Source organism: Toxorhynchites rutilus, chromosome 1, assembly GCF_029784135.1.
Source record: "Toxorhynchites rutilus septentrionalis strain SRP chromosome 1, ASM2978413v1, whole genome shotgun sequence".
In the NCBI taxonomy this organism is placed as follows: Eukaryota; Metazoa; Arthropoda; class Insecta; order Diptera; family Culicidae; genus Toxorhynchites; species Toxorhynchites rutilus.
Genome location: NC_073744.1, coordinates 63,637,421 through 63,696,764, shown reverse-complemented (window position 1 = coordinate 63,696,764; position 59,344 = coordinate 63,637,421). Strand labels below are relative to the sequence as shown.

The 59,344-nt window shown below is 39.9% G+C and overlaps 5 protein-coding genes and 1 pseudogene across 7 annotated transcripts; 3 read left to right on the top strand and 3 right to left on the bottom strand.

Moving 5' to 3' along the window:
* Positions 1–1,657: 1,657 nt before the first annotated feature.
* LOC129768390 (ataxin-10-like) lies at positions 1,658–3,350 on the top strand. Of its 2 annotated transcripts, none has more exons than XM_055770027.1 (4): positions 1,658–1,782; positions 1,842–2,662; positions 2,736–3,002; positions 3,065–3,350. In XM_055770027.1, exons 1-4 carry the CDS (start codon positions 1,739–1,741, stop codon positions 3,229–3,231), a joined length of 1,299 nt encoding a protein of 432 aa, XP_055626002.1. In that variant the 5' UTR covers positions 1,658–1,738; the 3' UTR covers positions 3,232–3,350. The 2 variants fall into 2 exon arrangements, with proteins under 2 accessions (XP_055626002.1, XP_055625991.1); XM_055770016.1 differs by having other exon boundaries at positions 3,062–3,350.
* Positions 3,351–15,628: 12,278 nt separating this feature from the next.
* LOC129781829 (uncharacterized) lies at positions 15,629–16,153 on the bottom strand. The gene has a single exon (XM_055789377.1). It carries the CDS (start codon positions 16,151–16,153, stop codon positions 15,629–15,631), a length of 525 nt encoding a protein of 174 aa, XP_055645352.1.
* A 1,921-nt stretch (positions 16,154–18,074) lies between these two features.
* On the bottom strand, positions 18,075–18,711 carry LOC129768460 (protein FAM32A-like). The gene is made up of 2 exons (XM_055770139.1): positions 18,322–18,711; positions 18,075–18,249 (listed from the first exon to the last, which is right to left on the bottom strand). Exons 1-2 carry the CDS (start codon positions 18,556–18,558, stop codon positions 18,163–18,165), a joined length of 324 nt encoding a protein of 107 aa, XP_055626114.1. The 5' UTR covers positions 18,559–18,711; the 3' UTR covers positions 18,075–18,162.
* Positions 18,712–27,045: 8,334 nt separating this feature from the next.
* On the top strand, positions 27,046–28,160 carry LOC129781817 (putative nuclease HARBI1; annotated as a pseudogene).
* Positions 28,161–33,635: 5,475 nt separating this feature from the next.
* LOC129768348 (protein transport protein Sec23A) lies at positions 33,636–55,056 on the top strand. 2 transcript variants are annotated; one of them, XM_055769943.1, is made up of 4 exons: positions 33,636–33,793; positions 33,856–36,083; positions 36,288–36,302; positions 54,636–55,056. In XM_055769943.1, the coding sequence occupies exons 2-4, from the start codon at positions 33,858–33,860 to the stop codon at positions 54,723–54,725; spliced, it is 2,331 nt and encodes a 776-aa protein (XP_055625918.1). In that variant the 5' UTR covers positions 33,636–33,793; positions 33,856–33,857; the 3' UTR covers positions 54,726–55,056. The 2 variants fall into 2 exon arrangements, with proteins under 2 accessions (XP_055625918.1, XP_055625926.1); XM_055769951.1 differs by lacking the exon at positions 36,288–36,302.
* Positions 55,057–55,096: 40 nt separating this feature from the next.
* LOC129768437 (calcineurin B homologous protein 1) lies at positions 55,097–56,505 on the bottom strand. The gene is made up of 2 exons (XM_055770102.1): positions 56,255–56,505; positions 55,097–55,872 (listed from the first exon to the last, which is right to left on the bottom strand). Exons 1-2 carry the CDS (start codon positions 56,319–56,321, stop codon positions 55,370–55,372), a joined length of 570 nt encoding a protein of 189 aa, XP_055626077.1. The 5' UTR covers positions 56,322–56,505; the 3' UTR covers positions 55,097–55,369.
* Between the last annotated feature and the right edge of the window lie 2,839 nt (positions 56,506–59,344).

The window sequence follows — 59,344 nt, the reverse complement described above, 5'->3', positions numbered from 1 at the left end:
CCTCACAGCTTCCAGCTTCTATGCTCGAGGATAATTAAATTGGCGGTTTCTCGGAGGAATACTTGCCAGTCGATTTCCGGCAACTGTTGGTTCATCGTGAACGGATGCTGTTGATGCCAAAGAAAGGCAGCTACTGCAGGAGGGAATATGAGAAATGTACAGTTCGAGATAGGTGTCGAATGAATTATCAATAATGGATAACAGTTTGAAGAATAACTTTAATTACATTCAGTTCCGACAGCCATGAAATAGATAGCGGTAACATAACATCATAAACAGAAAAATAAATTATCCCGGAGGCCAACTCAACTAACGGACGCCAATAATATGCAAATGTAGATGGTGAATCGTCTGACACTCATGGTCTCCATTGTTGATTACCAATCGGAAATCATTTGGGACATTCTATTTTCCCAGTTGACCGGCAATTTCCATCAAATGCCCAAACGTTTCCACAAGTGTATGTGTGAAATTGTATATGGTAGCAGTTGTGTTAAAAATGACTTGATATATGAAACGATTTATTTCAATTTTCATAAATAAAAACCAAGGTGTGTTCCCGCTCGAGAACGGGTTGTTTGGTTTAAGCTGTCTGTTTTGTTGTGTTCATTTTCACCCAAGAAAAATTGAAAAAAAGAAGAAATATTAGAGAAAGGATTTTCACATATGCTCTACATAAAGTACTAGTTGTTGTTAGTCCAATTAAAATTCGCATTGGGTTGAATATACACTCAGAAAGTAAAAATTCTAAAAGAAAATTACCTTTTCTATTTCAAATATGTTTTCTCTATATTTAAGTAACATGTTTTTACTGATGAGAAAAATTGATTATTTTATATTACATTGGTGAGTTTTTTTCTTTAGTTCATCCATACATAACACAGGAGGCATCTAGTCTAGGATCACAGAGGGCGGTTTTCACTTCAGAGGGCGGTTTCACTTCGGTATCTTTTATCTGATACGCACCATCCAACGATTGTTTACCATCATTCTGTCATCATCACTCGGTAAACAATGGTGGAGTGAACAAACAATACCCAACAACCAAACAAAAGGGCCATTTTCAGAGCCACCAAATCATTTTCAAAGAGTTTAACAATGTAATTCTACAAACATATCCAAAATCAACAGATAGCTTAACGGAATCCTACGTCAACTATGCTATACGTGTATAACTCCTGTTATACACAGATGAGACAGAGCGCAGAGAATATGAACATTGTCCTTTAGGAATTTACAAGAGTAAATGTCATCACCTCCAGAGATGCCAAATGATTTTTTTGAAAGTCTTCAACGAAAATCTGAAATGTTGATGTGTTTTATACACTGCCAGTTATCTTTGCAACCGCGAGAATCGCAAAGTGATGTCTGAGTTTGCGACAAAAATTAAATATAAGTAAAATTACGAACATGTCTGCAAATTTGGCAACCTTGCAACGATGGGAAACAAATTTCGAAATAATTCGAAGTCGAACGGATTGATAAATGTGCTTGATCGAAGTCGAACGGGTAACATAATGCATCATTTTGCTTATTTCAAACCCGATCGTGAACCTGAATGGAGGTGATTATCTGTGTGATTCATTTCCGTGTACGATACAAAAAATCTAGCTCACCTGTAGTATATGTCAAACCACGTTGGGCGATTTCCGGGAAAAAAACATGGAAGGTTGGCAATTCTGCAGATGACAGCTAGGGAAAAAAAAGTTTCGATCAACCGTTTTTTCAAATATTATAAATGGAGCCGTGTCGAATACATGCGCACGATGCGCTGTGCGTAGAGTAAGTAAAATATATATGATGAAGGTATGACAATATTGAGTAATGTATGTGCATTGTAGCTACGATGTCCTCCCTAAATATAAAGGAATATTTGAATGTTTTCTGGCTTGCTATGAATCCGAAGATGATGGACAGAAAGCGATAGCATTGAACTGTTTGAAATTTCTGAGACTAGCATGTGCCATAGGTAAAATCTACCAGAATGAAATAATGTCTATGGAATATTTTTTATCCAAAATCAAAAGTATTCTGGATAATGAAGAAGTTCATAAAAGTATCAGAAAAAGCAGCCTTCTGTTGTTGGCAGTTTTATGCAAAGATAATAGACCAAACCAGGATCTCATGTTCAAAGAATTTAAAGATTTCCTGCTGGAGAGTATTAAAAGCAACACAATCCACACAAGCGCTGCCACGTTAATTATGTACAACTCGTACACATATATGTTTCCTATTGGACCCAACGCACAAGAACTACTAGAAGTAATTCTTTCCAATATAGAAATGAATAGGTTATGCCAACAGGAAACCAACCTACGCGTCAGTATATTTCTGGAATACCTGATGTGTAAACGCAATGAAATTGTCGACGGGTATAAGCGAATTAGCTGTGAGAAAAAAGTTATTTTTCTTCGATTTATGAAAGAATATGAGCATGAAAAAGTCTGCCTTGATCCTCCATTACATCCTGGTCTTTTCGAACATCTGCTTGCTGATTTCAAAAATAAATCCGACTGTGTACTGAAGACTGTCGACAGCTATTTGGATCAAGAGAATACAGAGGAAATGTTTACCCTGTTGATGTTTATATCAGACGTAACTTTCCTCGAATCATACGATTCCTTTTTACGAACGGATAGCGCGTTGTTCTTGAACATGGGATGTAAGTATTTTAGTATCAGTACAGTTAACATTTCAACTTGTAATTATTCAATAAATTCTATATTCAACGACAGGTCTGCTCTATCAACTGGAATACATTGAAAAAAACAAAAACGCTAATATTTTCACTTCTGTGCAAAAAATTGAGGAAATTGTGAACATAAAAGAAGGCACCAGCGATCTCAACATTGAACAAGGCAAATCGTTTTCGCTCAAAGCATCGCTTGTGAAAGGATTAGCAAACTTAGCCTATAAGAACGAAAAAAATCAAAACCTAGCCCGCGAAACGGGGATCATAACCACCATCCTAGAGTGTATAAATTCAGATGCAAGTAATCCGCGTAAGTTTCTGTTTATCATCTTTGTGAAAAAGTACTTTTTTTTTCTTTTTACATTGTAGTAGTTAAGGAATGGAGTATCCTGGCTATTCGTAACTTATGCGATACCAATTCAGAGAATCAAAAATTCGTCACATCTTTAACGAAGGTCGGTGATGCGGAAAGTACGTCAGTAACCGATTCTACCAGTGGACGAAAGATATATTGGATCGACTTTGATTCTTCAACATAGAAAACAAAATGGAATTAGTGAATTATTTATTCATTGGTTTTGTCCAATGTAATATGTATTGTTGAAATTGTAGAAATTGGAGCGATTTATTTTAGCCAGTCACGTCTACGATAGTTTTGTTATTAGGGTAGCTTTACTTGTAAGTTTATTCTAGTTTTAGTTTTACGTAGTTCATATAAGTTGTATAAAATTTTACTTGCAAAATTCGGTTTACGTTGAGTTTTGAACAAATCACTATTTCAACTTTTGATTCAGTTAAAAACGCTATATGGAATTAAGCAATGTTAGCGAAGCTTTCGATAAACATTTTGATTTTGATTTTGATTTTGATTAACAAATGTTCTATAGACATTATTTCATTCTGGTAGATTTAGGTTCTGAATATGTCAGGTTATTTCTGACTACACACTACATATTTGGCATAGATTTTCATTTTATAATTTTCATTCGGCAACTAATATATTCAAATAAACAAATATGTAATATTTAAACAAGTATGTACTCAAATAAAAAAAAATTCAAATAAATTCAAATCAAATTTTAGTAAGTTTTTTTTTAACAATTGACTATTCTAGATTTTATGTTTTAACTTACTTGATTATTTTACCCATTCAAATGCTTGAGAAATAGAAATTCCTTCGAAGCTTCGTGTAGTATTTATATGTATGTAGCTCATAAAATGGCGGAATAAAAATAATGTCAATTTTCATAACATCTCAAGTTACATTCGAATGCCCCTCCCAGTAAATCTTCAAATTGAATATGGCGTCAATTGTTTACGAAATTCTGATTGTTAATTGGGCCAAAGCCCAGTTAAATAGCAGTTCAGTTAAACGAGGTTCAGTTATCGAACGATTACTGTAATTAATCATATCATTCGAGCAGATCAAAATGACGTTCCACACCACTCGAACATTACTGTGAAACAATATTGAGGAACCTTTTTTTTCTAGAACCTATACAAAATAGGTTATGTTTGAGTAACATTTAAACAATTTCGTATCTATTGTTTCATGTCCAGTCTTCGGAATGCAACGTGGCACCGATGTGCAACAAATTTTCGGCACTCAATTGAACTCGCACTCCTTGGGCCTTATCCCGTGTATCCGCGATGACAACGGTACGGTGTCGACTTTATATAAGATTCTCGTGTCAGAGGGTTTGTGGTGAAACTCCTCCGAAATGGTTCGACTGATTTTGATGAAATTTTGCACAAAACATAAGATAGGCATGAGAACAGGTCGTAAACTGTATATGATACCGCTAGGATACCGATTACCATTAATTCAATACCGAATAGGGGGTCCTATGCAAAAAATAATCTTTGAATTTTGACGTAGGACTACGTCTTTCATTTCTTTACCGGGGTGTAAGTTCAAAGTTTAGAAAACGAGAGAGTGACGCTGGACTGCAAGGTTTTGAACGTTAATACCTCTTTTCCGGCTGAACGGAGTGGTATGATAATCATTTCATTCGAAACACAAAATGTCCACGAGTTATACGATTGTTAATTATTGACCCGAAAACTTGTTTCAATAGCTTTAAAATTGCTTTGAAAACAGGTTATTGAAACCGAATATAAACTCGCATACGCTGTGGAAATCCATTCAGTTTATGCAGCGATACATGATGAGGACGGTCGCACTCAGACGCCTATGCATTATGGTCTCTTTTCTAATTTCATTTCTCTTCTGCAATCGAACCGAACGGATGGCTATAAAACATGACGCTTCCTTTGCTTTTGATCATTTCTATCTCTACTCTCGCACCGTGAGGACTCGTTCGATTAGGACCGAGTAGACAGCTCGTAAATCTATCGGTGGCAAGGCAGCTCGGAAAAGCGCACCAGCCGCCGCAGGAAGTGTGAAGAAGCCTCATCGCCATCGACCAGGAACCGTCGCTTTGCGTGAAATTCGTCGCTATCAGAAGTCGACCGAATTGCTGATCCGCAAGCTACCATTTTGCAGCGTTTGGTTCGTGGAATTGACCAGGACTTAAAAACCGACTTGCGTTCCCAAAGTTCCGCGGTTATAGTCCGGGTGCCATTGACTATAGATTTGATAATGAAGAATACGCAATATATGACATGATGTAGTGGATGTTTCCCCATATCGAAGAAATCACTTTGATGAAAGTTACATTATAAAATTATTTCTGTACGAATGCCAGAACCGTTTGTCGTTTCTAGTTGTCGTGGAAGGGCATTGTTTTTGCTGAGTTATTCCAAGGAGGAATCCATTCCTTCTTTAAGCGTTAATCATTCTGCTTCAGATCAATGGAACGGTATGATAATCATTCCATACAAAAGATAAAATGTCCAAGAATTATATGATTGTTATTTATTGACTCGAAAAATTGTTTCTATAGCTTTGAAAACAGGTTGTTGAAATCATCCGTAACCGTATGTAGCGCGCCCACTTGGAAACCCATTAATCTTATTGGAATGTGAGATGGGGAAGCTCACACTCACGTCTATGCATTATGATGTTCTTTCCCATTTTATTTCGTTTCTGCAGGCCGAACTGAAACATTTTCAGTCGAGTCAACTCTCTTCTACAGTAATGCATTTGAATCCGGACACTTTGCATTACATCCAATATCATACTGCAGCCATAACATTTTGTACATGTTGAATTAATGCGATTGATTAATAACTACCATGCGATTGATACGATTCACTAGTAACCATCAATCGCATTAATTCAACATGCACAAAATGTTATGGTTGCGGTAAGATATTGAATGTAATGCAATGTGTCCGGATTACAAAGCGTCCGGATTCAAATACATTACTGTATACTTACTTCGATGTTATTCGTTCCTCTCTCAGGTTAAGCTACGAATATAATCGAGGGGGTCGGGTTAACATTCCATACTCTTATGGTATAAATATGACGCTTTCTTTGCTTTCGTTCATTTCATTCGGCATCGGACTGTTGAGCAGTCCAGTTCACTTTGCTTTCGCTGCGCTTCGATCTAAGATTGGACCCCACCAGTGGTAATCCAACTTGGATATCGTCGTTGTGGCTTTTGACGTAGGACTACGTCTTTCATTTCTATACCGGGGTGTAAAATCAAAGTTTCGAAACCGAAAGCGTTACGCCGGAGACCGAGATTTTGAGCGTTAATAGCTCCTAAACAACTGAACGAAATGGTATGATAAACACTTCATTCGAAAGATAGAATGTCTACGCGTTATATACTTGTTACTTTTTGATCCAAAAACTTGTTTCAATAGCCTTAAAATTGTTCTCGAAACAGGCTATTGAAATCACCAATCGGTATATAAGCGAGCGCCGCTCGGAAATCCACTCAGTTCTAATCGAACAGCGATTGGAGCATGTTGTCACTGTTGTGGTGAAGCTCTTTGTATCATGAAAGCGCGGATGAACGGTGTCACCAAGAGCCTGTTTGTGCACCTTAGGCCAGAAGGGAATCCATCAGGAGGAGAGTGATGCCACAAACGGTTCCCCGGGAAGACATCGCTACACACACACATACACGCGCGGAATTCTTTCCGTTTGGATGCCATTCAGCATCGAGAAAGTTCCAGAAAGATCTAATCATTTCTGGAAAATAATCTGCCAGTTCCTCTGGGAATTTAAAAATACATTCATGTGAAAGAGTTTATTTTAATGTTTTCTAACCATGTAAGACAGCGATCAAATACATTTGATTTTGTAATTTTTCAACCAAGTGTAATTAGCAGGAAAGCTTCTGAAGATTATTCTTCCCCATCAGTAGGATATTTCCGTATCTAATATTGTATGCGCACGCAATCGATTATTGCTCAGTCGCCGAAAGTTTCGAGCTCAGAAAGTTCATTCCCCTCTAGTTTGCCTTCCAAATTGCCATCGTAAACCACACCTTCTCTCGATTCAATCACACACAAAAAGCATACTTAAGCGATATTCTGGTGGTGAGACGCATTCATTTTTCGTGAGGACATCGACAAGACAACATCGCTGCCTAACGTGCTGGAGGAGGTGGACGGCGGAGGATCGACACATACACGCGCAGAATTCTTTCCGTTTGGATGCCATTCAGCATCGAGAAAGTTCCGGAAAGATCTAATCATTGCTGGAAAATAATCTGCCAGTTCCTCTGGGAATTTAAAAATACATTCACGTGAAAGAGTTTATTTGAATGTTTTCTATCCATGTAACACTGTGACCAAATATTTTTCAATCAAGTGCTATTAACAGGTGGTTATCGAGTAAGTATTAACCACTGGTGGGCTTCCAGTATCGAGGAAAATGTGGAAATATCTAATCGTTGCGGGAAAATAATCTGCCAGTTCCCCTTGGAATTAAAAATTACATTCAAGCGAAAGAGTTTATTTTAATGTTTTCTATCCATAAAATATCCATATAATACATTTGGTTTTGTGATTTGTCAATCAAGTGCAGTTAGCAGGAAAGCTTCTGAAGATTATTCTTCAGAACAAGGTTTTTCGTATCCTATATTGGATGCATAAAACCTTGTGCCTCCAACGTAACGCTCTCGTTTTCGAAGTCCCCCAAATATTCATTTATTCATTCATTCAGAATGGATTTTGATTCAACTTCAAACAAATGATCTCTAATTCAACGATCCTACTAGTCCTACGTCACCCTTTCGGTTATACCATAGATATAACCCACTTCCTGTTTTTTCCTTTCGTTTTTCGCGTTATTCGTATCGTGTGTTTTTCTTCTTTCCGCATCATAAATTGGACGCTTCGCGTAGTGATGAGCAAGAAGAAGAGGAAGGCAGGCTCGAGCCCTGCATAAAATGAACGCATTGCCAGGGGCAATAAATTTTCAAGGCAAGCGTCATCTAATGATGCACGCGATGGTGGCGCGGTTAAAAGTGCTCGCACAGAGCCGAGCCTTCGAGACTGTGACACCGCATCGAACGGCACCGAAGCAGGCGACTTCGACGCGACGGTTGGAAATGCAAACTCTGCTACTCAGGCAGCAACCAAAATCAAGCTCCCTCCGCTGGTGGTGTAGGCGGTCGCTCTCGACAAACTCATCAGTGAATTCGCATCGATGGGCGTTAAAGCAGAATACAAGCTATGTGGCATCGGTACTTAAGTTTTCCTCCGCTCGCGGAATGAATTTGATCTGGCCGTGGCGTTTCTGAAGAATGCCAAAATTGAGTTTTTCACCCACGACATCCCGGGGGACAAACCCTTCAAGGCTGTTATCCGCGGCCTGTCCAATTACGACCCGAAGATGATCACCGCTGAACTCAAGGATCGATTTAAGCTAGTCGCAACCGCCGTTTATCGGATGAAACGTAGAGATGAAAACGAGAAGATGTACCCGGACTGTCTGTTCCTGGTGCACTTCCAGAAAGGGACGGTGACGCTGAATGCCCTCAAAGCAATCCGCTCTCTTTTTTCCCTCAGAATCCGATGGGAACCATACCGTGGCGGCCGTCGCGACGTCACTCAGTGCCAGCGGTGCCTGAATTTTGGGCATGGCACCCGCAACTGTAACATCAAACCTCGCTGCAGCACGTGTGCTAAGGACCACGCCACTGGTGACTTGCCCAGTGGACAAGGCTGGTAAAGTGGAGTACAAATGTATCAACTGTGGTGGCGCTCATCAGGGTTCGGACCGGCAATGCCCGAAACGCGAAAATTTCAAACATATCCGCAGACAGGCGTCTATCAACAATCAACCGGGGCGGAAGAAGGAGAAGACGTTCAGGGCGGAAGATTTTCCTTCGCTACGCCCAACCCAGCAAACAACTCATCCAAGCGCTCGAGAGCGAGCTGCCCCTCCTCAACGTACCTCCGGTGAGCCCGCCGGACAGCGCTCGCCTCCCCCCCCTGGATTTTGGCGACCACCACAAACTGAAACCAACTCCGAAAAGTTCACCCCGACGGAGCTGCTGGAAATTTTCGACAAGATGACGACCGCCCTCCGCGCGTGCCGCAACAAGCCCGAGCAGATGAATGTGCTTGGTAAGTTTATCATTGAATATGGTTCTTAGGTCTCTGAAAATTGCCACTTGGAACGCTTGCTCGATAAGAGCAAAAGCCATCGAGTTTGCCGACCTCATCGGCAGACACAGCATCGACGTGGGTCTGCTCTCAGAGACCCACCTAAAATCCGGCGACAGTTTCTGGCTGCCGGATCACAACATCATCCGACTTGATCGCACCAGCTCTAGGGGGGGCGGTGTTGCGGTCATTGTACGGAAAGGCATCAAATACATCATTCTTCCGCACATTCGCACGTCGATCATTGAGGCGCTCAGTGTGGAGGTCGAATCGACAAACAGTAACATCCACTTCATTGCCGTGTACTGTCCTCATCAGTGCGTGAACAGCAACGGAATGGCGCGACAGTTCCAAAACGACTTGACCGCCATTACACGCACCTCTTCACGCTTTGTCGTCGGGGGTGATCTCAACGCCCGCCATGAGGACTGGCGGAACTACCGACAAAATCAAAATGGGAGACTTCTCTTCGACCACGCGCAGCATGGGCAGTACGCAGTACAGTTCTCTGATGAACCGACCTTCACTTCATCAGCGGAAAACCCATCGACATTGGACATCTTCCTTTCGAACATCATCCTGACCAAGCCAGTGGCGCTCAACGAGCTCAGCTCCGATCACCTGCCGGTAGTTGCTGAAGTTGCAGTCAACATTGTTCCAGCAATCTACCTCCGAAAGGATTACCATCACGTCAACTGGCTGGCGTTTGGAAGGATGGTGGACCAGAACATCGAGGAGAACCCGCCGCTATACTCTGTGGAAGATATCAACCAAGCGCTGGAAAGACTCCAATACGCCATAACCGTGGCCGATGTGGCGTGTGTGCGTAGTGTTCCTGTGAGGGGTAAGTTTGTTGCTATTGACTCTCACACTCAATTTTTGATCCGCTTGCGAAACGTGCGTAGACGCCAGTTCCAGAGGACCGGGGATCACGACAGAAAGGAAGAGGTGGCCAATCTGAACAGGCAGATTGCTTCCAGGATGGTCTCTCTTCGAAATAACAGCTTCGGGCGCACGGTCCAAAATTTGGATGATCGCTCCAGACCATTCTGGAAGGTAGCCAAAGTGCTGAAAAATCATCCAAAACCAGTTTTCAAAAAATCATTTTGATCCGTTTGCTAAAGTTTGTTGAGGTCAACAACATCCTCCTGCCTGAACAGTTTGGGTTTAGACGGGGGCATTCCACCATCCACCAACTGGTAAGAGTTGTGAACACCATCCAAAGGAACAGGGCTGTATCCAAGTCCACAGCCATGGCATTGTTGGATGTCGAAAAGGCTTTCGACAATGTCTGGCATGACGGACTTATATATAAGCTCTGTTCCTTTAACTTTCCAACTTACCTCGTTAAAATCATCCGGTGCTACCTTCAACAAAGGTTGTTCAGGGTATCGTTGAATGGCTGTTTGTCAAAAACATTCTCTATCCAAGCAGGTGTTCCGCAGGGAAGTCTGCTAGGCCCTTTGCTGTACAGCCTTTACACCTCCGACATTCCTCCCCTGAGAGATGGCTGCGCGTCCTTTCTGTTCGCAGATGACAGTGCAATTGCCGTCAAGGGGAGGATGCCTCGTGAAATTATAAACAAGCTTCAACGATGCCTTGACGCCTTTGTTGATTATGCTAACATGTGGAAAATAAAAATCAATGCCTCCAAAACCCAAACAATCATGTTCCTGCACAGGCAGTCCCCAAAATTGAAACCTCCTCCATCTTGCGTTGTGGCGATGAATGGCATAAGGGTTGAGTGGTCCGCCGATGTTACATACTTGGGGCTAGTGTTAGATGAAAAACTCCTCTTCCGTCATCATGTGGAGAAGATTTTGAACAGGTGTTCCGCTTTGATGCAGCTTAACATTAACATTAACAGCTTAAATGAATAAAAATGCATTTAAGCTGTAAAAAAAAAAGCTTTCGTTCATTTCTATCTCTACTCTCGCACCGTGAGGACTCGTTTCATCGGGACCAAGCAGACAGCTCGTAAATCTACCGGTGGTAAGGCACCACGAAAGCAACTCGGAAAAGCGCATTAGCCACAGGAAGTGTGAAGAAGCTACATCGCTACCGACAGGGAACCGTCGCTTTGCGTGAAATTCGTCGCTATCAGAAGTCGACCGAATTGCTGATCCGCAAGCTACCTTCGCAGCGTTTGGTTCGTGAAATTATCCAGCACTTCAAAACCGACTTGCGCTTTCGAAGTTTTCCGCCGTTATGGCACTGTACAAGACAAGCGAGGCATATTTAGTCGGCCTGTTCGGAGATTCCAATTTGTGTGCTAAGCCACGCAAAACGCGTCACATCATGCCCAAGGACATCCAGCTGGCCCATCGTATCCGAGGAGAGCGTGCTTAAACAGCTGCGCTTCCGCTTTCGTCATTATTATCTTAGTACTTTAGCATATAATCAACGGCTCTTTTCAGGGACACCAAAATTATGGATTAGAGTTCAGAAAAGTTTTTGCAGGCCAAACTGAAAGAAGCATTTAGCGAAAATGGTGGTGTCGATAATAATTCGATACCGATGGGTGCCATTGACTATGGATTTGATAATGACGAATACAAATGTATGATAGTGGATATTTCCCCATTTAGAAGAAATCACTTTGATGAAAGCTGCTTTATAAAATTATTCGTGTAGGAATGCCGCAATCGGTAGTCGATTCTAATTTGCGTTGGGTATTCGGACCTAATGGAGTATTTAGTGAAATACGAGGTTTCGATGATAATTCGATACCGATGGGTGCCATCGACTATGGATTTGAAAGTGAAGAACACGATAAGATATGGTGTAGTGGATATTAGTATATTACATATCAATATTTATTTACGAATGCTGCAATCGTTCGTCGTAATCGGGAGTTATTGGGTATTTCCGAGGAGGAATAAGTTCCCCCTTTTAGCGTTAATAATTCTTTTCTGGCTAAACGAAGTAGTATGAAATGTCTAACATTTATATGCTTGTTACTTATTTATTGCTAAGTCAAAGTTAGTCCTACGTTCCCTTTGCGGTTATATCAAAGATATAACCCACTTCTAGTTTTTTTTATTCCAACAGTTTATTTTATTAGGCTTATTTTTGCAATTCAGCTGTATAACAGAGCCGAGTTTATTCGTGTACATTTTTGTATCTTAAGATAAGTTTTGTTGTATATTACACTGTTACCATATTGAGGCGTAAGAGTATCGCTATCTATCGATAAACATTTGTTTTATCTATAACACAGTAGCCGTTTAGGCTCAAGAGAATTCCTATTCTAACGATGCACAACACATGTCACCTTTTTTCGGCGTAAGAATATTGCTATTGTTCGAATGTTCACAGTTGGGCTGTTCACAGCGGGACTGTTGACATGATGCTTCATTTGTTGCGTTATTAATAGTGCCAATTACCGATGCAGCAGACCGAAAATTAGGCGGTAAGGGACTGGGATTACCGACACATGATGATTGTTGCGTGGACATAGTAGCTAGAATAACACACTAAGATGGTCAGTTGAGGGTTATGAGCTCGTGATCGTTCGCTTAGTAGCGGACACGCAACCAATTAGGCTACGAAGACCCCTATGGCTATATATGAACATCGCTTGATCTTTCTTGTTTTACGTCATCACATGTCTTCGTTTCAGATTGAGCTGTGGACGCGACCAAATTACTCACTCGCTGATGTCTCTGGCATTACAATTATTGCACCAAACTGACGCCATTGCATTAAGGTTTTGAGCTACACAATTGTGTGGAGAATCATCAAGCTAGGCTATCGTCAGCTCACCAAGAAAATAAATGTTCTGGAATTTTGTCAGTGATTTGGTTTCGCATGACGGTAGGAAAACTCTCTCCATAAAGGATGACAGCTAAGCTAATCTAGACTGACAATATTAACAGAAAGGGCTTCTGTTGAGAAGAGCGCAAAAAGGAGATAAGTGGGTGTTTATTAAGTTGATTCAAGCCATCGATATATGAATATCTCTGTGCGTACGTGCGTGCTTCTTAACCCACAGATAAAAATAGTGCATCTTCGCTACGCTGTATCCCATTTGTATCTGCTTCCCTGTGCATTGGCCCTGTAACGATGCAACAACCGCCTAATTTTTTTATGCTATGATTGGCGATTGTTTGGCAAATTATGCAGTCGTAATGATAAAGTTCTGTGGCACACAATTGGACGAGCTGACAACGAGCAATGCCTAAACTGCAACGCTGCACGAGAAACGCTCAAACATAAACTGAGTGAATGTCAACGAGTAACAGCGGCATGGATACTTTTTCAAAGAATAGTTACAACGACACTTGACGGCCGCAGGAGACTTTTATTCGATGATTTGATACAACCCATTCTGAGAAGTATGAGTGGACAATTGAAAATTAAAATTATGAAACTTTTCATCAATTATGTAATGTTTATCATGAACTGCGATAATGTGATAGATGTACGAGAACTGGAATTCCATTTACGAGTTGAATTTTAAAATTTATTATGTAAATAGCTTTGACAACACAACGAAATATACTTAATTGCAAAAAAAAATAGACAAAATGTTGATAACTATTTGCTGCGATAACTACTACCATAAAGCATGAATTGACCTAAATCGGGATTTGTTTGCAATTGAATTCGTAATTATTTTTCATTCATTGACTAGTTTAATCAATAATTTAATCAATAAACACAAAAGATAACTCTGCGCAGCGGCGATATCGTACCTATTGCAGAGCAAATGAATAAAACGACTAGTTCAGTTGAATGCTTGCAATGGAATGAAAAATTTATTCTATCTCCTAGTAACTAATAACAATCCTTAGCGACGCGTATTACTATGCTACTACGATTACATTACTCCTCCCTAATACGCGACTCCTGTTAACATTCGGAATTTCTGTTACTTTTGAACAGTCATCGGTTTTGTGAACCCGTCAGCTGGCTGTTCAGTTGTAGGCATATAGCTTAGTTTAACGACACCATTTTGCAGGCTATCATGCACGAAATGGTATCATATACTGACGTGTTTAGTACGGGGGTTATAAGATCCGCTGTTTGCGATGCTGATTGCCGACTGGTTATCGCAACGAACAGAAATCGGCCTGGCCTCGAAATACTGCGACTGCAAATTGCTCCACCACATAGCTTCCTGAATTGTGCGAGATATAGCCATGTACTCCGCTTCGCAGGACGAGAGGGCTACGGTAGGCTGCTTCTTGACGTTCTATGAGATCGCTCCTCCCTGCATCAAGAAAACGTAACCGGTCGTGGATTTCTGATCATCCGCATCTCCTCCCCAATCGGCATCGCTGTAACCAACTATTTCCGCTGGACCGCTTGCCAAGTACTCTAATCTCTTCGTGGTTGTACCCTTTAGGTACCGGATTATCCTTTTTACCGCTTCCCAGTGTGGACGGCCAGAGTTGGCTCACAACGTTAACGGCGAAAGCAATATCCGGTCGAATGACTTGAACTGCGAAAGATAAACACCCGACTGCTTCTTTGTATGGAACTGACTTCATTTCATGCGTTTTGGATTCCTTCTTCGGTGCCATCGACTTGTCCAACTTGAAGCTAGGAACTGTAGGTGTTGCAACTGGGTGAGCCTCGGCCATACCGAAACGATCGATGATGTCTTCGATATAGGCTTGTTGATCCAACCACAGCTTTCCTTCTTACGCTTCCTCGTGATTCTGATCCCGAGACAGTGATACGCCTCCCCGATGTCTTTCATTTGGAACCGACTGTGCAAATGAGTCTTGAGTTTCTTCTTTAGCTTCCGCTCGTTTGTAAAAAACAACAGGTCGTCCACATAAATGGCCACAGACATCATTTTATCCTCATGAACACACCAGTACAAGCAAGGATCTACTCTCGACCGCTTCAGTCCGAACTCATGCAGCGCCTCATTCAATTGCGCGTTCCATACGCGGCTAGACTGCTTCAGGCCATAGAGCGCCTTCTTGAGTCTGCACACTTTTCCGTTTTCCCTTCTGGTTGCAGCGTATAAATCATCTCATCCTTCAGCTCGCCCTGAAGAAAAGCTGTGACTGCATCCATTTGGTCGATGTCCAAATTGTACCGCACTGCCAGAGCCATCATGTATCGGACGGTCGCGTATCGCACGACCGGAGAATACAATTCGTTGTAATCCAGACCAGGTCGTTGAAAGCAGCCCTTCATCACGAGTCGGGCCTTGTATCTCTGAGTCCTCCCGTCGGGACCTTTCTTCGTTCGTAACACCCATTTGTTCCGGATTGCTTTTCGCACTTCAGGCAGATCAGCGAGCACCCATGTCCTGTTCTCGCTAAGGGAAGCGATCTCTTCGCGCATCGTCACCATACAGCGATCTCGGTCGGGTCGTCGCACAACCTCTTCGTAGCTCGTCGGATCATCCATTATACCCTCGTCGCTCGTCGTATTTGAGGTTTACTGAGGAGAATGAACACCGCCAGGAAATGTACTGTAACTAACAAAATCACTGTACTTGTCTGGACAACGGCACTCCCGACCGCTGCGCCTCAACTCCTGTTGCATTTCATCAGCTGGTCTATTTAGTTGCGGTGGGAGCGCATGATCAGCAACGGCATCCTCGGAGTCATCCGCTTCGCTGAACAAACTATCGACACCAATCGCTTCTTCCGCTGGCTCGATATCATCACGATTACCACAGATAACTCCAGCACCATTCACAGACTCGACTGTACCACACGCAGGATGGTCACGGAATTCGTCCCAACAAAGCTCCATAAACTCCACCGGCTTCACTGGTTGTTTCACCTCACAAATAACGACACCTTCCTCCAGAACTTCGACGTCTCGGCTGATGCGGAAAGACCCCTTCTCAGAATCATTCACACGGTAGCCTTTTGTGTCTTCACAATAACCAACGAAAATACGCTTTTCGGATTTGGGATCGAATTTCTTCCTTTTCGCCTTCGGAACCAGGGTCATCACTCTTGAACCAAAAATCTTAAGATGCCCAAGATCTGGCTTTTTCCCAGTCTACGCCTCTTCCGGCGTTTTGTCTTTTAGGGAACGTGTAGGACAACGATTCACCACGTGAGCAGCAGTCGAAATAGCTTCTGCCCAAAACTCCTTTTCAACTTTTGCATCGTTGAGCATGCATCGCGCTTTTTCTACTAACGTGCGGTTCATCCTCTCGGCCGCCCCGTTCTGCTCAGGCGTATACGGGCACGTGGTTTGAGGTCGAATCCCGTTCGACTCCAACAGCTTCCGGAAATCTGCATTCACATATTCCTTTCCGTTGTCTGAACGCAGGATTTTCAGCTTCTTACCCGTTTGTCTCTCCGCCTTGGCCTTGAACGATTTGAACGCCCCCAATGCTTGATTTTTGTGTTTCAAAAAATAAACCGCCACGCGCTTGCTCGCGTCGTCCATAAATGTCACAAAATAACGACTTCCACCCAACGACGGAACCTCTACTGTACAAAGGTCGGAGTGTACCAACTCCAACAGCTCCTCAGCTCGTGACTCGCTGCTAGGAAACGAACGCCTCGCATGTTTGCCCTCCAGACAGGCAACACCATTCTTCAACGTTCCGGCTTGAAAATCGATTCCGTCCGCAATATGTTTTAGCTTCTTCAGCCCACCTTCGTGAAGATGTCCAAGACGTCGATGCCAAAGTTCAAAACTGTACAGACCACCTTCCTCGACAACGGAGATAACCAGATCGCCGTCTTCATCCCGAACTTCACATTTGTCCTTGGTGAATATAACGGTTCTTCCCTTTTTGCAGATGCCACTTACGGATAGCAAATTTGTAGCTAATTCCGGGATCTTCAGTACTCCGCTGACATCGATTTGACCATCGTCACTGTTCAAAACGACGGTACCCTTCGCTACGGCCTTCATGCTGGTATTGTTCGCCGTTCCGACATCATGATTCACCTTCTCTTCCTTCACAAACTTCTGCTCCGTCCGTGCCATGTGGCAAGTGGCACCCGAATCAAAATACCATTCACTGGTAATCACGTCTCCCATTGCGAAAATGGAACACAGACCCTTGTTCTTCCTAGGCTTTGGTTGCTGTCGCTTTTCCGGACACTTGGCAGCAAAGTGACCCGGTTTTTGACACTTGAAGCACGTTTTCTCGTCAGCCTCTGCTTTCGCCGTGGTTGGCTTGAACCTTCTGGAACCCTGCTTGACATACAAAGCATCTTCGTCACTGCAATTCATTGCGCTCCGTTCGATCTTCACATCCTGAAGTATCTTGGACTTGACTGCATCCGCTGTCAGCGCAATACCTGACGCCTCCAGTCCCATTATCATTGGCTCATACTGTACCGGCAAGCCCATGAGCAAAAACGACTGACGTCACTATTTGAGAAATAGTTATGGCAGCGAATGATATGTCGCTTGAAAATACACCATCTTCATTACCTTTTTTCCAGGACATTGGGTATAACCCATTCAAAGTTTTTGTCTGGGCTTTGGGTTTCGGCTTTTGTTTTGATTTTGGTTGTATTTTTCATTACAACTAACTAAGGATAAAAAGTTTATATATTATTATTGTTGAATTTTTCTAAATTTAGAACTGATTTTAGGCATGCTGATTCGAAAGAGGGCATTGCAATTTAAAATTCTTGTACTTGGCGACACCATGAATAATATTAAATGAATCATTCGCACATTGATGTTTGGAGAGAAGCATATGGAACGACATGCAAATACAAATCGAATGGAATTTTATCCAGTCGATCGCAATACAGAATATGGGTAAAAATACCAATATCGATGGGAGCGTGAAGGTAGCATTTGTAAGGGGTATTTCTGGTGATGATTTCATATTAAATTCAGTCTGGTAAAAACGAACAAAATTGCTTTTTTCATTTATTATAATATGTTAGTTCTATCATTAATTGACATGTCAATGCTGCAAAATCTTAAATACGAATCGTTTATCGGGATTGCAATCGATATGAAGCATTTGTGGGATGCGTTTATTTTGCCCAGGATACTTTCAGGGAATCAAAGTCCTCCGCAAGGCTTTCCATATGTTGGTTGAACTTTTCCACCCGCTTCTTTTTCTGTAGGAATAGAAACAGAGAATAATGAATATAAAACTGAATGGTATGAAGTTCATCACGTTTATAACTCACCTCTCTCTCCTTCATCCTCTTGATCGATTCCATGGCTGTCTTAACCATTTCGTCTCTTTGCTCTTCTGTCACATTGAGTCGGTACCTGGTGCTACCTTCCCCACTGCTCTGGTCCAGACTTTTCGCCAATTTTTCACGTATCTTTTCCTTGTCCTCACCTTTCTTCTTTTTCGTGATCACCGAGTCGCATTTTACCTTGAGCTTATTTTTGCTCTCGAACTGATATCTCTCGGCCATATTTTCCTACACTATCGAATTACGGAAAACTGGAATCTGGTATCGATTATGTATACACCTTAACCAAAACAAAAACGATTTTTCGTTTGATTCACAGGAACCGGCGCGAACCATACGAAAATTTCTGTGACAAATTTTGTTTTAGTTTTGATTTCACAGTTGTATGCCTACTGCGATGGAAGTTAGAAATTCCAAATTCACCGCCTGCTTGAATTTGAGATGAACGGGTAGCAGATGCAAAATATTCGAGCTTATGCATATGTGCCAGAGATGCCAGTATCGGCCGATAAAAAAAAATGATGGACTTTCCGATTATACAAACTAAGGAGACCCGACTGTTTAGTTAGCCGTTGTACGCACTAGCAGCACAACTCGAATAAACTATCGGCCGATAAAATGTGGCCAGTCTGCGGAATCTCTCAGGACTCAATAGATGGGACCTGAAAAGAAAAAAAAATGAGGGCCTAAGAATGCAAGGGGTGTAAGCGACTTGATCGATTTCTCTTCATCAACTTTTTCTTTAGTTAATAACTCAATTGCAAAAACGTTCCAATTTGAGTTTGCTATAGAATCCGATAGATGAACCTCACGACATCAATCGGATCAATTGCCTTCAACGGAACATCCGAGTTGTTTGCTATAGCGTCCCCAGATGTGCCAAATGCGGTCAGATGATACACCTGAAGAGTGGCAGTTTTCCAGAATTTCCCGATAATGAAGACAAATCTTGGAAAGGTAATGCAACTGCAACTCGCGCCCGGTAGCGTTTTTTTTTTGCGATTGGAAACCGACAAGGAGTGCTTTGTTTGTCACTCGATCAAATCACTTACCTACATCCCTTGCATTCTAAGCCCCTCAAATACTATTGAAGTGAAGGTAAAAAAACGCGAAAAAAATAAATCACAAAGAATCGCTCCAAAATCATCCATTTCCATTGATGAGGCTTGGTTGAGAAAGTTCTTCTACAGTGCCATAAACTGCGTTACGAACGCTTCTAGATGGAAAATATTTTTGCTTCCTTGCTACATCCAGTGTTCATACTGCCCGGCAAAGTTCAACGTTTGCGTCTTCAGACTCATATCGCAGTTTTTAACCAGAATCTGTACTTGTTTCGTTTGTAAAAAAAAATCCTTGGAGTACTGTTACTTTGAAGCACTCAAAGCTGTAATTATTTTCATGTTTTAATTACATAGGTACAAATAATTATTTTCCTTACATTTTAGTTTTCTATTTCAATTCTTCAGCAACAACTACTTCAATTCGGTTCTAGTCTCAATCCAACTATCTATTTATCTATATTTCCTTTTATATAATTCAACTTTCAATAACAATTCAACTAATACCATATTTTTCCATTGATCGTAAACAAATATGACGGCCTCCGGCCCGTACCAAATGATCTCCGTCAGCTACAGTGCGCGTTCACTGAATTCGATCTGTTCTCAAGTATACACTGAACGCTGAACGGAACGCTAATCCACGGAATATAACATCTGATGGGACGCCTTGGGGTAACAGCTCGTATGGCCGTTCCCTCACCGTTTCCAGCTTCTGTGGACTTTGCTCTAGGACAATCTAATTGGCGGTTTCTCGGAAGAATACTACCTTACAAGCTCCCAGCTATCGCCTCATGCTATTCCATGGTTCTTCTCAGCGCATGCTTATCCACCGCGGTGATGCGAGTTTTCTTGCCGGCCCCGGAAGGACTATAGAACTTGAGAAGCGGAAAGTTGCCCCGGGAGCAAAGGTTATCCTGATGTGTAGCTAACGTTTTGCGGTAGTCCAGCTCACGCGATCGGTAGTGGTCAACCCAAAGAGCCACTGTATTGTATAAAGTACACAAAAATATGGAAAACAACACCATTCCTATTGATAATTTCTGGCCGCTTCTAGTCAATCGCCTGCTTCAAACGGTCAAGCTGCTCACAGTAGAGAACCGAGTTGAGGGTCTGGCCATAGTTGAGCTCATCCCTTCCAATCCCACCAAACACACAGAAAAACCTTCCTGGCCGTCAATCCGGGCTTGACGATGGTTTGGGCCGGCTCACCGCTCTTCGACCACGACTTTTTTCGCTTTAGGTTGTCGTACATGATCCACTTTTCATCACCAGTCACCATCTTTTTCAAAAATGGGTCGAGTTCGTTCCGTTTCAGCAGTGCATCGCAGGCGTTGATTCAGTCTAAACGATTTTTTGTGTCAACTCGTGTGGTACCCATACATCCAGCTCTTTTTGGAATCCAATCTTCTGCAAATGGTTCCAAACGGTTTTATTGTCTATGCCCAGTTCGTGGCCAATCGAGCGAGTGCTCTTTTTCGACAGCCACTACACCAGAACGAAATCGATCAAACCAACGCTGTACTGTGCGAATCGTTACAGTATCGGGTCCATAAACTACACGAATTTTTTCGACCGCCTTCGTTGCAGTTTTACCTAGCAGGTAGTAAAAACGTAAAATATGGCGAATTTCTAGCTTGGTGGACTCCATCTTTGACGCGCTATAACTTCAGACTGAAAGGACAATCACAACACTGTCAAAACGGCACTTGTAGCACAGATTGTCGTCTTTAAATAGCCGTATAGTATGACCCGATGCGATAAGTACAACACAAGATATGTTCAAGTGTTGCCATATATTGACAAAATACGACATTTCTTTTTCCCCAACCCAATATGATACATTTCTTCGAGGTATATATGTATACAATGTAAAGAATAAAATCACGCTGGTGAATTTCTCACTGGTGAGAAATCACATGCAGTTCTACTTCTACTTGCAAATCATCACGGCTCGGGATCTGCGGGATTCAAATATGAGGATGACCAGCGTATCCTATCAAAAATTGACAGCTGTAGAAAATTGGAAATGGCCGCCCAAACGAAAGGGTCAATAAGTGTGACACCAACGAATGCGGTTTCATTTCCAGCTTATTCGAAAAATAGCAAGCCCGTTAATACAAATCCAGGCAAGTACGACTTTTTTACTTTTTGTTTTCGCGTTCATCATTCCCTCTATTTTTCCAGTCGTGGAGCGCCGATCAATATCATGTCAGTTACGAAACCACCTCAATATCTACGTTTCGGGAGGCGCTACTCTCACACCAATACCTATTGGAGTAACCCGAAAAGGGTCCAATTGAACCATCACACTGTCAGTGACGTAACTCCCACGAGCGACTTCGAATAGTGTAAAACAGCGTAATGGGAATTTGTGACTGGAAATCATAATCTTTTTAATCTTCTTCCTAATAATACCATAAATTTCTTATTGTTCTTCTTCAATGTTCTTCGGGAAATTTGCAGAATAACGCCATCGTGAGGATTTCTACTAATAATACAATTGGAGGAAATAATATGGATACTCATTAAAATGTACAGTCTGGCAGATTAGCAACTCGGTATCTATAACATCAGCACCACCAATACCAGCCCAAATTAGTTGTACAACTGTTCAGCCAGTTTCCTTTAAGGTAAATATGTTCTGCTCATTTTCCTCATGACGTTTACCGTGACCGTGATTATACTAAAGATAACACTCAGACTCAGGCTCAAGGCATTCAGAAAGCAGCTGGAGAAAACCTTGCTACAGGTATAGTATCAATTGTATTTGATGTTATTTGATGTTAGATCCATTTCAGCTGTGAGCGGATGAAGTGAATGACTTCGTTTGCAAATCAATCACAAAGTATAGCTCGGATCCTGTTACTTGCGGCACAGACAAATATAAAGCAGCAATGGGACTAATAAATTCTGTCCCCTATATATCGAACGAAGATCTGTCCACCACATATTTTGGTTCAAACCGTATATAAACTCGCATACGCTCTGGAAATCCATTCGGTTGATGGGGCAATACGACATGAGGACGGTCGCACTCAGACGCCTATGCATTATGCTCTTCTTTTTCCCTTCAATTTCTCTTCTGCAGTTGAACCGAACGGATGGCTATAAAACATGACGCTTCCTTTGCTTTTGATCATTTCTATCTCTACTCTCGCACCGTGAGGACTCGTTCGATTGGGACCGAGCAGACAGCTCGTAAATCTACCGATGGTAATGCACCACTAAGCAGCTCTGAAAAGCGCACCAGCCGCAGGAAGTGTGAAGAAGCCACATCGCCGACCACGAACCACCGCTTTGCGTGAAATTCGTCACTATCAGAAGTCGACCGAATTGCTGATCCGCCAGTTACCTTTGCAGCGTTTGGTTCGTGGAATTGCCAAGGACTTCAAAACCGACTTGCGCTTTCAAAGTTTTCCGCCGTTATGGCACTGCAGGAGGCAAGCGAGGAATATTTAGTCGGCCTGTTCGAAGATACCAATTTGTGTGCTAAGCCACGCAAAACGCGTCACATTATGCTCAGACATCCAACTGGCCCGTCGTATCCGAAGAGAGCGTGCTATTACATTAGCATATAATCAAGGGCCCTTTTCAGGGACACCAAATTTTTAATTAGAGTTCAGAAAAGTTTTTGCAGGCCGAACTGAAAGAAGCATTTAGCGAGAATCGTGGTATCGATGATAATTCGATACCGATGGGCGCCATTGACTATGGATTTGATAATGACGAATACGAAATATATGGTAGTGGATATTTCACCATATAGAAGAAATCACTTTGATGAAAGCTGCGTTATAAAATTATTTGTGTACGAATGCCGCAATCTCAGATCATCTTCGATCATCGTTAATCCCTATTATTTTTGCTTCAAAATATAACCATATCAATTCTTCAAGAATGTTTTTCACTGATGGTTCAAGAATCAACGGATCCACTGGTTTTGGTATCATTAATGAACATTACTCTAGCTTTCATAAACTTGAAGACCCTTGTTCAGTGTATGTTGCCGAACTGGCTGCAATATATCATGCAATTAAGACCATTGAGTCCTTACCATCTGATCACTATTTTATTTTCTCGGATAGTCTTAGCAGTATACAAGCCATTCAATTCTTGAAACAAAAGACGAAAGCATCATATTTTCTTATCGAAATTAGGAATGCATTGAATTTTCTTGTTGATAAAAGTATTCGAATCACTTTCATTTGGATTCCTTCCCATTGCTCTATTCCTGGTAATGAGAAAGCGGATACACTCGCAAAGATGGGTTGTATGCAGAGCACAGTTTTTGAAAGACAAATAGCGTATCGGGAATTCTTCTCCACTTTCCGACAGCAGTCACTCACCAGTTGGTAAAACCAATGGAACAGAGATAAGCTTGGGAGATGGCTATACTCTATTATCCCTAGAGTTTCAACGAAGGCCTGGTTTAAAGGGTTAGATCTTGACAGAAATTTTATTAGAACTATGTCCAGATTGATGTCCAATCATTCCGCGCTAAATGCGCATCTCTTCCGCATAGGTCTTGCTACTAACAATTTATGCAATTGTGGTCAAGGATATCATGACAACGAGCACGTTAATTGGTCATGTAATGAATTTTGCAATGAAAGAATTAAACTGGTTGCCGATTTAGAGGCTCAAGGAGTACACTCACGCATGCCGGTTCGCGATATCTTAGCTACTCACGACCCTAATTTTATGTTCCCCATATATGTCTTCCTAAGAAGCGCTAATGTTATTATTTAGGTCCCATTTCCTACTCCCACTGTCCATTCTCCCCTCCTTTCCTGTTACACATGCAGAACTTAGTACCCGTTGAGATAAGATTATTACAGGAGCTATTATCATAATAAGGAGGCACTCACTACCAAAGGATACCGTTGCTACATCAACTGGCGTTGTAGTTGTTACGACCTACCACAGGCACTGTTCCAGACAAGGATAATACCGACGAGGGAACGAAGGAATAAATTATATTTTTTCTTATATTGCACTGTAGTTGCACTGTAGTTTTAGCTAATTAGACTTAAGTTAATAATTATGTAGTTGTAATATATTGTATATAAATGTATTGTTTGATGGTGGCTCTTTATCCACTTGAGTCTAATTAAATCAATAAAGGAAAAAAAATGCCGCAATCGATAGTCGATACTAATTTGCGCCGAGTATTTCCTCGGAGGACTCGATTCCTCCTTTGAGCATTAATAATTGCTTTCTGGCAAAACGAAGTGGTATGATAATCACATTATACGAAAGATAAAATGCAGATGTTTTCAGCCAATCCCTTTTCAACCTCCAACGTCTCTTTCTCCCGTTTGTCGTTTTTCAATCCCATTACTCTTCTGAAGTCAGACCGAACGGAGCATTAAGCGAAAACCGAGGTATCCATGATAATTCGATACCGAAGGGTGCCATTGACTATGGATTTGATAGTGAAAAATGTGGTGGATCTTATCGAAGTGTATATTATATTACATATCGAAGAAATCGCTTTTATGAAAGCAGCGTTATAAAATTATTTGTATTAATTATTTCGATCGTTGTTACTGGGAAGTTGGAATTGTTGGGAAGGAGGTCTTACTTTTGCTGTGTAATTCCGAGGAGGAATCTCTTCTCAAGTGTTAAAAATCCTGCTACGGATCTACGATGATTCCAATTGTCGGGGCTTGGGAAGTGGGTACTATTTGCGCTGGGTACTTCCGAGGAGGAATGGATTTCCCCTTTGAGCGTTAATAATTTTTTCAGGCTAAACGAAGTGGTATGATATTCACTTTATTCGAAAGATGAAATGCGTAAGATTTATATGCTTGTTACTTATTTATTGTTAAGTCAACGTTAGTCCTACGTCCACTTTGCGGTTATATCAATAATATAACCCACGAATTTGAATGGAACAAATGTTGTAATAAGTGTAATTCGTATTTTTGTTTTAGTGAAAGAAAAATGTTTACATAAATAATACATTTTGACTACAAATACAATTGAATTATTAATAGCTTAAATTGATTTATCTCGATATCTCAATAATATTGAAATTTCAGTTCCTGCCAAAATATCAACTAGATCTGGACGCTGACATTGATGCAAAAAGGTAGTTCGTTCATTTTGTAATGATTTTGATTTTTTTTTGCGTTTTCGTTTTTATCGATTGCCAATATATGTGGGTATATTTTCATACATTGATACCTTAACTGGCCCACGGGCTCTTTTCTCGACCAATGAATATTCCACTTAATTTGAACTATCCAATTATCTTGGATAATTGGTTGCAAACGTTGTGTAGTCAGTCTGTTGGCGGCTATATTGGTGATGACGCTGGATGTGGAGGAATGGTCTGCCAAGGGTCCTCTATTGGTTTCGTTTTCTATGATACCAGCTCAGATGACACCAGTATATAGTTTTTGAGAAGTGCTTCCGCTGTGACGCTGATATTTCTGTCAGGAAACACTTTTAATTTTTGCATTTTTAAAGTCTGGTGTGCTCTCATCACGAAGGATTTTCCGCTCCTTGATGTACATGGTTCTCTGGTGGAAGATCTTACCTAGAAGATAAGAAGATTGTCGGACAGTAAATGTAACCGAATCGCTGTCTAATGTATGGAGAATTTTTCGAGTAATAGCGCTTTTTGTGCATCTGAAACGGCCGTTTGCTGCATGCCACATTAATCGCACGAACTAAATCTGATTGTGATCATGTAATGATTCAACGGTTTGCGTGTCTGAAGCAAACTCTCAAGCACTTCGGACAGCGGTACAACTTTCCCAACATAGAGCCGTTGTCTCGCCGATCGTTCGCTTGCAGGCTAGTCATCGTCGTGATCATCTTCGTTGTCCGCATTCAACTCCTCGCCACGAGATGATTTTTGACGTAGGACTACGTCTAACCGTTCAATATAGGGGCCCATTTCAATATTTCAGTGTGTAAAGTGTTCAGTTTTTGAACGTTAATACCTCCTAAATTAATGAATGGATTTTGGTTCCAAATACACACATTACTAGGAAATATACTCAGCAATTGGTTATATGCTATACATTTCGGGTTTTCAGCTCATATATAGTTCAAATTGATGAAAAATTGGAAGAAAGAGACCCCTACTTTCCCATACATTTTGTCTGCCCTCCCGCAGCAAACAGCTATTCAACCACGGGTACGGGCGAAACGTATGGACAAGGTGGAGGTGAGGGACGGAAAAAAGATACTAAATAAATATAGGCGGTTGTTACAACGTTAACTATATGGCTATATAAAGTGAGCGCTGGTGGTGTTTGGCCACATTCTATCATCGGACGCCAAGCAGGAAAGACACCGAGGAGCGATTGTGAACGCGAAAACGTTTTTGAATTGCTTTTTTTATAATAGGTCGTATGAATAAAAACAAAACTCAGCTTTACTTCACTTGAATCACGCATTCGAGCAGTGACATTAAGTATTTACTACGTTTGGTATGAATAAAACTGGCAACTGAGTATGAACTTTTCGAAAATGGAAGTTTACTTGATTTCGTATGAATAAAACAGCATTTATCAAATATTTACTTTGTTATTATCAAGTATGCTCATGAGCGTACTTTGCTTCTGAAAACTCTTTTGTTTATCTTATGCGATTAATATTTAGTGCTGCTATCTTACATTTAAACAAGTGAAAAATGTATTATGATGCGCCAAATATTCCTTTTCCGCTCGTTTGTGACATGACATCGGTCCTTCATTTGAGAAAAATCGGGCTACCAAAACATACAAAATATACAGAGAGGGAGATGACGATACTTTCAAGCAGTTGTACAGGTTTAGTCGCGAAAATGTAGGTTTCTTAGCAAGAACCTTTCTACCCAACTATGAGGAAACCAGAGGAGGAGCGTTGCAAAACATGCAAAAAATGAAATGTTTCCTGCGTTATGTGGGCGATCCCGGATTCCATGGATGCTCTTCATTACTTACTCTGGCATTGCAAAAAAAAACAGATATACGATTTTCTAGGTGGGAGTTGGTGAGGATTTAGGTCTACACCACCGTTTGCAAAACTTGGCAAACGTGTCGAGCGATCGTTGAAAAATCCCACGAGTGGAATAAATTCCCACCAACGAAGAAAGAATTTGAAGACGAAAAGAAATTATGGATCAAAAAGTACAAGTTCCCTTACTGCATAGGGGCTCTTGACTGCACTCATGTGCTCATAAAACGGCCACACCATTTTGCCGATGAATTCGTCAATCGTAAAGGATTGACGTCATTTAACGTTCAGGCAACGTGCAATGGACGAGAAATGTTCACGAGTGGGGAGTGTCGGTGGCCTGGTTCTGTCCACGATACCAGAATATGGAGAAATTCCGCCATTCGTGAAATACTCTCCGACAACAACAGCGATGCCGTTATGCTAGCAAATGAAGCATACCCTATAGCGCCTTGGCTAATGACGCCATTTAAAAACCCGTCATCTGCAGAACAGAGGTGCTACAACATTATGCATACTAGGGAAAAGGTGATAATCGAACGGGTATTCGGACAAGCTAAACAACGATTTCCCATTTTGCATTCAAAAGTCCGCTTATCAACGGAAAGAGTCTCACAGATGGTCGTTGCGTGCTTCGTGCTCCATAATGTGGCGAAGATAATGAATGATGAAGATTTCACGTTGCCGGAAGAGTTACTTCAGCCAAACTATGTACAGTTCAATGGGGGAGTCGATGATGGCAACTCTATTCGCCATAGAGGACAACGTCGTCGAGATGCAATTGCGATGCACATTAAAAATCAGTTATAATATAAAAAATATTCTGCCTTTAAAACTTTATTAATTTAACTTTAATTTAAAAAATATATACACTTTCAGATGATCATGTTCTCTTTGAGTTTTTTGATTTTCAGGACAGCAATTTCCTTTTTCAGAACCAACAGCTCCATTTCTTTTTGGTGTCGCTCTTCTTGGTTGGCTTACAATACATCCTTATAATCTTGTTGCCTTTTCAGGAACATAAGTTGCTCCGCACACACTGTTTGTTGTGTTCTGCCACGTTTATGGAATATAAAAAAGAATTAAAAAACTATAAAAGTTCTTTGAAGAACAATTTTAAGAGAGAAATGGGAATAAAAATACCATTTTAACTGAGAGCGCATGAAAAGTAAAAGTAGAATTAAAATAAAACACATACCGATTTTTGATTTGTTTTTGACACGCTTGACTCGGCGCCAGAAACTCGTTCTGCAAGCTGTTATAATCATAATCATCAGAAGAATCATGCTCCTCCTTCGGTGGATCCTTCCCCATTGCAATATTTTTGTTTCCAACTGCCAGACCATCTGTAAAAGTTATGATAAATGATAACATTTCATAAGTTTCAATATAATTGAAATAATTGAATGATTTTTACTTACACGGAACGCTGATGATGCTGGGATTGTCAACACCCCCCAGCAGTCCATAAAACTTTTCTTGCGGTTGGTTGAGCACAATTTTAACGTTCCCTGTTTTTTTTTGGTATCCGCTTTTTCTTTAACAGCGGTCTACATGTTATTGATTTTCTTCAATATTTGGTCGCCAGAGAACTCCAATCCACATCGGATGAACAACTGTTGTCGCATCACCGCCAACGCTATTTTTTTCTTCTCCCGCACAGGTGGTGTTTGCGATTTGGTAAGTAAAATTTTTCCTACTTCCTCCAGTACATCCACAAACACAGCATACATTTGTTCCTGATTAGATTGATTCTTCCTCTTTCTTCCGCTACCGCTGCTGATTGATTTTTCGGCAGATCCTTCGACTGTAAATTTATGATTGTAAACTAGTATTTTTAAGCAACAATTGAAAAATTCAACTTGCCATCATCTACGAGAACAATCTCTTCGAGTACCTCGATGTTTTCGTGGCCAAAAATCATTGTTATAGATTTTTTGAAACCAAACAAAAACAATTCGCGTCATCGAAGGTACGGTGTCGCCACCTATGAAAGTTTCGCGTGTGAGTGAAAAATATGTAAACAAACCGTTGCATATTTTCTCTGTAATTAATATACTGATTTCTCGAAAACTTGTACCGTGTTTATCTTACAATTAGTGGAAATTGTTGAAAAATAGTTTTTCTTAGCTGTTCCGATGCCCCGAATCAAAATTTATTGTCATTTAGTAGTGAAAAAAAAGCCGTTGAAGTACACCCTCTGTCAATCTACCTGCGAGAGAGGTAAACCGAATTAATGAAATTTGATATAAAAATATCCGCTCAGTGTTCATGAAATACCTAAAATACAAAGAAATGGCTTCTATTCAATCAGTGCTCTAATATTTTTCAAAATATTTTCCTTAGAACGTGTGAAATATGGACGTCAAAAGCTGCGCAAATTGCCCGGAGAACATGCAAGTCGGACGAAATTTGCTTGAAGCTGACTCCGAACAATCTGCAAAATTCAAAAGCCGTATTGTTTGTGTCGTCCCCGGATGTAAGCAGCGATATCGCCCCGGAATTTCTTTTCATGCCTTTCCTCCGAAAACGGACAAATCGCGGTATCTAGACTGGATCCAACGACTACGGCTAAAGATAGAACCTACAAAAACCTCCCGTATTTGTAGCCTCCATTTCACTCTCTAAGTATGAAGTGTAATACACGCCTTGAAGCAATAATATTATAATTTTTTTTATTATTATTTTACTTTTTATAGCAACAAGCCGTGCCACTGATCGCTTAATTCTTAGGCCATCAGCAGTTCCCGACATGAATTTGCCACAACCTCCCATCAGCGAAGCCAGGAAAAGACTTATTGAGGGCCGTGCTGAACGTGCTGCAAACCGTGCCAAAGTTGGGGCAGTGATGGACCAGAGACATGATACACCAAACCTTTCAGATCTTGCCATCAGAGGCGAATTAATTACTTATGATTCAAAACACGTTATTGCGCATTTTGCACCAAGTTGGACTGTTTCGGCCTTTTCCATAAGTGCGAAAATATGAATAAAAGTGCGCTCTAACATCGAATCATGTTGGTGTCTTCAGCGCACTTATTCTTCGATTGATAACGAATAAGTGCGCTGAAGACAGCAAATCGATTTGATGCAAAGTCGCACTTTTATTCACATTTTCGCACTTTTGAAAAAGTGTGAAACAGTCCAACTTGGTGCAAAATGTACAATAATAAAGAAATAAAATAAAACATACTTAAGCAAATGATACAAAACAGCCATGACGTGTTTGCACTTCCCTTTGCCAAATTTACAGGAAAACGAAAACAACCATTTGGAGAAGGAGATTTTCGTACGAATTTTTATTGTATGGGGTTCCGAGCTTGAAGATGATGACTGGAGGCAGGACGAGAAAATACTGAAGCCTTCATCGTGAACTTCTTCAACACCAACTATTAAAAGATGTCCACCTTTGAATACTCTTTCGCCTTCGACGACTAAACGGCTTCCACTCGCAGCGTAATCGAACACATCCGCAAACTCCACAGCCACGTAGCAGGTTTCATTTTCTCCGACTGATGGCTCCTGATAATGCATGAAACAAGGTCACAGAAAAACACTTTTAAGTTAAATTCAGCTTAAGCTACGGCAAAGTTTTTTTTTCACTGCATAAAGAAAACTCATTTTCCAACCGTTTGGAAGATAAATTTAGCACACAATTATTAACTTTTATTAAAATTTAGTATCCTGAAAGTTTGTTTACTTTTTCACAAGTAAAGACAGTATCCTTTGGATGCGGTAAGAAAACGTTTTCCCCTGCAGAAAATATATGTGATTTAACTAAATTAGCATCCTAGAGGATAGTTCTTTCGATACATACTCACCATTACGAAAATTTCTGCAAAAAACGTTAAAAACGGTGCGTTTAAAAATCACGTTCTTTTTGCAATTCTTTGTTGATATTCGCTTCACGCACACAAGCTGTCAAATTCAGCTTCGTAGTCGCGAATCAGTTGACAGATGTTTGACAAAGTAAGAACTATGTTCGAATTCGAACATACGTTAAAATGAAATTAGTAAAGTAAACTTTTAATCATACGGATTCAAGTAAATACTAGGAAAGTTTACTTGGAAATGGGCAGAATAAGTAAATACTTTTTTTTATTCATACGGCCTAATGTGTCGTTTTTAATTTGAGCGATATAGGATGGTTGTGCATAACGCCGATTTCAGTCACGCGCTCCGTAGAATCCATAAAGCGTCGCGCCTGGTGAAGAAGAGGCTCGATTTGATAGAATGCTGGAGTTTTTAAACGGTTTTATTTAGCTGTAACATATTTGTATGTTTGTATGTAACATGTTTGTGTATAGCGCTGGACCACATTAATAGAAATTTGACCCCCTTCCTGTTGACCAATTGATCTGAAATTTGGAACACACCTTTATCTCTGCTGTCATTATAAAACTGCGTATTTCATGATCTTGAAAATCCAAGATGGCTGCCGCTACAAAATGGCGGATTACATATTTTCCCAAAGCCCCATCAATATGGGTATCAAATGAAGGACTTGACTAGTAGAACACAGTTATTCATGAGGAATTCAAATCCAAATTATATCACGATACCAGACGATAAATACCTATTACGATATGTCTTCCATCAAGTGTGTGTTCGTTGCCGGCCGAACAATAACGCCTACAACATTTGCACCGAGTTTGAGTGTTTAGGTGAAAATACGAAAAAATCAAAATTTGTCGTGTGCTGAGGTTTCATTCTATCCTTTGATTTTTTTCTGTAATTTTGTGCTTGAAAAGTTGGTAATTCTGGGATCTGTTCTCCATGGTATTCGAATAATGGACACCCCTTGGTGCAGTCCTATGTCTCTCCGGTTATGTCCCCGACATTACCCACCCATCTTTTTTTAATGTCTTCGACGAAAATCTGAAATGTTGATGTGTATAAATATCTGCAAGCTACCTTTGTAACCGCGAGAATCGCAAAGTGATGTCTGAAAAAAGAGGGAACTGAATTGGCGATCTAACGCAAAACGTAAACGATCGGTGAGACATCTGGATTCTGTTTTTGAACTAAGAAAATGAAAATAAGGTAACCTAAAATGGAAAAACAAATCACGTATATTTTACTTCCGGACTTTCCAAGGTAGTTCTCACATGCAAGAACCATGCATTTTTCTACTTGTTTTTGATGATGCTCTCGAAATTCCGTCTTTGATTCAACCATTGTCAATATTTATACAATTTTCACTACTGAAAGAGATAAGAAAATAACATGTTATACCAGGAACAGACATACAGCTGTACTTGCGTTGTAAGAGTACAGCGTTGTACAGGTACTATCGTACCATGACAGACATACTTTGGTTGTACATTGTATCGTATGTCAAACTGACAATCAGAATTTTTCCAATTTTCAACACATATTTCAATGACGTTTTAATTTAGCGTCCAAACGATCAAGCAAATTTCCAGTCTGAGTTATTAACTCAATAGAAAGTCAGCGAAAAGAATGTTTGCCAAGTGTTTTAGTTCGATTTGTTCATACTACCCACCACTAACCGTCAATGGCGCTGCGCACAGTACAACTGTAGCCATGTACAGCGGTACAATAGGTCGGTACAGGTACAGCGATTGTACCGAGTTGCTTGCATGGTTCTAGCGCTGTACATGGTAACAGACATACAATTTTCGAAGTACACGCTAGTACAGTTGTATGTCTGTCATAAGTATTATATATAAAAATGCGCAGATTTAAATTTCTTAAAAACTCATCGCAATCAAATAATCTTTTATGATTATAACATTGTAGTTTATGGAAAGAACTTCAAACCTTCTATAAGCTCACATGGCAAAATTTAAAACCATCATCACTTTCACCGCAGCGCCGCCTAGGTGTAGATTGGTACGTTAGATCGCCAATCAAGCCATAAATAAAACAAATACCATATCCCTGCAGTTTGCAACTGAAAATATAAGTCAGCAACAGGGTGGAGTTTGCGACAAAAATTAAATATCAGTAAAATTGTGACATGTCTGCAAATTTGGCATCCTTGCAATGATGAAAAACAAATTTCGAAATAATTCTAAGTCGACCGGATTGCGATATGTCATCATGCATCATGCATCTGCTAGTTTCAAACCCGATCGGGATCCGGAATAGAGGTGAATATGTATGTACATTTTACTAATGTTTACATTAGTAAAGATTTTGTAGCTTCTTTTAGTAAGCCATTTTCTGGGTGTACAAAGAGGCGAAAGCGTTGTTTCTGAAGGGCATACACGGGCGAAAGTGACGTGTGAGGCGAACTGAAGCTTGACAACTCCACACTGACGTGTTTTTCACTTTCGTGGGTTCTTCCTCAAATCGATCTGGTGAATTAGCTGGTTCGGTTGCGATTGGGATAATGGTTTTTCTGAAGAAATTGGCCTGATTGTGTACTGTCCAGTAGTATTATAGTTGGTGCATCGAATCCTGATTTCATTGCCCAGGTTAGTGTATTGTTTTTTAACGAAAAGAAGAACTTCGAGTCAGTATTCTCTTCCTCAAACAGCAATGACAACGTACGAGGAATTCATCCAGCAGAACGAAGACCGGGACGGCATTCGACTGACTTGGAATGTTTGGCCATCCAGTCGGATCGATGCTAGCCGACTGGTTGTACCTTTGGGCTGCCTATACCAGCCATTAAAGGAACGCCCGGATCTGCCTCCGATTTTGTACGATCCTGTCGTATGCACAAGAACGACTTGCAGGGCAATATTGAACCCCATGTGTCAGGTGGATTACAGGGCCAAGCTTTGGGTTTGCAATTTTTGCTTCCAGCGAAATCCGTTTCCTCCGCAGTATGCAGCTATCTCGGAACAGCATCAGCCTGCGGAGCTGATAGCAGGATTCAGCACGATTGAATATACGATCACCAGAGCTCCATGCTTACCACCGGTGTTTCTGTTCGTTGTGGACACTTGTATGGATGAGGAAGAACTTGGTGCGCTGAAGGATTCGCTGCAAATGTCACTCAGCTTACTTCCGGCGAACGCTCTGGTTGGTTTGATAACTTTCGGTAAGATGGTTCAGGTGCACGAGCTTGGCAACGATGGATGCTCGAAAAGCTACGTATTCCGTGGCACGAAGGATTTGTCCGCTAAGCAGATTCAAGATATGCTTGGAATTGGCCGAGCGCCGGGACCGAATCAACAGCAGCAGGCTCAACAGCAAATGCGCGGCCCGGCTGGCCCAGTTCCACCGGCCAACCGATTCCTTCAACCGCTGCACAAGTGTGATATGGCCTTGACCGATCTGCTGGGTGAGTTGCAACGAGATCCTTGGACGGTTCCACAGGGAAAACGGTTCCTTCGTTCCACCGGGGCGGCCCTCTCGATTGCTGTTGGATTGCTAGAGTGCACCTATCCGAACACCGGAGCCCGCATAATGATGTTCCTCGGTGGTCCCTGTTCCCAGGGTCCTGGTCAGGTCGTTGACGATGAACTGAAGCATCCGATTCGATCGCATCACGATATTCACAAGGACAATGCTAAATTTATGAAGAAAGCTATCAAACACTACGAAGCGCTGGCACTGAGAACTGCAACCAATGGACACTGTATTGACATTTATTCCTGTGCTTTGGATCAAACAGGTTTGATGGAGATGAAGCAGTGCTGCAACTCAACCGGAGGCCACATGGTAATGGGAGATTCATTCAATTCCTCTCTATTTAAGCAGACCTATCAGAGAGTGTTTGCTGTCGATCAAAAGGGAGATCTTAAGATGGCATTCAACGGAACACTGGAGATAAAATGTTCGCGAGAGTTGAAAATCGAGGGTGGCATTGGATCGTGTGTGTCTTTGAATGTGAAGAATGCTTCCGTGTCGGATTCAGAAATTGGCATGGGTAATACGGCACAGTGGAAGCTCTGCACAATGAGTCCAAACAGCACTATGGCGTTCTTCTTCGAGGTGGCAAACCAACACGCGGCTCCGATTCCTCAAGGCGGTCGAGGGTGTCTACAGTTTATTACTCAGTATCAGCATTCCAGTGGTCAGCGTCGCATTCGGGTGACAACCGTGGCCCGCAGCTGGGCTGATGCCACCTCCAATTTGCACATGATAAGCGCAGGATTTGATCAGGAGGCCGCCGCTGTGTTGATGTCCAGAATGGTCGTTTATCGGGCTGAATCGGATGACGGCCCAGATACACTCCGTTGGGTCGATCGACAGCTGATTCGTTTGTGTCAGAAATTCGGAGAGTACGGCAAGGACGACCCGAATAGTTTCCGGCTGGCTGAAAACTTTTCTTTGTTCCCTCAGTTTATGTACCATCTCCGTCGATCGCAGTTCTTGCAGGTGTTTAATAATTCTCCCGATGAAACTACATTCTATAGACATATGCTGATGAGAGAAGACCTCACGCAATCGCTGATTATGATTCAACCCATTCTCTACTCGTACTCTTTCAATGGCCCGCCCGAACCCGTCTTGCTGGACACCTCATCCATTCAGCCGGATCGAATCCTGCTGATGGATACCTTCTTCCAGATTCTCATTTTCCATGGAGAAACAATTGCTCAGTGGCGTAGCCTCAAGTACCAGGATATGCCAGAGTACGAAAACTTCAAACAGCTCCTGCAAGCTCCGGTTGACGATGCACAGGAAATCCTACAGACCCGCTTCCCCATGCCACGGTACATCGATACGGAGCAGGGAGGAAGCCAGGCCCGGTTCCTGCTCTCGAAGGTGAACCCATCGCAGACTCACAACAACATGTACGCGTACGGACAGGTAAGACATGTACATGCTCACCGAATAAGCCGAATCATTTCGTTGTGACACAAGTTTATTAACTTGATTTTTGCGTTTATTTTTTTTCGTTCCGTCCATTTGCATCGTGTGTGTGTGTTCGTGTGGGGGAACATGATTGGTTGGGAACATCCGTTCTGACACGGACTGAAATCGCCACGTGATACTATGTGATTCCGGTTGCAGGTCGCTGCACCAACGGTAGATATGGTTTTCGCTCTCTTATTGGTTATTGTTGGTTCGAAATATTGGGTCCGGAGGGGCTTAAATGTAAATTAAGTGGGAATAGGCATTTGGAGGGTAATTGTGCTAACAACAGAAAGGGAATTAGTTGGATACGATAGAGTAATTCCAAATGAAATCGACAAATGACAAAACAGTAGGAGTATTTTTGATTCAAATGAAAGTGTGTATTCCGTTTGGGTTAGAGGAAATATGAGTTTTCCACAGCAATTGGGAATTTTTTGACTCAAGCGTAACTTTTGAAAAGGGCGTATCGATTTGAGTAAGAGAAATCTTTGATAATTTATATCTCAAAAACTATGAGTCGTACTGAAATAGTGTCTTAGAAAGAGTTATAGAGTATTGATGGTTGAATATGAAAAAATGTACACTGAGAAAAAAAATTAGTACTCTTTTTTTTATTTACAAAATAAAAATTCAATTTGCAATATCCAAAATACATATTTTTTAATTTTCTTTCTAATTTTTTCATACAAAATAGAAGTCATGCAGAAAATTAAAAAAATAGGCCCAAGATGGTAAAACTATTTTTCACGAACTTTGTGGAACATCGAATTTTTAGGAATTTTCGAAACTTCGAATTTTTGTATGTTAACAATCATTTTTAGCCACAAATTACGAATCCTAATGTGATTTAAAAAAAAAAGGATATTATCAATCTCCTTCTAAATGCAACCATTCTCGAGATATTTAAAAAAATATTTCTAATTTATAATCTTTTTTATAGTAAATAATCTCTTTTAATATGTTTGTCGTGTTATACCGTCATGTTCATGAAATTTCATGAATTTTCTTATAATTTCCAACAATTTTTTTTTGATTGAAGTTTGTATTAAGATAAAAACAGATTTTTTAGTTTAGCTACGTTTTGTATTAACCCACATGTCTTCGAATGTTTCGTAACGTAACTACTAAACATATGTCTTTACCATAACGATGTATTTGGAAAATTTGTTGGAAATTATAAGCGAATTCATAAAATCTCATGAACATGATGGTATAACACAACAAACTTATTTAAAGGGTCTATTTACTATTAAAAAGACAATAAATTACAAATATTTTTTTAAATATTTCGAGAATGGTTACATTTAGAAGGAGATTGATAATACCCTTTTTTTTGTTTTAAATAACATCAGGATTCATAATTCAATCACAAATTGACTGCTAACATACAAAAACTCGAATTTTCGAAAATTACTAAAAATTCGATGTTCCACAAAGTTTGTCAAAAATAGTTTTACCATCTTGAGCCAATTTTTTAAATTTTCTACGTGACTTCTGTTTTATACGAAAAAATTGAAAAAAATATTTAAAAAATACATATTTTTTGATATCGCAAATTAAAATTTTATTTTGTAAATAAAAAAAAGAGTACTAATTTTTCTTCTCAGTGTATATTTTTTTCAATTTAAGCCAACAATACTCTATAACTCTTTCTAACACACTAATTCGGTACGACTCATATTTTTTTATATATAAATTATCAAATATTTCTCTTACTCAAATCGATTTGCCCTTTTCAAAAGTTACGCTTGAGTCAAAAAATGAACCATGATGATGTATTTGGAAAAGTTGTTGGAAATTATAAGCAAACTCAGAAAATTTCATGAACATGACGGTATAACACGACAAACATATTAAAAGGGATTATTTACTATAAAAAAGAGAATAAATTAGATTTTTTTTAAAAACTATTTCGAGAATGGCTACATTTAGAAGGAGATTGATAATAACCTTTTTTTTGTTTTAAATCACATCAGGATTCATAATTTGAGGCTAAAAATGATTGTCAACATACAAAAATTCGAAGTTTCGAAAATTCCTAAAAATTCGATGTTCCACAAAGTTCGTCAAAAATAGTTTTACCATCTTGGGCCCATTTTTTAAATTTCCTGCATGACTTCTATTTCGTATGAAAAAATTAAAAAAATGTATTTTGGATATTGCAAATTGAATTTTTATTTTGTAAATAAAAAAAGAGTACTGATTTTTTTTTCTCAGTGTACATTTTTTTCATATTCAACCATCAATACTCTATAACTCTTTCTAAGACACTATTTCAGTACGACTCATAGTTTTTGAGATATAAATTATCAAAGATTTCTCTTACTAAAATCGATACGCCCTTTTCAAAAGTTACGCTTGAGTCAAAAAATTCCCAATTGCTGTGAAAAACTCATATTCCTCCAACCCAAACGGAATACACACTTTCATTGGAAACAAAAATACATTTGGAATTGCTGAATAGGCTTCATGCATACTCTAACAACACTAAACAAAAAATATCGTACAAAATACTAACATAAGATTAAAGGGGCGACAATCATTTTCGAGGATTATCTTAACACACAAGGAATTCAAAAAAATTCGATATTCACAAATGTAATTGAAAATAACATCAACATCAGCAAACAAAAGCAAACTCCGTGTAATGAACTAGTGCTATATTCATGTGAAGAGATATGATGAGATTTATAGAAATCACATCAATCGTTTTCACTGGCGCGAATTTGTATAATGAATATATTCATGAATTCCTCCATGCAATTTAAAGTTATGATAAATGTACAACCCGTTTACATAGGCATATATTTATTTTTGAACTAGCTGACCTGACAAACGTTGTTCCGCCATATAATTTACACCCATACCTCGCTTTACGGCCTAGAATCGCTCCACGAAACTTGGCCGCAGAGCGAAAAGCCGTATAAGGAATCAATTATTCCAATACAGATCCATACATATCGGTTCGGCATGGAATGAGTATTGACTTCGAAAAAAAAAAATTTTGCCGCTAAAGCGAATCATTTTAGGCTGTAAATCGAAAATTTGCCTTAATTGAAGAGGGCTGTTATAGCGAAATGCCGTATAAAGAGCGGCCGTATAGCGAGGTATGGGTGTATTTCTAGAGAATATTTTGGTTGGTGAAAAATTTCTGGTATTAAACCAACCAGCTTGTCTTATATATAAAACAGAGTATTTCAAATGGAACCGATCTGGCGTAGTGGTAACATCCATACCTCTCACGCTGAAGATCACGAGTTCAATTCTCACTCCCAACATTCTTCCAAAATTGGAAGTAAAAAGTGACGAACCAGCCAAAAGTGTTGAAAGTCACTATAATACAGATATATAAAAAAAAAGTATTTCAAATAAAAAGGGTAGTTCGAAAAAAAGTATGTATTTTTTGTAGGAATATAATCATTAAGATCAATTTTACAGATCTGAACCATGAGATACAAACTCTCTTGAAATAAATTCGTTATTTTCACTGAAAATAACGAATAATATTTCAAGAGAGTTTGTATGTTATCGTTCAGATCTGTAAAATTGATCTAGGGGTAGTGGGAGCAAAGTGGTCATCTGCTTGCTTTATAGTATGACTATTGAATATTGACACCGTATTGATAGTCACCAAGCAAACCATTTATCATGACAATGTCATGCGAAAATGCGAAAACAGAATAGAAACTGATAGCGAATTCGTTTTTGTTCAGTTTCAACCCTAGTGCCGCACTAACTGCTGTCAAAACGTTTTTTTATTCACTCAGTTTCGCACTCAGTGTCGCACTAGTTCGCCCCGAAAGCTGTTAGTTTCGCACTGAGATGTTTCACGGGTTGGCACTCGGGTTCACCAATACAACTATACTGAACTGTCAAGTTCCGAGTATTGTTTTGGAAAATCTGAAAATAAAGACTATGAAAATGGAAAACCTGCTGCTTTTGCTTTTGTATTTTTGGAATTGTAATCCAATTCGGATTCTGATTTTGAAGAGTATATTCGAGTAGACAGCATTAAGCTACGTGTTCTTTCATTGGGAGGCGGAAATAATGATGGATATTCAGGTGGAATAAACCTGCTTTCAAAATCATGATCTAATGATGATTTTATATTATAATAGTAATTATTTGTGGATCAAACAGGAAATGCATTGACAAATTGTTAAGTGAGTGTTAGAACTACATGTGTTAGGGAATCAAACAATATGAAGTAAAAATTTTCATTCAAACTTTTATATTTTTACACTGCACTTGGTCCTTCTGATCTGATAGAGAATAATTTACCTCCCAAGCACGAATATCGTCACCAGATGTCGACACTGTACATTTGTCGTAGCAAATATAAACAAATCAAACTATATAATGCACACCAACAAACCACCGCATTCGTGAAACTGAAAACGTTTTTTTATTACAGAGTCAGTTTGGCACTGACTCAGTTTTAAAAACGAATTCGCTATGAAAGAGGTTGGTGTCGACATCATGCCTCATACCGTATGACTATGACTCATACGGTATGAGGCATGATGTCGACGCCAATCTCTCTCAGTTTCTATTCTGTTTTCGCATTTTCGCATGACATTGTCATGATAAATGGTTTGCTTGATAGTCACCTTAGGCGGCTCGCACACCGGAACAATAAGCAACTAGCAAGCTGCAATACGCAATATGCAACATGCAACATATTTTGTTGTGCTTCGCATACCAGAGCAAAAAAACAGGAAGTGGGTTATATCTATGATATAACCGCAATGGTGACGTAGGACTATCGTTGATTTTAGTGATCATTTGTTTGAAGTTGAATCTGAATTCATTCTTAATGAATGAATAAATGAATATTTGGGGGACTTCGAAAACGAGAGCGTTACGTTGGAGGTACAAGGTTTTATGCATCCAATATTGGATACGAAAATGTCCTACTGATGGGGAAGATTAATCTTCAGAAGCTTTCCTGCTAATTGCACTTGATTGAAAAATCACAGAACTAAAGGTATTTGGTCGCATTATTATATGGATAAAAAACATTAAAATAAATTCGTTCGCTTGCATGTAATTTTCAATTCCAAGGGGAACTGGCTGATTATTTTGCAGCAACGACATCTTTTCGGATTCTCCTTGATTCTTCTCGAAATCCACCAGTGGCTAATGCTAGCTCGATAACCACCTGTTGATTGCACTTGATTAAAAAATCACACAATTAATTGTATCTGATCGCAGTATTAAATGGATAGAAAACATTACAATAAACTATTTCGCTTGAATGTTATTTTCAAGTCCAAGGGGGACTGGCAGATTATTTTACAGCAATGATCACTTCTTTCCAGATTCTTCTCGATAACCAGCGAACGTAAGTTGCACGCGTGTATGCGTGTGGCAGTTGCTTCGATACCTCAACCGGAACCAATTTTCGATGCTGGTACTCTCTCGGTCGCCTTCTCTTCTCCTTCTGATGGATCGGCTTTTCTGCCCTCCCTCACAGTTCCACACAAACTGCATGTGTTTCAGGTCAGGTCAGGCCAGGTAATGAATCCCTCGATCCCTCGCCGTCCAGCTCGTCCAGCACGTTCAGCTCGTTCAGTAATGATGTTGTCTTGTCGATGTCCTCAGAAAAAATAAACGCGTTTCATGATGATGATGATGTTGGATTAAAGAAGCTTTAAACTTTTCAGTTCATTCGCCTTGAAACGCGTTTCACCACCAGAATATCGCTTAAGTATGCTTTTTGTGCGTGATTGAATCGAGAGAAGGTGTGGTTTACGATGGCAATTTGGAAGGCAAACTAGAGGGGAATGAACTCTCTGAGTTTGAAACTTGCGACGACTGAGCAATAATTTCCGCGATGCGAAACATTTTCCGTTGCGCGCATACATTATTGGATACGAAAATATCCTACTGATGGGGAAGAATAATTTTCAGAAGCTTTCCTGCTAATTACACTTGATTGAAAAATTACAAAATCAAATGTATTTGGTCGCTGTGTTATATGGTTAGAAAACATTAAAATAAACTCTTTCGCATGAATGTATTTTTCAATTCCCAGGGGAACTGGCAGATTTTTTTTCAGCAACGATTAGTTCTTTCCTGATTTTCCTCGATACTCGAAGCCCACCAGTGGTTAATACTAACTCGATAACCACCTGTTAATAGCACTTGATTGAAAAATATTTAGTCGTAGTGTTACATGGACAGAAAATATTAAAATGAACTCTTTCGCATGAATGTATTTTTTTCAGTAACGATTGGATCTATCCGGAATTTTCTCGATGCTGAATGGCATCCAAACGAGTTCCGCGTGTGTATGTGTGTGTGGCGGCTGCTCCGATCTCTTCCCGGGGAACCGTTTGTGGAATCACTCTCCTCCTGATGGATTCTCTTCTGGCCTAAGGTGTACAAACAGGCTCTTGGTGACACCGTTCATCCGCGCTTTCATGATAAACGAAGAGCTTCACCACAATAGCGACAACATGCTCCAATCGCTGTTCAATTATAACTGAGTGGACTTCCGGGCGGCGCTCGCTTATATACCAATTGATGATTTCAATAGCCTGTTTTGAAAGCAATTTTAAGACTATTGAAAAAAGTTTTAGGATCAAAAAGTAACAATTATATAACGCGTAGACATTTTATCTTTCGAATGAAGTGTTTATCATACCAGTTCGTTCAGTTGTTTAGGAGCTATTAACTCTCAAAATCTCGGTCTCCGGCGTAACGGTTTCGTTTTCGAAACTTTGATTTTACACCCCGGTATAGAAATGAAAGACGTAGTCCTACGTCAAAAAAAACGCCTGACATTATGCAAACAATCTACTTAATGTATGAAACTTGTCAAATTATGAGCGATAAGTTGCTCTTCAACCGATACGTTGGGTTGCCATCGATATGTGTTGCTCTGTAAAGGCGATAGCGATCTCGTATTGCGTCGGTGTGCGAGATCACCAAAAATCAAATGGAAAAATCCATTGGCGATAATATTGATTATTGCATGTTGATAGTTGCTAGTTGTTTATTGCTCCGGAGTGCAAACCGCCTTATGTTTGAAGAACTTCATGACTTTTGAGTCGCCCTGTATCTCAGTAGAGCTGTCGCATGTGAAAATATAAATAATCACAAAAACTGCTCTAACGGTAGCCATTCGGCCGTAGTTTCGTGCGTTTCGAATTTAAGGAATTTCTAGTGAAATTTAGTTTATTTGATCTGATATTTTCGACAAATCAACAGTTTGGACGACTTTTCACGTATTCTAGAAGAGGTGAACAGATATTTTGCTGAATTTCAGCGATCATTTCGCATTTCGTTGTTTGGGGGGCAAAGTTTTTTTTTTTTTTTTTTTTTTATCTGTATTATAGTGATTTTCAACTCATTTGGCTGGTTCGTCACTTTTTACTTCCATTTTTGGAAGAATGTCGGGAGTGAGAATTGAACTCGTGACCTTTAGCGTGAGAGGCATGGATGTTACCACTACGCCAGATCGCCTCCACCAAGGGGGCAAAGTGGTCAGTGGAGGATTACATTGTCAGTATGTTCTGTTTTCGAAAGCTGATATACCTTATCACCTTCTGCTCATAAAGGGATCCCTTTCGTGGTTTTGACCCACGAAAAATATGTTACCCCAACCAAACTAAGGCTAATTATAAAAAACGTTATGTGTTTGCTACTACGTTTTTGTACGCATGAGAAAATTTCAATTACGACTCTGGGTGACCTAGCTCATTTCATACATGTACCTACTACCTACTATTTCAATAATGATTCAAACAAATTTGGACAAGAAAACACGCATAAATCTATCTCTTCTAGCATTATATGTGTGAGTGATCACTTTAACTCCTCACAAAAAAATGTTCGATTTTTCAGTTTTTTTCCTAATAATGAAAAATGTGCTATTTTCAATTTTCATAATAAAAACCACTTTCTATCCTGAACAACAATAAGTTGAGCTACAATATTCTCCGAAAAACGGAATGAGCATGTTCCTTAGGGTGACCACATTCCTCCCACATCCCCTAAATGATTATTTTCACCGCGAAATATGGATATGCGTACCTCTTTTTTCGAATTACCCTTTTTATTTTAAATATTCTTGTTTTATATATAAGACTAGCTGATCCGGGGAACTTCGTCGTACCCATAATTGATATTTTGATTTAAATCATTTTGAACACTCAAGTTCCCATGGCCGAGTGGTTAGCGTCACATCCAGCACGCGGGGGTTCGGGTTCGATTCGTGTTCTGGTCGGGGAAATTTGTCGTCAAAGCCACGCGTATTATAGAGCTTGCCACTCAGAATGCACTCAAGGCGTTTTATTTGGCATAGAAATCTCAATGAAGTACTAGTAAAAATGACACAAGTAATAGTCCGTTGAGGTGGAGAAGTTCCTCTAGAAACGTTAGTGCCATTTAAGAAGAAGAAGAAACTCCCACAGAAATTATTTTTATGTACGTGATCTATACTCGCGGTATATAATTTCTTTTTGACATATAAACCTGACGCAGACTAAGACGCATTAAACTTGATACTGATCGTTTAAATCCGTTCTTGAGTTAAATCGTGAGGAACGGACATCAAAAAGGCCCATTTTGGATCAATTAATTGATTTCGACTTTTATCAATTTTTTCTGCTCACTCTTATCGGCCATGGCAATAAACTGACCGTCGATGGCAGTAGTAAATTAATAGAAATATTTTGGATTTAAATACTTGCAACTTGCTTACTTACTGTTTATTTTTTCTTCGGTGAATTTATTCACCTGAAGTAGAGCTGCGGTCAACTTTAGTGATTTCTCATCAGTGAGGAATTCAAAAACGTTTACATATGATGAATTCATTCTATTCATAGCAGTTATATATACCGCGAATAAGTGTATCTGGAAGACTGCAGTAATCTCGAACAAGCCGTCGTTCGCATAAAGCTCTTGAACTCAACGATCTACGTATGCGGAATTTACCTCCGACCCAACTCGCAACCGTCGTTGTATTCTGCACATTCCGAGGCAATTCAACAGCTTCGCGAACGTATCTCGGATTCTGACAAGATTGTCGTAGTCGGCGATTACAATCTACCTCGTCTAATATGGGAGAAAGACGACGATGTCAAGGGTTTGCTGCCATCAAACGCATCCTCTGAACAAGAGATCGTGCTAATCGAAACCTTGGTTGCCTCGGGTTTACACCAAATCAATAGCCTGTTGAATTCAAATGGTCGGATACTTGATCTAGCATTCGTGGACGAGCCAAGTGACGTTGAATTGATTGAACCGCCTTCAGCTCTCCTCAAACTCGACAACCACCACATGCCGTTCGTTCTTCGTATTGATGTTGACGACTTTCTTATGCAGTTTCCTGGAAGCCTGAACGACACTAACAAATACGATTTTCGACGATGCGACTATGCGGAGCTGAACACTGCAATTTCCGCTGTTAACTGGGACATGATTTTCAACGGCCTTGACACAGACGAAATGGTATGTTCATTTTATGACAAAGTGTATAAAATTTTGGATCAGTTAGTTCCGCGTAGACGGTGCAGACAGCATTCTCACAAGCATCCTTGGTGGACATCCGAGCTGCAACAACTTCGCAACGTTGTTCGAAAATCTCGGAAACGCTTTTTCCGAGTAAGGACAGATGATAATCGCAATCATCTTCGTTCAATTGAAACCTTGTACAACGAATGCCAGATTGCATCGTTTCGTGATTACATTGCTCACTTGGAGATGACCGCGAAGCAAAATCCCTCTGCTTTTTGGATGCACGTTCGCAATCGTAAACGGTGTAAGCAATTCCCCGCTGAGATGACGTTAAGGGACAAGACTGCTGATTCTCCGAACGGTGTAGCTAATTTGTTCGCTGATTTTTTCGAAAGTGTGTATAGCACTAACTCACCAGCTTTTTCACCTGTCAGCATCAGAGACTGCCCTACGTTGAATGTGAATCTACCACTTTTCAACATAACGCAATTCGAAATTTGGACTATTTTGAATAAACTCGACGCTTCCAAGGGACCCGGGAGCGACAATCTTCCACCGTTGTTCCTGAAGGAATGTGCGGAGTCTCTGAAAAAGCCACTGTCAACGATTTTCAATAAGTCGCTTCGTCACAGTGTTTTCCCGAAGCTATGGAAGACAGCTTCTATCTGCCCGATATTTAAAACAGATTCGAATCACCTCGTGGAAAATTACCGTGGTATCTCCATTTTGTGTTGCCTGGCGAAAGTGTTAGAGGAATTAGTGCATAACGTTCTCTATTCAGCATCCCGAACAACTATCTCCGAATTTCAACATGGATTCGTAAAGAAGCGGTCAACCACAACAAACCTCATGGCGTTCACCAGCTTTATATCGTCTGAAATTGAGAAAAAGCAACAAGTAGACGCCATTTATTTCGATTTCTCGAAAGCGTTCGACAAAGTACCTCACGACCTCGCCATTACGAAACTTCGTCACCTGGGTTTCCCTCACTGGATCACAGAGTGGTTGCGTTCCTATCTGACTGAACGTAAGGCGTTCGTCAATATCAACGGTTCGCATTCTCGTGTGTTCCAAATTACATCCGGTGTGCCACAGGGCAGCGTGCTGGGGCCACTAATTTTCGTGCTGTTCGTGAACGATCTGTGCTTCCGATTGAAATCACGAAAGCTGCTTTACGCCGACGACCTGAAGATTTACAGATCCGTCGCATCTCACCTCGATTGCTGTGCACTTCAGGCCGATATTGATGAATTACAAAAATGGTGCGTTGAGAACGGTATGGAGCTAAACGTGAAAAAGTGTAAGTCTATCGCATTTTCTCGCCGACAATCACGAATCGAATTCATGTACTCAATCGGGTCCGTACCCCTGGAGTGTGTTCTTTCCATCCGCGATCTCGGTGTGACCATCGACAACAAGCTTCGATTCAACGAACACATCAACCTAACAACTACCAAAGCGTTCTCAGTCCTAGGATTTGTTCGACGTAGTACCAGCAACTTCCAGGATATCTACGCCATGAAGACACTATACTGCTCATTAGTTCGTAGTATCTTGGAGTATGCGGTATGTGTGTGGGCTCCATTTCACACAACCCAAACAATCCGAATGGAGAGAGTACAACGCAGCTTCATTCGTTACGCCCTTCGCTCATTACCGTGGTCTGACCCAACGAACATGCCCGATTATGAAAGCCGTTGTAGACTTATCGCTCTCGAAACGCTTGCCTCCAGACGATCCAATCTACAACGGGTTTTTGTCTTTGATTTGATTTCGGGAAACATCGACTGTCCATCTTTGTTGTCCAGTGTTTCGTTTTATGCACCTTCCCGTCAACTTCGTGAGCGTGACTTACTGTTCATTAGACGACATAGAACCTCTTATGGTCTCAATAATCCGTTGGATGTTTGTTTTCGTTTGTTCAACAGTGTTTGTGATGTATTTGAATTTGACATGTCTAAAAATGTATTTAAAAATAGGATTAAGGGCTATTAGGTTAAGATCAGTCTGTGGAATCGTTTTATAACATTCGAGACGTTGCAAATAAATAAAAAAAAATCATATTTATTCTCACCCATTCACGTCTATTTTGGCGTAAATGAATCTATCTATAGTTATAAATCTCCCTAATGTAAACGCGCCATTAGACGCCATTTCGAGAAGTGATGAGCAAACGTCAAAATTAAAAGTAGAATCGTAGAATGACGCAAACGCCCACAACGCCTGAACGGGTGTTCATATTTTTAAATGCACCCTCAAAAGAAATACAAAATGAAAGTTGACCAACTTTTGATAGTTCCACCCCTTAGTGTCACATTGTCTGTCTTAAACGAGTCTAACAAATCGCTTAGTCGTCCGATTGTCAAGGTGCCTCTTGCATACTTCGGTATACAATACACAGTTTTTGTGTGAAGCGTTCTGCTGCGAATAGTTTAACCTGGGATGGGTTCCATTTGAGCGCGATTGTTGTGCACAACTTCGCTGTGTCCTTCAGTAGAATCCGCTTAGTATGACTTCGCTTATATTGACCTACCGCCTATTATTATGCAATTACACAACGAAGTTTGGTTTTCATATGGAATTGTTTGTAAAAAAAAGTCGTATATAATTATTTCTTTACATGCATATGTACATATTTACATAAAAAACGGGACCTCTCTTCGATGTCATTATAAACGGATTCCACTGTATATCAAAAAGCTATGTACAAACCGCAAAGCACATATGCTGGCTCAATTCAGACAATCGTCGATACTCCCAATTCGTAGCCGTAGCGTACAAGCGAAATTCTAGAGAATACAGAGATCACGCGTTGGAATTGGATTCTATCAAAATTGGATGTTGCTGATGAGGGTACCAAGTGGCAGCGACAACCAAATTTCGATGCTAACGGCCGCTGGTTCAAAGTCCTTCCTTTTTATGGGAGCATGAATGTGAGAGGCCAAAGATGCAAACATCCGATCATGTCACAGAGGAAGAAGTATCAATCCTTACGAAAGCTAAAAGCATAAATAATAAGCATATTCTTCCGAGAAAGAATTCACTGTACAAACTCAGTCCATTCCCTGACCACAACGGCGTAATGCGAGTTCGTAGTCGTATCGATGTTTGTGAGTTTGTCGGCAAGAAGAGTGCCTACCCGATTGTGCTTCCACGCGACCATCGTCTCACACAGCTAGTTTTGCTAGAAAAACATGAAAAATAACATCAAAATCATGAAACATACATTAATTAAGTGCATAATGCAATTCTACATTACTCGTTTACGTGTCTTGTGCGAAAAGGTGCGGCGTAAGTGTCAGCAATGCAAAATACGAATGGCTAAACCTCAACCACCAGCTATGGGGAACCTGCCTCGGGCACGACTTGCTGCTTTTGTGCGTCCATCCTACTGCACTGGGGTCGATTTTTTCGGTCCATATAATGTCGCGATTGGTCGACGTACTGAAAAGAGATAGGGAGTTCTGATGACCTACCTGACTATTCGAGCGATCCATATAGAGATAGCACACTCTCTTAACACAGACTCCTGTATCATGGCACTAAAAAACTTTATGGCACGACGCGGAACTCCAGTGGAGATTTCCAGTGATCGCGGAACCAATTTTGTTGGAGCAAGCAAAGAACTCTCTGATGCGTTAAAAATTGTTGATAAGCAGATCTTAGATCAAGTTGGCCAAAAGTGGTAGCGACAAAAACATCCAAGGATGGCCAGGTTCGTTTAGCAACATCTTTCTTTCTTTGTTTGTTTTTAAGAGGCTTTAAACTTTGCAGTTCATTCGCCTCTATAATTTAGCAACAGTGCAGTTTCAGCTTTATACGAATGACCAGCGGAAAAACTAGCTGTATGAGATATCGTTGTTAGCTTGTTAGCAAATAAAAACAAGTTTAATCAGAACCCAACTTAGGGGGGACTGTTGCGCACAACTTCGCTGTGACAACGCAGCTATGCCAAAAACCTATGCACCATTCACAACGCACAGTTCGTAGCACAACAATTAGAAAGGCTAGTTAAGATAGAATAAAGTAGATAAAGGAAATTCAATAGCGCAAATTAAAAAAAAAAGGTGTCAATGAAAAGTCGCAGATAGAACATAATTGTCGTAGATAGAAGATAGAAGATATGGAAATTGAGATACGAAAATTGTGTTTGAACATAAATATATTAAGATATTTCAGATTCGTTACTGAAGCAACAGCGATCCTAGATCGATCATAGATCTAACGAGAATGGAAATTATACTCCTCCAATGGAGGTAAACCATCTCTGGAATTGATGGCTAGAATAATTGCGTCCGCATGTTCATTCCAGTCAATGTGTCTTGTGAGGACATATGCCATGTTTATTGACTCAGAAGAATTCAACTCATTGGTGATAGAAATTGTGTTTGGCAAGTGAACACTACCGTTGGGGTTCTGGATTACATTCCACTTGCAATCCAACGATAGTGAATTCGAGCAGAGCACAGGTACTCGTGTTGTTCCCTGAGTGCTCAAAACTGTCATATTCAAGTTGTTACAAAGGTCTTGAAAGATGAAAGATTGGCGTCGTACTGTTCCTTTCAGGTGGTCTCTGATGTTTGCATGACAAGCCACAGCTCTGATCCCTGCAACAAATGGGAGATCGTTTCTAAAAAATGAGTGACACTTATTGATCCTCAATAGCACCCCTCGGTATGAGTCATCACGATCACAATTTAAATTGTGGAAAGAGAGATCAGTTCGTGAAGAAAGCCAAGTTTCGGACAGAGCGAAAACGTCACAATTTATGTCATGAATTAAACATTTGAACATATCCAATTTAGGAATAAGACTACGATAATTCCACTGTCAAACAGTTGTATCTCCGACCTCTCTATTTGAATGAGATATTGAGAGAGATAGTCATTACAAGGAGGGGTCATGTTGATAGAATAAGTTGCCATGTGAGCAACTGATTTGCACTATTGACAAGTCATGGGCCTTTGGAAGTCGCGCAGGTAGTCTCAGCTTGTCCACCATGACCTGGTCAGGGTGCGGAAACAGCAAGGGTGACTCGAAACGAGTCGGATGGCGTAAATTTAGTTTTATTCCCTTCGTGAGAGACTGTACCAAGTTGGCGACAGTCTAGGATTTTAGCAATTCGCGAGGGGAGTTTTTCGAATTTACCACTTCCTTCACTCATTATAGTTTTGGACATCGGATCCGCTTCGGATATCAACCCCGTAGTTTCTACATCATGGGAAGGTATTCTGACACGATACTCTAACATAATGTGCTTGTCGTTTGAAATCTGGTTTGCGTACTTTCCGGTCAGCCACGACCACTCGTAATTTGTTTTGTCTTACTTTGGATATTTAAGATACGGAAGCGTATATGTCCAGATCTTTCAGGATTTCCGTCATGTCCTAGGCATCATATCAAACGTTAAAGAACGTTAATCAAATTTATTTGTAACGAAGAACATAATCTATTACAAAAATTTCGACGCATTCTAAAATAATATTCGAGGTGGAAAACAAGTGGATTGCATAATATAATTGCGTAGTTGGCCGAGAAAAAACAACCCATAGGCTAGTTACAGGTACATCTTCTGGATAGACCACGGGGAGCGGAGACAACAGAGAGGGATGAGTTAGAACGGTGACCTCAGATGCGGGAGACAAAATCGCGGGTTGGATGAGAGTATTGAAGGATTTAGCAGCGAGTTTTGATTTTTTAGAGGGTAGGGTGTGCTGACTCGTTCTCTGAAGAATTGTTTTTCGATGTAGGAACACGTTTCAGAACTTTCTCCATTCCTCTTTTTATACATAAGAATTGTGATTATGTGAGAAATATCTCATCACCTAACTTATAATATTTTTTATTATCTATACCTTAATTCGCACACAGTGCTGCTTTCGCTGATCACTGTCTTCACGCTATTGTCAGGGGGTACAATAGGGTGCCAATGATTGTATGGGAAAAATAGACCCTGAAATTTCAAAAAGTTACCCTATACAAAATGTTTACCATATCGAAAAAACACCCTATACCAAGTATCAGCTCAATCGGACTTAAGGGAGAGTGGCGCAAAGCGGTCAAAGTTTGAGTGAATTCAGGATTGTTTGGATTTATTGTTGTTGTTATGTTGTTTTGAATTGTAGTGACTTTGAGCTTTCTCATTTCATTCGCCTCTAGCCATGAAAAAGACCAATTCGAAAAACTAAACTAAACAACTTGGCCATTCGACAAGCCTTGCGACACTAGCTGGATGACTGATTTGTGTTTTTTAAATCGATCATTCGATTTTCGTGATTTCAATCATACCAACCATACCAAATTACACAGGGCATTTTTCAACGTTGAGAGTTGTGTTCTTCGGTGGAGAACTGAAGGTGAATGTTTTGTTCAGATGTTATTACTTTCGCCACCACACAAAACCACACAAAAGATTCGGTTCTGCGTTAGAGTATTTATGCTAAGGAATATTGAAAAACTACTTAGATATTCAAGAAGTTCAGTAATTCAATTTCAGTGCTCTGGATAGCGGGAAATCAACAATACATGTTAATGTATCCGGACACTTTTTACTCATAATTTGAGTTCTGGACATTTTTACTTTTAATTCCGGACACTCTCATACAACTCCTCCAATAAGAAATTGAATCGTTTACTTTGATCCGTCGTCCGGATGTGAAATCATCTTCTGAGTGTGCTTCTTATTCCGGACATGGGTTTGTGAAACACAAATAAAAATATTTGTTTTGATTTTTGCCATTATTTGGTCAATGCTTGACACTACACAAAATTGATACAATAGTATTTTTTTCCAAATCGTATTTGTAAGGCTCCATCGCAGAAGCTTCTGCGGAGCCGCTAATTCAGTTTTGTTTACATTATTTAATATCTATCTATGGTTAGAAGGATTCGACCGATTACTCGCGGTTTTTACTTGAGGTTAGGGGGGCAACAATTTTGTGGGACTGGTCAGGTTTGGGATATGAAAATTGGGTAAAGTCTCAACCGAGAGTTGCCCCTGGTCCTAATGAACAATACTACAGTGCGAGTGTTGTGCATTAGGACCAGGGATGGCATCTGGTGTTCGACTGGCTGTCGAAGGTGGGCGACGGTGAGATGAGGGGACAAAACAACATACTAATAACGAAAAAGAAAAACACAAAGGCATTAAATTCTTGTACTGGTCCGTTTCACAAACACATAGATCGACTGCATATAGCAGATGTCGCGAGTTCTCAACACGTCTCTAACAGGAACTTCCTTGGGCCTCAAGGGCATTCAAAAGGTACTCTCTGGCTGCGTAATTATCCGTACATTGCCAAACTGCGTGATCGATGTCATCGTAACCTTTTCCACACCGACAGACATTGCTTGGAACAAGATTTATTCTGTGGAGATGCACATCTAGCGAGTAGTGGTTGGACATAAGTCTACTCATTACACGAATGAAGTCACGACTTACGTCCAAACCTTTGAACCACGCTCTCGAGGAAACATTTGGAATAATTGAATATAACCACCGCCCAAGACTTCCAGTATACGAATCGGTTTGCCCGCTCAAGAGGGAATTCTGACGTAGTAATTGGAAAAATTCATCGTATGAAATCTGTCTATCAAACAATTCGTCTTCCTGGGCACCCATCTTTGCAAGAGTGTCCGCCTTCTCATTGCCAGGAATTGAGCAATGAGAGGGGACCCATATAAAGGTTATCTTATAAGATCCTTCGATCAGTGCACTCATCTGCTGCTTCACTTTTGTGAGGAAATAAGGTGGGTGCCTACTAGATTACATCGACTGAAGAGCTTCAAGCGAAACTGAGACTATCAGAGAAAATGAAGTAATGGTCTGCAGGCTTGTTGGAGATCATCCCCAATGCGAAGTCGATTGCTGCCAGCTCAGCAACATATACGGAACAAGGTTCCTGCAGTTTACGAAAGGCGCTCGAATTTTCATTGAAAACACCGAAGCCAGTGGATTCATTGAGGCGAGACCCATCAGTGAAGTATCTTTTCATGCAATTGACATTTTAGTACTTTCGGCTAAAAATACGGGGAATGAAAGTTGGTCGAAGATGATTTGAAATCCCAAGTATTGCTAGCTTCATCGACAGATCTTATTCAATTGAGGAACTGCTGATGGTGAAGTGATCTGGTCTGGAGTAAACGATGGAAGACAAATATCTGACGAAATATAGTGGTGATAAATTTTCATAAACCGAGATTGTATATTTAGACGAAGAATTTTTTCAAAGTTTTCAATCAAAAGTGTGTTCGTGACTCCGCATTTCACCAGTATTCTGAGAGAAAGTACCCAGAATCGGATCTGTAGAGGAGTTAATCGTGCCAGAATCTCGAGACTCATGTTATGCATTGAGTGAATACAGCCGAGAGCTGTACGCAGACAATGATATTGAATTCGATCCAATTTTAGAAGATGACTTTTAGCTGCTTAGATAAAGCAGAAAGAGCCATACTCCAGAATAGATAGAAAAGTTATCTCCCGGATGAGCTCCCCACCACGTGCCGCAAATCGAGCGGAGAAAGTTGACCATCTTTTGACATTTTTGTTTCAAATACGTAATGTGGGTATCCCAAGTGCATTTTGAATCAAACCAGACATCAAGGTACTTGAAGGTCAATGATTGGGTAATGCTTCTGCCCAAAAGCTGATGCAATAGAAACTTTCAGTCACATTAATTCAACATGCGAAAATGTTACCAAAACCAGGTATGCAGGTATGAAATTAAATGTAATGAAAAAGTGTCCGGATTAAAATGCGTCCGGTTTGAAAAGGATTACTGTAATTGGGTACAGTGTAATTCGATTGTTTTTGAACTAACCTAAAAAGTAGGCAAATCTGAAAACTATGAGTAAGTAAGATATGCATATATAATAACAACAGTTTGACACAAATAAAAAAATATATATAATAATCTAAAACCATAAAATATTTCATACAGTGTTGGTATTCAACTTGTACATTTTTCCCAGTCTCTATAGCCAAGCTCTCTTGAAGGTCACAATTTTAATCTATTTCTTGTTGTTTTCTTCTCCCATCAGGACGGAGGAGCTCCAGTTCTAACAGATGACGTTTCGTTGCAAGTATTCATGGAGCACCTCAAGAAGCTGGCCGTTTCATCAACCACATAGGCAGTGTAAGTGTGGGAGGATTTTATCAACGCCGATGTGTTTATTTATCTACTAGATCTACAATTCCATTGATTATTTTTACGTGTGTGTGCGTGTATGTATGTTCCGCGCCACTAATCAATTTATCGGAATCGAAACGCTGAAAGATAGGACGTTCTCATTCAGCAAAGGCTTGATTTTTCAATTGAATTGTGTCGTAAATGAACGAGACGAACGAATGGCATCTTTGCGTCCAATATAACAGGCGGGTCGATATCAATGCAAGTAACGGACATGGATTAAATAAAATAAATTACTTTTTTTCATGTTTTTGTAACAGGAAATAGAATAATTTTCGAAGTTTTTCTCTATGAATTTTGAAAGAAATACCCTTTTGAACGATAAATATGTGTTAGTCAATTTATTCTGTTAATACTTCCTGTTCAAACCGTACAACTATAAACATCAACCACCTTTTCCTAAAGATACCTTCATCTTATCTGTTTAAAGTTAGTTTTGCGCTCGTCGTGTGCATTAGTCCCGGCTACTAATAATTCATAACGAAAGCAACACCATTCCTAGCCAAACAAACAAATAAAAATGCACATTCCACGTTTCTACGATTGGCCCAAATTGGCAAACCAATCACACCACGAGCGTCGATTTCAGTTGAGGAAACGAATCGACATCTTCTGCTCGACGTCGGTGCGTTCCAGGGCCCGACAAAAGTCATCGAAGGTGATTTTTCCCTGACCCATCGAGTCCGCCTCCACAATCGTCCTCTCGGCGATGCTGTTCAGCTGATCTTGGCTTATGTTCGCCCCGACCATCATGTGCAGAATGCTCAACAGCTCTTCCCGCGAAATGGTATCATCATCGTCCAGGTCGTACATCTTGAACGCGAAGCGCAACTTCTGTACGCGGCTGTTCAGTCTGTTCTCCTTGCTGGGCTTGATGGGTCGGAAGTGCGCTAGGACTCTAGTGAATTGACGGAAGTTTACTCGATCATCACTGCTGTCGGCAAAGAACGAATGGACAATTCGTTCGCACAGCGGATTGATGGCTAGTTCCGGAATACGTAGAAAATCCTCCCTGGAGAGGGTACCGCAATCGCTGCGATCTAGCGATGTGAACCGGGAGTAGAGCCTTTCAATTTGGTTCGGAGTAACTGTAGAACAACAATAGAAAAAAAAATCAATTAGCCCGTCTGTATTGAGAATTAATTAACGCAAATGGCAATGTTGTTATGGATAATTGGTGTACGTGAACTAAATTGCTAGTGCCAATCAAGTGACTGCACGGAACAACCTTGCTGATAAGAATGTCACGACTGTGGTAAACAATACTGTTATTTACTCAGAAAATGGAAACACGAATTTTATCTCTTGAGAGCCTCAACCTGAAAACCCAATCACATGCATCTCTTCAATTCCAGAAACATAACAATTTTAAAATCCTCATCTAATATTATCTAACTTATGTAGATAGAACAGCGCTGGCATATTTTTTCAAGGGTATTTGGACTGCTGGCCTGCTAACTACAAACTTACATCCTGTTTCCTCGTGAATTTGTGCGATTTCCTCCTCTCGCAGTAGCAATGATGATTTGTTACCCATTGCTTTGCTCTAGCTTAAGCTTGAAAGTCTACTCGGACTCCGACTTTTACCTGATTATTCAGAAACAGTGTTTGTTTAGCACCACTTGTGAGGAACAAAAATACGTAGTTGCTAACTAGCTCCGAAGAACGGCTCGGACTTTGAATGAATGACGATTTGAGAATTTTTAAGCAGACGAGAGCATGGAGTAATAATATAAATGTTTGGCAGCACAAAAGTATGATTAAGGTGGCCGTACACTGTTTGTCCGGAGGTCAAATATTTTTTTTTTTTTTTCGACAGATAAAGTTTCATTTGATATTTGTACAAACACTATTTTGTTTGCCACTCTTCAATTTTCAACAGTAATAAACAATATCAAACACCGAACATGGAAAAAATCAACTGAAATATTCAAGGTAACCTAACCAGGTTCGAAGAACAGACTGAAAAAATATTTTAGGCATCCAATAATTAAATATTTGCTTGTCGTGTTTTGTATAGAAAATATTTGATCAGTACACGTTGACCAAATTTTATCTGTCAAAAAGAGTAAAATATTTGGCTTCGGTCAAACAGTGTATGAGCACCTTTAGAGAGGCTGATATTAGAGAAATACCACTTTTAGTGCAAACCAGGGGTATGACTTAAACGTCAAATCCCACATATTGCCAGTGTACCCAATATTGCTGCGGTTCACTGACATTTTGGTTCTGTCAATTACTGTTGTTACTGTTGTTGTTCCATGATTTCAATCTTCGCAAATGATATGTTGGTAAACAAATGACGCCATATTGATTTTGGGTAGCCTATATTCAATTGATGTCTAACCCCTGGTGCAAACAAGTTTGGGGCCGTCAATATACCACGTAAACAACTTCAGTATACTTAGAAAAGTCCTCAGTAGAAAACTACCAAATACCTTTGGTAAGGCAAACATTAGTAGAATGTACAAATTTCTTGTACATACCCAGCAAACATTAAATCGTATAATTTTGCACGTGCCAAGTCTTACAAGAAATCCGAATAAATCATAATCGCATATAATATCTATCAAAGTATGTATCGTGTATATTTGAAATCGCATAAAATGTAAAAACTCGATTTTATATACCATTATCAAATTAAGTCGCATATCGGTATAATAAACATCAATTTTATGATGTACATTGTCGTAAAATATATTTAATCCGCATCATATGCGTATATTACGCTGATGCAGTTTGTGTGTCGTATAAGCGTATAATTTAAATCGATTCAGTACTGTAGTAAATCGTGTTGCATGCTGAAGAAAATCATGAAACAGTAAATCATATTAGATCCTAATAAAGGACATATTACATCATATTGAAATGTCAATAAAATGCTGATGCACTCGAAAGTTTTAACCGCTGTTGAATTAAATTGCAGATAGCCGCGCGAGATAGCTGGTGGATGATAATCCAGACGACCGGAGTTCGAACGCATATCGGAGCAGTTTTCACCAAACATCAATCTGTGTCATTTTAAACATTCATATTCCACTCCCAACACAAGTCAATCAAACAATTATTATTTCTACAAACATAAATACTCATATATAAAAATGGCGTTTCGTGAGGTTATAATAAACATTTCACGAAAATATTTTGCGCCATTTGTTTTTTTTCTATAGCATTCTCATCGAAATAAATTGAATGATACAATAATTATACAACTAGGTAATGTATGTACGCCTCAAAAAACAACATAAAAATATGATTTCTGAACAATTTTTTTTTCAGTTTCGAACACACCCGTAAAAAGCCATTTTTATTTTTTTAAATACCCACTTTGGGTATTGTATCTAGAATTTACAAGGTGATGAATCGTTAACATCAATTAGTTTCCAGTAATCAGAAATTTATAGCGCCGTTGGTCCCGAAACCATGTAAACAAAAAAAATGGATACAATCAATAATTACGAAATTAAAATTTAAATTTCTTGCAAGTTTGATATTTTTCCAAAAAAGACTAACTAATTAACTTCAATTTGATGTATCGATCATCTGAATCGGGTTCAAATGTTATGAGTTTATAAAAGTCATTTTTGGGGAAAGTGAAAAAAATCGAATCACCAAAAAAAACAGGTTCAATGTTTTACCATAACGAAAACAAACTACAAATTTTCACGAAAATCTGAAAACCATTATATCAGTTTGGCATGGAATGGCTGAAGTACAATAGTTCTCAAATTTCAAAGCTCGCGTTTTTCTTGTTGTTTTTCATGTCTTTTAGTGCGGCCATAATAATAATTAGGATTATTGCATTTGGATTGATGCTAGAAAATAAAAATATCATTAACTTCCTTGAATAATTGAATATATATATATATATATATATATATATATATATATATATATATATATATATATATATATATATATATATATATATATATATATATATTTAATAAAAATGGCATTGGAACAACAGAGTAAAACTGACATACAATTATGACGGATGACAGCTTTTTGATTGAAGCGTGCTCCAACTAGAGAACCGCCAATTAAAAAGTACTCCAACTAAAAAAGCGCCAATAAGCGAATGTGTACTGTAAAACTGTAAAAAATACTACTAGGCATGTTTGCGGATTTATAGAAAGATATGATATGCTGATCCTTGAAATAAGTTTGAAAGTTAAGAATTGGAAAAAAAAAAAATATAAAATTCATGTGAATGGAGACGACTTTTGTGTACAGCACATGCCACTGGGGCCTCATTCTGATTAAGTAAGTAAGATTTCTTTCAAAATGTCATAACTTTTCAACCATTGAGTCGATTCCAAAAATCGACATATCAAATGAAATCTCATTCTTCTATGAATCAAATTCAATCGGTCATTCAAACAAACTCAGAAATAAAATACTACAGAAAAACTTTAATTATAAAGCTTAGAAAATTTTCCAAAATTCGCTCTTTCACGCCAAATTTCTATCTTGTCGCAATTTTAAACCTCTCAAACTGAATTGTCAAAATGATAGGTCAAAAAACGAAAAGTAGGAAAAATTAACAAATAATGGGGG

Excerpts from the sequence above, each read along its gene's own strand:
- LOC129768390 (XM_055770016.1), top strand. The coding sequence starts at position 1,739 with ATGGAGCCGTGTCGAATACATGCGCACGATGCGCTGTGCGTAGA. Across the intron at positions 1,783-1,841 it reads CACGATGCGCTGTGCGTAGA|CTACGATGTCCTCCCTAAAT; the intron begins GTAAGTAAAATA and ends TGTGCATTGTAG. Across the intron at positions 2,663-2,735 it reads GTTGTTCTTGAACATGGGAT|GTCTGCTCTATCAACTGGAA; the intron begins GTAAGTATTTTA and ends ATTCAACGACAG.
- LOC129781829 (XM_055789377.1), bottom strand. The coding sequence starts at position 16,153 with ATGACCCTGGTTCCGAAGGCGAAAAGGAAGAAATTCGATCCCAAATCC.
- LOC129768460 (XM_055770139.1), bottom strand. The coding sequence starts at position 18,558 with ATGGCCGAGAGATATCAGTTCGAGAGCAAAAATAAGCTCAAGGTAAAA. Across the intron at positions 18,250-18,321 it reads AGAGGATGAAGGAGAGAGAG|AAAAAGAAGCGGGTGGAAAA; the intron begins GTGAGTTATAAA and ends CTATTCCTACAG.
- LOC129768348 (XM_055769943.1), top strand. The coding sequence starts at position 33,858 with ATGACAACGTACGAGGAATTCATCCAGCAGAACGAAGACCGGGACGGC.
- LOC129768437 (XM_055770102.1), bottom strand. The coding sequence starts at position 56,321 with ATGGGTAACAAATCATCATTGCTACTGCGAGAGGAGGAAATCGCACAA. Across the intron at positions 55,873-56,254 it reads AATTCACGAGGAAACAGGAT|TTACTCCGAACCAAATTGAA; the intron begins GTAAGTTTGTAG and ends GTTGTTCTACAG.